This window comes from Gouania willdenowi, chromosome 19 (assembly GCF_900634775.1).
Source record: "Gouania willdenowi chromosome 19, fGouWil2.1, whole genome shotgun sequence".
NCBI classification, from domain to species: domain Eukaryota; kingdom Metazoa; phylum Chordata; class Actinopteri; order Blenniiformes; family Gobiesocidae; genus Gouania; species Gouania willdenowi.
The window spans coordinates 25,890,544-25,961,732 of NC_041062.1; the positions used below are offsets into that span (position 1 = coordinate 25,890,544).

The 71,189-nt window shown below is 40.3% G+C and overlaps 27 non-coding genes across 27 annotated transcripts; 3 read left to right on the forward strand and 24 right to left on the reverse strand.

Annotated features, from left to right (window-relative positions):
• Positions 1–15,193: 15,193 nt before the first annotated feature.
• On the reverse strand, positions 15,194–15,265 carry trnaw-cca (transfer RNA tryptophan (anticodon CCA)). Its single transcript has one exon. It is a non-coding gene; the product is annotated as a tRNA-Trp (tRNA).
• A 515-nt stretch (positions 15,266–15,780) lies between these two features.
• On the reverse strand, positions 15,781–15,852 carry trnaw-cca (transfer RNA tryptophan (anticodon CCA)). Its single transcript has one exon. It is a non-coding gene; the product is annotated as a tRNA-Trp (tRNA).
• A 1,258-nt stretch (positions 15,853–17,110) lies between these two features.
• Positions 17,111–17,182, reverse strand: trnaw-cca (transfer RNA tryptophan (anticodon CCA)). The gene has a single exon. It is a non-coding gene; the product is annotated as a tRNA-Trp (tRNA).
• Positions 17,183–17,404: 222 nt separating this feature from the next.
• On the reverse strand, positions 17,405–17,476 carry trnaw-cca (transfer RNA tryptophan (anticodon CCA)). Its single transcript has one exon. It is a non-coding gene; the product is annotated as a tRNA-Trp (tRNA).
• A 1,161-nt stretch (positions 17,477–18,637) lies between these two features.
• On the reverse strand, positions 18,638–18,709 carry trnaw-cca (transfer RNA tryptophan (anticodon CCA)). Its single transcript has one exon. It is a non-coding gene; the product is annotated as a tRNA-Trp (tRNA).
• Positions 18,710–18,931: 222 nt separating this feature from the next.
• On the reverse strand, positions 18,932–19,003 carry trnaw-cca (transfer RNA tryptophan (anticodon CCA)). The gene has a single exon. It is a non-coding gene; the product is annotated as a tRNA-Trp (tRNA).
• Positions 19,004–19,314: 311 nt separating this feature from the next.
• Positions 19,315–19,386, reverse strand: trnaw-cca (transfer RNA tryptophan (anticodon CCA)). The gene has a single exon. It is a non-coding gene; the product is annotated as a tRNA-Trp (tRNA).
• Positions 19,387–21,900: 2,514 nt separating this feature from the next.
• trnaw-cca (transfer RNA tryptophan (anticodon CCA)) lies at positions 21,901–21,972 on the reverse strand. Its single transcript has one exon. It is a non-coding gene; the product is annotated as a tRNA-Trp (tRNA).
• Positions 21,973–22,286: 314 nt separating this feature from the next.
• trnaw-cca (transfer RNA tryptophan (anticodon CCA)) lies at positions 22,287–22,358 on the reverse strand. The gene has a single exon. It is a non-coding gene; the product is annotated as a tRNA-Trp (tRNA).
• A 222-nt stretch (positions 22,359–22,580) lies between these two features.
• trnaw-cca (transfer RNA tryptophan (anticodon CCA)) lies at positions 22,581–22,652 on the reverse strand. Its single transcript has one exon. It is a non-coding gene; the product is annotated as a tRNA-Trp (tRNA).
• Positions 22,653–22,963: 311 nt separating this feature from the next.
• trnaw-cca (transfer RNA tryptophan (anticodon CCA)) lies at positions 22,964–23,035 on the reverse strand. Its single transcript has one exon. It is a non-coding gene; the product is annotated as a tRNA-Trp (tRNA).
• A 1,019-nt stretch (positions 23,036–24,054) lies between these two features.
• trnaw-cca (transfer RNA tryptophan (anticodon CCA)) lies at positions 24,055–24,126 on the reverse strand. Its single transcript has one exon. It is a non-coding gene; the product is annotated as a tRNA-Trp (tRNA).
• A 314-nt stretch (positions 24,127–24,440) lies between these two features.
• Positions 24,441–24,512, reverse strand: trnaw-cca (transfer RNA tryptophan (anticodon CCA)). Its single transcript has one exon. It is a non-coding gene; the product is annotated as a tRNA-Trp (tRNA).
• Positions 24,513–24,825: 313 nt separating this feature from the next.
• On the reverse strand, positions 24,826–24,897 carry trnaw-cca (transfer RNA tryptophan (anticodon CCA)). Its single transcript has one exon. It is a non-coding gene; the product is annotated as a tRNA-Trp (tRNA).
• A 1,262-nt stretch (positions 24,898–26,159) lies between these two features.
• On the reverse strand, positions 26,160–26,231 carry trnaw-cca (transfer RNA tryptophan (anticodon CCA)). Its single transcript has one exon. It is a non-coding gene; the product is annotated as a tRNA-Trp (tRNA).
• Positions 26,232–26,545: 314 nt separating this feature from the next.
• On the reverse strand, positions 26,546–26,617 carry trnaw-cca (transfer RNA tryptophan (anticodon CCA)). Its single transcript has one exon. It is a non-coding gene; the product is annotated as a tRNA-Trp (tRNA).
• A 313-nt stretch (positions 26,618–26,930) lies between these two features.
• On the reverse strand, positions 26,931–27,002 carry trnaw-cca (transfer RNA tryptophan (anticodon CCA)). The gene has a single exon. It is a non-coding gene; the product is annotated as a tRNA-Trp (tRNA).
• A 1,263-nt stretch (positions 27,003–28,265) lies between these two features.
• trnaw-cca (transfer RNA tryptophan (anticodon CCA)) lies at positions 28,266–28,337 on the reverse strand. Its single transcript has one exon. It is a non-coding gene; the product is annotated as a tRNA-Trp (tRNA).
• Positions 28,338–28,650: 313 nt separating this feature from the next.
• Positions 28,651–28,722, reverse strand: trnaw-cca (transfer RNA tryptophan (anticodon CCA)). Its single transcript has one exon. It is a non-coding gene; the product is annotated as a tRNA-Trp (tRNA).
• Positions 28,723–29,035: 313 nt separating this feature from the next.
• trnaw-cca (transfer RNA tryptophan (anticodon CCA)) lies at positions 29,036–29,107 on the reverse strand. Its single transcript has one exon. It is a non-coding gene; the product is annotated as a tRNA-Trp (tRNA).
• Positions 29,108–31,617: 2,510 nt separating this feature from the next.
• trnaw-cca (transfer RNA tryptophan (anticodon CCA)) lies at positions 31,618–31,689 on the reverse strand. Its single transcript has one exon. It is a non-coding gene; the product is annotated as a tRNA-Trp (tRNA).
• A 314-nt stretch (positions 31,690–32,003) lies between these two features.
• On the reverse strand, positions 32,004–32,075 carry trnaw-cca (transfer RNA tryptophan (anticodon CCA)). The gene has a single exon. It is a non-coding gene; the product is annotated as a tRNA-Trp (tRNA).
• A 222-nt stretch (positions 32,076–32,297) lies between these two features.
• Positions 32,298–32,369, reverse strand: trnaw-cca (transfer RNA tryptophan (anticodon CCA)). The gene has a single exon. It is a non-coding gene; the product is annotated as a tRNA-Trp (tRNA).
• A 311-nt stretch (positions 32,370–32,680) lies between these two features.
• trnaw-cca (transfer RNA tryptophan (anticodon CCA)) lies at positions 32,681–32,752 on the reverse strand. Its single transcript has one exon. It is a non-coding gene; the product is annotated as a tRNA-Trp (tRNA).
• A 1,389-nt stretch (positions 32,753–34,141) lies between these two features.
• trnaw-cca (transfer RNA tryptophan (anticodon CCA)) lies at positions 34,142–34,213 on the forward strand. The gene has a single exon. It is a non-coding gene; the product is annotated as a tRNA-Trp (tRNA).
• A 222-nt stretch (positions 34,214–34,435) lies between these two features.
• trnaw-cca (transfer RNA tryptophan (anticodon CCA)) lies at positions 34,436–34,507 on the forward strand. The gene has a single exon. It is a non-coding gene; the product is annotated as a tRNA-Trp (tRNA).
• Positions 34,508–34,821: 314 nt separating this feature from the next.
• Positions 34,822–34,893, forward strand: trnaw-cca (transfer RNA tryptophan (anticodon CCA)). Its single transcript has one exon. It is a non-coding gene; the product is annotated as a tRNA-Trp (tRNA).
• The last annotated feature ends 36,296 nt before the right edge of the window (positions 34,894–71,189 follow it).

Here is a 71,189-nt window from a genome sequence, read left to right on the forward strand (position 1 = left end):
TATTACTCAAGTAAGTATTTGGGATGATTACATGTACTTTTATTCAAGTACCATTTTTGGCTACTCTACTCACCTCTGCATAATATATACAGTAAATATATAATAGTGTGGAATCAATCAGAGAGGACAGGAAGAGGAAGATGCACGAGCAGAGAGCCAAACCTTGGTCTGTTCCCTCTGAACAACTCCTACAACCAAGGAGCCGAGTATTAAATAATTGAGTTACAAGGTAATTGAGGACATAGATCAATAATATCTAGGGGGTTGTTCTCATTACAGAGATACTCAGATGCTTCCTAAACTTAGAGCTCAATGATGATGAATCTGAGGGAAAGGCAATTAGATGTGAAACCTGAATAAATGAGACCTGCATCCTCAGCCTGTCTGTCTCACCACTGGAGCACATCAAACATCTGCTTTGGACGTCTTACATTTTCAAATGTCACATTTGTTCTTTGGAAATAGGGACCTTTCTAAAGTGCTTGGCAATTTCCAACGCCATGATTTCCCAAAGGAATGGCAGTGTGTGAATAGGTATAGGCATCCGTATGCTTCCTCATCCTAAAAGCACACTAACTATTAACCCACTCGTTCACCATCAGTTAGTAGTAGTCTATAGCAGTGGTTCTCAAACTTTTTTGGGTATTCCCCAATCCTGACAAATAACACATTTTTAAATGTATTAAACTAACATCATGTATTAAAGTAACATCATGTTTCATAATCTAAAACTAAATTAAACTAATCACCTGCATGAAAAACAAATGTAAAAGTCCAGCGGTTAAAAATACAGGAAATTAAGAAACATTGTTTGCAATCTGTGACAAAAAGCCTAAGAAAACTAAAAAGGAAATTCAGTAACAGGAACAAAAAACATGTTTCATAATGCAACTAATATATTTCATGAATAAACTACAACTCAAAAAATAAATTAAACTAATCACCTGCTTGAAAACACAATTTAAAAGTGTTAGTTAATGACTAATAGTTAATTAGTCAAAGACACAGGAAAAAAAAGAAATTAATTTAAAATCATTATTTCTTTAGTTCCACGTTACGTTTAGTTCCAGGTCCATATACAGTATAATACAGTCTAATCATTTAATCCTTTTTTTTAATTTCTGCTACATTTTAGGTTCTCGTTATTACTTTGTTTTGTTTGTCGCACTCCACCAGTCATACTTCTATTCCCCACCAGGGGGCCCACCCCACACTTTGAGGAGCACTGGTCTAGACCAGTGGTTCCCAACTATCTCAGCCCCCGACCTCCAAAATAAAGGTCCCAGAGAGCAGGGACCCTCCAAAATAAAGGTCCCATAGAGTGGGGACCCCCACTGTATCTGAAGGTGGTTGAACACAGACATGAACATTGAAGAACAGTCATGTGGAGACAGGACCATCTATAAGGGGGAATAAAGGAGAGATTTTTGGGGTCCATCCATAAAGTCAGTAAAATGATGGTCCATTGTTCTATGAATCTGTGATAACCACATTTATTTATTCATCTGAATAATATCCACTGTTATCCAGGAACGTTTATTATTATTATTATTATAGTCATCTTAAAGATGGAAATCCTGGTTTTAATCACTAATAAAATGGTTCAAAGTGACCAAAAATGGTGGAAAAGGAGGTGAAATGGGATTTTAAAAACCACAGAAATTGGTTAAAAGTTGTAAATTAGAGTGGATAAAAACAGACAGAAAAAGGGATGAAAATAGTTTAAAATATGGTGAGTTTAGTGTCGGTGCAGAAAAAGGGTAAAAATAAGAAAAAATGGGCTCAAATTGTTTTAAAAATTCTGACGACCCCCAGGTTGAGAACCCCTGGTGTATAGGATCAGATCCCTGATTTATTTCTCTTCAGTTACTGTTTTTCTTCACGTGAACCTGTTTGAAAGTGTGTTGAGAGCCCACAAGAGCTGCAGTTTTAGTCTTTTTCACCTGGTGCAGTTATTTAAGTCTTTCTTATCAAACTCAGTAGCAGCAGATCTGTCCTTACATAGACAAACCCAGAATACTAACACGGAACACATGCAGTGATGACAATGAAAAGCCTCCCCCTCCTTAACTCCCACCCTGTGCTCTGAGTGACTATTGTCTCCAGCACGCTGGTATAAATCAGACGGGCAGTGGAGAGCTGGAGGAGGATTAAACAACAGAAGATGGAGTGGGGGAGGACACAAAAAAAAACAAGTCTTATGGCCAAACTGTCCTCTTCAAGGTCGTCCCAGTGATTACGTTGGCGTTAAAATAAGAACGCACATTGTTCACTGCCCGTGTCATCATATCCACACTGATATTTTAGTTCTAGTTCCTTACATTCCACATCCTAAAACAGGGATGGGCAACTCAATCACAAATATATGATTGTATCTGATCCGAGGGTCACATGATCAACATTCATGTCAGTACATAGAATAATGATCAGAGCATTAATACAGGAGGGGAAAAAGAGTGTTGTCTGTTTTTTGCCTTTGTCTGTGGTTTTTGGAGACATTATGTGTGTTTTTGTGTTCTTGGTGTAATTTTGGGGTCACTTTCTGTATTTTTGGGGTCACTTTCTGTATTTTTGGTGTTGTTTTCTGTATTTTCCTGTCATTTTCACAACAGTTGTGTGTTTTCTAGTCATTTTGTTTAAGTGGTTGTTGTGTCTGTCTTTGTTGTCATTTTATTCTTCATTTTCCTTCTCACTTCTTGAATTGCAATTTTTGGGGATTTGCTTTGGGTGCTGCAAAAAATTAGATTGAGGGCCACATGTGGCCCCTGGGCCGCCAGTTGCCCATGTCTGAGCTAAAGGAACACATTTTTTATCTGAATTACACTAAGTTTCACTGTTACTTAATAATAGTTTTATTATGAGGGTCTATTTCCACACAGTGTTAAAGGGAATATTTCACCATATAACAATGATTTTTCCTTCACTGAGGTTTACCATCATGTGTTTACCTCCATAAATACTTCCATCCATCTGTTCTTATGACAGTGAACATATGGCTTTCTCTCCCACGCCTGGATCATGTTTGCGTGTGATAAGGTTTGATATTAGATTTATTCTAACAATGTTACACATAATCTTTCCTCAAAGGTCAGGAGTGATATCCTGAGTTACTCTGAGAACAGAAGTAGAGATGTATGCTAGCTGATTATATAGCTGTAGCCTACATAACGACTACACAATGTGTAACTTTTACACACACACAGGTCTGTGGCCAGCAGCAGAAAATAAATGTGATACCCCTCCCTCCCTTTGATAGAACAAAACACAACGGTATGTTGTGGTCTCTGGTATTGGTGTCTGGGCTGTTTTTGAGCATATTTTAATGATATACCCTGGTGACGATTTTCACGATTTATCAACAACACGTAAATATCAAATTAACAGTCAAAAACATTTTAACTTTGCAATTAATGTGGCACAAGATTGTCTATAACATCATCAATATACATGGCAGAGAATTATTTAAGGTCTTAAAATCATCCTAGTAGACTCAGTAGAAAAGAAGAGGGTCATGTTAGTTGGGGGACTGTATTCACACATTAATTCTTTCTTTTTGTAAAAAGTATTATTTTATGAGCTTGCAGAATGTTCCAGTTTCTCTTCTCAATAGGAGGTGTCCGGATCCCATCTGTGTGAGAGAAGCTAGTTAAGAGCCTGGGCAAGATCTACGACTGCTCCTTGAAGGACACCGTAGCACTCCGATCAACAGATGTTGGGAACCTGGCGGACAGTGGTGGATAAGTCGGGGCTTCCAGGCAATTTTAAAGCCTGGATTTACCAACACGGCATCTCTGGCCACTGCTGGTCTATGATGTGCCAATGACCACTGTTGAGTGCTTCAAGAGGAAGGTCACCTGTTTCCTCCGGAAGTGGAACAACAAGCTAAAACTGCCCTTCAGTAGTCTGATGGAGGAGTTTATACTTACCTGAGCAAGAGAGGTGCTGCTGTATAGGGACTCCAGTGATATCAAAATCTCCTCGGCAGGCATAGAAGTGAGAACCGGCCGGAAGTGGAAGGCTCATGAGGCAGTCAACCAGGCTGAGTCACAGTTGCGACACAGCGAGCTGATGGGAACAGTGGCATCCGGACGGGCAGGTCTCGGGAGCAATCCAAGACCTCAATACAACAAGTCCCAGGGAAAGGAAAGGCGTCAGCTGATCCAGGAGGATACATAGTCCTGGTGTCTGGTGTCTGAAACAATGAGGCAAGTGGTCCTGCTGGAGCTGACTGTTCTCTGGGAAGACAGGATGGAGGAAGCCTTCGAGAGGAAGAGGGCCAAGTATGAGGAGCTGGCAGGAGAATGCCGAAGCACCGGATGGAGGACCAGATGCAACCCCGTCGAGGTCGGGTGCAGAGGGCTTGTCAGCCAGTCTCTCATCAGGGCACTCAAGATGTTGGGAGTGAAGGGACTGCAGAACAGGAAAGCCATCAGAGACATCACTGACGTGGCAGAAAAGGTGTCAAGATGGCTGTGGATCAAGCAGGGGATCTGTGGGCCTCATAAGCTACTTAGACACAAGCCGGGGCCTGATCAACCTCGCCGGGTCAACTGGGCGAGGGTGTTTATTGTGAGATCCGAAACACCCAATGAACCCAGGATACAACACTGATGATGTGTCTAAGCAACAAGAGTGTCTGTTGGACCTATCATCTGAATTGATTTAGTAGTGACTCAAATTGTTTTAATGAAGATGTGTCTCATCATTGTCAACATTTTGGTACCAAATATCTAGGGCTGCCAACTTTGGTCGTTTAGTCGACTAATTGGTCGATGCCGTCGTGGTCGACCAAGATTTTCATTGGTCAACCAGACTAATTTATTATGCAGGGACTTTGACTTTCAACTCTCGACGCTCTCAATTAAGTATATGACGCAACGCCGCATGTGCTCAGTCCACATCCATAGCAGACGGAGCATCAACCTGACTCTCATCCACACACTCCTGCTGTGCAAAGAGGATCCAGTTTTGACAAAATAAAGGATTACATTCAAGACCGATGCAAATTTGACTCTACAGGGTCACTGGTGTGTGGAAACTAAATCAGGGCAGATACCCCAGGCTCCTTCTGACTGCAAAGCGACTCCTCTGCATCCCTGCTATCCACGCCCACAGAGCGCATCTTCTCCAAAGCAATCTTAATGCTAATTCCCAATGTTTTTTGTTCATCCGTTCACATGACCATTTAAATGTGACCTGTATGAGACTCCAGTGTGAATTTTTTATGGCTCCAATACGCATGCACATTGTCGGGTTTGTGGAGCCGGAGAATGAATGAGACAAATATTTTGTTTTGGTTTTTGGTGGTTAAACACAGACCATTTATGATATGAACCTTATTCAAGCTTTGGCCCAAACTCCAAACTGAAACCTACAGGTCTGACAGACATTAGGTATTTATATCAGAGCCCAACCTGAAACCTACAATTAAAACAATTAAAACCTATTTTTTCCTCATACAAATGACATATTTACCTTTGTTTTAGTGGTAAACCTGCTTCTATTAACACTTAACAGATAACTGTTTATGTCATCAGATCAGCGCAAGTCAGGTAAGCAGCGCGCGCCAGAGATGGTTCTATTTACATAATCCATGTATCAAATATAAAGATAATCCATGTTCTTGTGAAGGAAAAGGTTTGATTCAACAGTGGATGCTTCAAGTGTGTCTTAATTCTGTCTCTGCTCTGATCAGAGGACAGTACACTGACTAATCGCTACGTGTGCCATAGTCTTGGTCGACCAACCATTTCCCTGGTTGACGACAGCCCAACAAATATGACATCAACAAATGTTTTGAAGCAAATTATTTGACAATTATGTGTTTCCTCTTATATATCATACTTAAAAAAAAATCAGTAGGTTTTGTTCTACCTTAGGGAGGGGTGGGAGTATGGGGGGGGGTGTAACTCCCCATATTAGACCCTTTAGAGATATGGCTGTTAACCTATAAACAATGTATGGGATTAAAGTAAATGACGTGAAAAGGTAAAGATGAAACTGTCAGGTAGGTGTGAAAGGAGAGATTAAAGACTGAAGAGTGGAGCTAAACACAGAGAACACAAACATCATTTAATCCATTAAAGCTGCAGAATGTAATTTTTTTTGTGTTATTTGGTCAACAAATCTATAATCATCTTTAAGCATATTGTAATCCCAAGTGTTCTCAGTGGACAGTAAATGTCTGTAAATGAGATTTAGAAATAAGCGTGACGCTGTTTTGAGCGTTTCTATTGGCTGCTCAAGCTGCTCGTCAAAAGTCTATGCTCACTGACAATCTGAGAGTAGGGACAGTGTGATGGCAGATGTTCCAGCTGAAGTCTCTGACATGGCTTTTGTTACAGCAATTACACGGCAAAGCAAGAGGAAGAAGGAAGACTGAAGTGGAGAAGCAACAGAATAAAGGCACAAACGTGTTCAGGAAGAACAGAGTCACAGAGTTTCCTCTGACTGTATGTGTGGTGGGCTGCGTGTGATCCGCTTTCAGTCCGTGTGCAATCTGGCCCACATACTGAGTCAGAAAGTACATACAAAGTACAAAATGGTATGAAATACAATTTATTTATTTAATTTTTCAAAACTTGTGAGAATAAGTAAATGGTAACTAACTGTAATTCAAGTACAAACATCAATAACTAGTGGTATGTTTATCAAACTGTCAAATTCCATTTTTCTAAAAAAGTTAAACTTTTGCTTCTACAGCAGATTCTGATTCTGTTAAGTTCTAAAATTCTTATAAAAAAGTAACTGCATACATCTATAAAAGTGACCAGTATGTTTTATGGAAATGAAGTGCAATCAACTTCAGCTAAAAGTCATTGAAGTAGTTTAACAAGGTCTTATGGTGCGTTCACTGACTCCTAGTGACCAGGAGTTTATGTGTTATGCTAATGTTAGCAACATTAAATGTTGTTTTTTAGCTAAAAAACATTTTGTTTTAGATTGATACGATAATCACAGCAGTGAATCAATTTTTTCTTACACCCTTAGTCAGACATGGGCAAAGCAGATTCTTGGTCCGGGCCTCATTTTCCCGCTCAGCTGTCGGGCCGGGCTCAGGCTTCATTTTTAACTTTTTTTTTTTTAATCAATATTATTTTTAATAAACACAAAAACACTTCTATATTGTTGTGATATCATTTCTAAAGTGATTTCTGTTAGTAGCGGGACATGATATTGACGGCGCGTTGTGTTTAGTTGTTCAGCGTTTACATTCACTGATCATTTTTGCTGACTTTGCTCATTCCTCACTTGCTGCTGGAGCTCAGAGAACGAATATGATTGGTTCTTCAGTCAGGTCTGTGCTCCACACATGGACCACCTGGTCTGGTCTACATACTGTAACGGACTGGGTTCTATGTTCTGGTTATGTTCCACTTGTGTTTATTCAGTGGTTACCTGATGCTGAGATTTCCCATGGTCATGAAGGCATCATGGTTACGTGCAGCTTTCTCTGCCAATGTTTGTCTTTGTTTACATGTGTTCTGAGTGTTGATTGGCTGGGAGGCTGGGGAAAGGGCGGGTGTAAGCGGGAAAAAGACTGAAGAATTGTGTTCCCACGGTGGTGTGTGTATGATGGTGTAAGACGGTTCTTTGTGTGTTTGTTTATTTTTGGCGTGTTACTACGACCTCCATTAAAACCTGTAAAACTGTGATAAGTCACGTTATTAAAATACCTTTTGGGCTGCGGTGAGTGTGTGCCCCCCTTTCTCCCCCCTCACTGTGTGAGGCACTGCGCTGTTAATCTACAGCTGCAATACATTTAATAAATAATTTACATCGGGTTTGCTTTGGGCCTACAATTTAAGTTAATGGGTCGGGCTGGATTTTTTGGGCCCGATCTAAACTCTAAAGCAAATTCCCCAAAATTGTAATTCAAGAAGTTGAAAGAAAATGAACCCCAACATGATACACAAAATAATTCCAGAAACACACAAATCAGCAGCTAAATGCACAAAAACAGACAAAAAATTCCCAAAATACACTAAATGACTCATAAAACATGAAATTATAACAAAAACAGATGCAACAAGCACTTAAGCAAACAAAATGACTACAAAAACACAAAACAACACCACATTACAGAATAGTTGCAATGATTAAATTAACCTGTTGTCCACAGTTTTACATTTAAAATACAGGCTCTGCACTCTGTAACAGTGTATTTAGACAGTTAACATTTTAAATTCTTGGGTTAATTTTATTTATCATAATTTTATTTTAAAGCTTTATTTTGCACTGTATGCTGCAAACATAGTTTGTTTAAAAGTAGTGTAAGAAAAACCCTAATATGATAAATAATTGTGATTATAATCGTGATTACAATATTGATCAAAATAATCATGATTATCATTTTGGCCATAATCGTGTAGCTCTACTTTAAAGATACACAAACTGTTGACAAAATTACACAAAATGACATGAAAACTACAACAAAAATACAGAAAGTGACAAGAAAAATGACAAGAACACAAATAATGACTGAAATACACAAAATGGCTAAATACTGACAAAATATCAAAACCACAGACTAAAATATTGTATTAATGCTCAGATTGGTGATTATTCTAAATGCTGACACTGAGATTGATAATGTGGCCCTCAGATAGAGTTGCCCATCCCTGCTCTTAGTGATGATTTCAAAGTTCAACCCACACGTCTGAAGTCTAACTGGTTTCACGTCATCTGAATATAAAACTACAATAAGCACCAGTGGGTAGAAAGGTGTGTTTCCCCCTTTAAACTAAAGCTACCCTTTAATGTTATCACCATGGTTACAACTCTCCACTGAAAAATCATTTGTTCCTTTAAATTAATGAGACGTGGTCTTTATTGTGGTGGAATTAATTCCTGGAGGGATGAGCTCTGAGGTTATCTCACATTCACTCATTTCAAATATTGAATGACTGCTGCTTACACCTGGGAGAGGGACATGATTTATCACCCCCCCACCCCCCCACCAACCACTATTCATTTGTGTTCCCCATTAGCAATCCAATTACACACAGTGGCTCCTGCCACAGACGTCGCTGATCGTTTTTTAATCATATTAAGCCTTTCAACTCATTCAATTGTTTGTTTGAAATGGTCCAGGAACCGTCCCAGCGTGGCCAGAGGAACCACTCCGTGGCTAATGACTGATGAGAGGCAGACTGTGGTCAGGTGATCTGTGACACTGACGCTAATCTACATGCTACTGTTGTCTCTAAATACTCCACTGCACACACTTCAAAAACAGAACTGGGCACCTGGCGTTAGAAGAAGCTCTGCATGTGGAATCCATCTCTACATTCTGTAGGAGTGGAAGTCAATATGTGCAGACCTCCCCCAGGCTTTAAAAGGGGGACATTGTGAGAAATGTTGACAAATAGATAATCAGTTAAAAGCCTCACGAACCTTCCTGCCAGTTGAGATAAAAATCCGCAGAGTGTGACTGCCGTGAACGATAAGAGGGAAGCTCATCGCTTTCTCATCTTCTTTCTCACAAACGCGCCAACAGTATCCATTTTTCTTCACTTCCCTTTCCCAGCCGACATCTTTTTGTTCCACTGCTGCCTCCCATCCAGGTATATGTAAAACAAAGTATTGAAATACTTGGTATTAAACTCTTAAAATGTTGTATGAGCACATTTTAAGGATGGGTCTAGCTACAGGCGGCCAACCCCCCATGGCTCTGACCATCTCACGTTGAGAGATGGATGCAAAAATGTGGTGTGGAATATTGGCCATGCTTACATGGGAGCTTTAATTCAGATATAAGTTAAATCCTGAAAACGTAATTCCAAATTAAACAAAAATCCGGATTAGGTGGCTGGTTTATTCCAATTTTAATTCCAAATTAAATAATTCGTTCTGATCGTTCTGAGCATGCTCATCCTGTCGATGACATGCTGGTGACGACATAATCCAAGATGGCCGCCCAGACTCGATTTAATAAGAGCCTTAGAAGATATGGATATAATGAAAAGAGATGATGGATGAAGCATTAATATGAGAACATTCACACAGACATATTACACACACACACGCACACACACGCACACACACACACACACACACACACACACACACAGACATATTACACACACACACACACACACACACACACACACACACACACACACACACACACACACACACACACACACACACACACACACACACACACACACACACACACACACACACACACACACACACACACACACACAGACAGATGGGGAGAGTGGGCATCCCTGCATAGAATCCTTGTGCAGTGTGAAAGTTTGTGAGATGTGTCCATTAGTGAAAACTATGGCTGTAGGTGAAGTGTATAGGATTTTAACCCAGTTGATGAATGATTTCCCAAAGCCAAAGGTTTCGAGGGTATTGAATAGAAATGACCAGTTAACTTTTCTACATCTCAGGTGACAATGACGGTTTTAGATTGTTGTGCTGTGGGTGTTGTTGGATGAATGTCTACCTTTAATGAAACCGGTTTGATCTGGATGGAGTTACTTTTTCTAATAAAGTGTTAGTGCCTTTGTGATGATTTTAATATCTGCATTGAGGAGTGAAATAGGTCAGTAACTTGATGGAATTGTTGGGTCTTTGTTTGGTTTTAATAAAAGTGGGATGGTTGCTGTATTCATTGTTGCTGGAAGCTTGGATTTGTATTTTATTTTGGTCATCATTTTGTCAAAGAGAGGTGATAGAATTTACCACAAGTGTTTGTAGAACTGAGCAGGGAAACCATCTGGACCAAGAGCTTTGTTATTAGGCAGAAGATTAAGGGCAGATGTGAGTTCATTTAAAGTTAGTGGAGATTCAAGAAGGTCTATTTGTTTAGGGAGATTAATGTTATTTAGAAATGTGGTCTTATGGTTTTGTTGTGGGTTGATGTCTGATGAAAACAATTGGTTTTTTTCTCTGTTATGTTTAATTTGATTGGCCAGATATTTTTCTGATTTATTGATACTAGTACGCGCACGGTGGCTTAGTGGTTAGCACGTCCGCCTCACAGCAAGAAGGTCCTGGGTTCAAGCCCTGGGGTGGACACTTGGGTCCTTTCTGTGTGGAGTTTGCATGTTCTCCCCGTGCTGCGTGGGTTTCCTCCGGGTACTCCGGCTTCCTCCCACAATCCAAAAACATGACTGTAAGGTTGATTGGAGTCTCTAAAATGCCCATAGGAGTGAATGTCTGTGTCTCTGTTGCCCTGTGATGGACTGGCGCCCTGTCCAGGGTGTACCCCCGCCAAGCGCCCTATGAGAGCCGGAGATTGGCACCGGCAGACCCCCGCGACCCTGTTAAACGGGAAATAAGCGGGTAAGAAAATGGATGGATGGATGATACTAGTACAGTGCTCGTCGGAAATATGCATTCATGTGGGAGCTTAAGTAGAGTTAATTATGGGCAAATGCGTATATGTTTGAAGGTTGGATGTAACAGAGGTGTACATACTCTGTACTCTGTCGTGTTGTAAAGGGGTTTCTTTGCCGGTGCAATTTTCATGTTTCATTTATCATTTCAACTTTATTAAAGGAGCATAGGGCAGGATCTAGAAATCAGACTCTATAGTGCGGGGGCGTCGGACTGGGGGGGTAAAGGGTACTGAGTACCCAGGGCCCAAGGCAGGGGATTATTTATATTATTATTATATTATTCATGCTGCATTAGGGTCCTAGCTACTCCTTCTTTAAAACAGTGCAAACGGTACGACCCTCATGTGCCTCTGCTGCTGCGCTGTGGGTGGAGCGAGAGATAGGACAGCAGCATGTCTTTCCTCAATAAAGGAAAAAAAGAAATAAACTAAAGGGAGAGAAGGTAAAATGAGGGAAAACAACTTTTTACTCAATTCTTCAGAGGTGAGCTTTAAAACACACAAATCTTTTTTAGGCAATATATTATTTAGTTTGAAATTAACTATGTGCACTCTCCCGCATTTAAATGCTGGAAAATTCCTTCAAATCTTAATTGGAAATAAAACAATTTAAAAACAAATAATTTTGAAGACAAAATTTAGCTGCCACCAAGTCTTAAGTAGGTGGCCAGAGTGTCCCCATGATTTTAATCATTCTATATATAATGTACCTACTATTAACCTTAGTTTGTACACGTTTGCTTTGTGTATATATATCTATGTATATATATATATATATTTTGGTTATAACCCCCTCCCCCCAAAAAATAAAAAAAAATACATATATTACCAGCCGCCCCTAAATTGTAGCAAAAGTATGTCACAAACACAATATTCAAGCAAGCAAAATGGATATGGAGTCGTTAGGTTATTGCAATTTTTCTCAACCTTGGGGCCGCGACCCCATGTGGGGTTGCCAGGAATTACAATGTATTAAAAAAAACATATATATATATATATATTTACTGGCAGGGCGTAGCTGTTTATTGCCCGGGACTTGTTCTTGCCATTGAGCTGGCTTCTTAGGACCTGCCGTACTCGTTGGAGGTATTTGGCCATAGCTGCTTTCCTTGTCACCTCTTCGAGGTTGCCATTTGCTTGTGGGACTCCGAGGTACTTGTAACTGTCCTCAATGTCTGCTATTGTTCCTTCTGGGAGTGAGACCCCTTCTGTGTGGACTACCTTCCCTCTCTTAGTCACCATCCAACCACATTTCTCTAGTCCGAATGACATCCCAATGTCTGCACTGTATATCCGGGTGGTATGGATCAGTGAGTCGATGTCTCGCTCATTCTTAGCGTAGAGCTTGATGTCATCCATGTAGAGGAGGTGACTGATGGTGGCCCCGTTCCTGAGTCGGTATCCATAGCCAGTCTTGTTGATTATTTGGCTGAGGGGGTTCAGACCTATACAGAACAGCAGTGGGGACAGGGCGTCTCCTTGGAATATGCCACATTTGATGGAGACTTGTGCAAGTGGCTTGCCATTGGCTTCAAGGGTGGTTTTAACAGCCTAATCGAGTTTGCAATGAAGGCTCTTAGAGTCCTGTTGATGTTGTATAGCTCCAGGCATTCAATGATCCAAGTATGTGGCATTGAGTCGTAGGCCTTCTTGTAATCAATCCAGGCAGTGCTCAGGTTAGTATGTTGGGTTCTGCAGTCTCGAGTGACTGTTCTGTCTACCAGGAGCTGGTGTTTGGGACCTCTGGTGTCTTTACCGATTCCCTTCTGAGCTGTGCTCATATATTGATCCATGTGCCCGCTTATCTTAGCCGCTATGGTGCCGGACAAGAGCTTCCACGTTGTGGAGAGGCAGGTTATTGGGCAATAGTTGGATGGGACTGTACCCTTTGAGGGGTCCTTCAGGATCAGGATTGTGCGCCCTTCGGTTAACCATTCAGGGTGGTTCCCATCTCTCAGCAGTTGGTTCATTTGTGCTGCCAAGCACTCATGGAGTGCCGTGAGTTTCTTAAGCCAGTAGGCGTGTATCATGTCGGGGCCTGGTGCTGTCCAGTTTTTCATACCTGAGACTCTTTCTTGGACGTCTGCCACTGTGATGGTAACTGGATTCTGTTCAGGGAGGTTGCTGTGGTCCTCTCTCAGAGCCACCAGCCACTGTGCATCACTGTTGTATGCTGCCTCCTTCTCCCATATGCCTTTTCAGTACTGTTCGGTTTCCAGCCTTGGTGGGTCTGCTCTGTTATTGTTACCCTGCCACTGAGCGTACACTTTCGCTGGTTGAGTTGCGAACAGACGATTTACTCGTCTGGCTTCGTTGTCTCTCGTGTATCTCTTTAGGCGGCTGGCCAAGGCTTGGAGCCTTTGTTTGGCAGTTTCCAATGCTTTAGGTATGGGCATCTGGCTGTACCTTTTGGGTACTTGCTTTTTCATTGCACCTTTCAAGGCCTCTGTCAATTGACTCACTTCTCTCCGTGCTGCCTTGATGTTAGCCTCCAGCCTTCTTTTCCATGGTGGGTATTTCATCTCATGGTTGCTCTTACGATAGCCAAGCGTCTCGAGATCACTGCTGCTGTGGAGTATATCAGCTCATTGGTTTCAGTGATGGTTGATGTAGGAATTGCTCTCAGAGCTGCACTCATCATGGCTGCACAGGAGCAGGCCTTGAGCACCAGAGCAATAGAGGCCCAGATCTATCACACCAGACAAGATCCCAGGTGTAGACTGTGCAAAGAGGCCAATGAGACAATCCAGCACATAACTGCAGGGTGTGAGATGCTGGCAGGGAAAGCTTACATGGAGCGCCATAACCAAGTGACTGGTATAGTGTACAGGAACATCTGTGCAGAGTATGGGCTGGAAACCCCAAGGTCAAAGTGGGAAACACCTCCAAAGGTGGTAGAGAATGATCGAGCCAAGATCCTGTGGGACTTCCAGATACAGACGGACAGAATGGTACTGGCGAACCAACCAGACATTGTGGTGGTGGACAAAGAGCAGAGGAAAGCTGTTGTGGTTGACATAGCAATACCAAGCGACTTCAACATCAGGAAAAAGGAACACGAGAAACTAGAGAAATACCAGAGGCTCAGAGAAGAGTTGGAGAAAACCTGAAGGGTGAATGCATCAGTGGTGCCCGTGGTCATTGGGGCACTCGGGGCAGGGACCCCCAAACTGGAGGAGTGGCTCCAGCAGATCCCAGGAAATACACATCAGACATCTCGGTCCAGAAAAGTGCAGTTCTAGGAACAGCAAAGATACTGCGCAGAACCCTCAAGCTCCCAGGCCTCTGGTAGAGGACCCGAGCCTGGAGGAAAAAAGAGACCGCCCGCGGAGGGTGAGGAAGAGTTTTTTTTTATTTTATATATATATAAATTTGGGATGTATGTGTCAAAGGAAAAGACCAACACAAGCTTATCCCACAGCCCAAGGCCACTGCATCCATAACCAATGTTTGTGTAAGAACCACTTCTGCAAAAACAGGTGCCGCCCCGGGCCCGAAGACGCATCATGACCGGCAGCAACAACTGGAGCCAAGGAGATCTAAAGGTTAACAAATACAATTTCTTTCTATGTGGCTTTCTTTTTTGCCGCTTGTCACAGGTTTAGGATCTATATGTTTTAATGTGAATTCAAGTGTTATTGGGTACACACTAGACCAGACCATAGCTCTCATTGTAAGTTAACTTGCAGAGAGAGAGACACCTCAACTCCTTTCCATCGTAGTGGCCTATCTGTAAATTATCTTTGATAGACTTGACACTAAAAGCCAATCAGTGACTGTTACAAAAGGGTAAACATTTAAAAGAGTTCCACCTGAATTTCTGAACTGTCCACTTGATCCTGAAGTGACTTGAACACATAACCTTCTGATCTGGAGTCAGACGCGCTACCATTGCGCCACAGAATTATGCAAAACGAGAGATCTAAATGTTACTGAAAATTATTTTTTCTATATTTGAATTTCTCTTTTGCCTTTTGGCACAGGTTTAGGATATCCATGTTTTATTGCTAGTTCAAGTGTTGTTGGGTACACACTTGACCAGACAATATGATTTGAAAACATCACTTTATTATCTGGAGTCAGACGCCCTACCATCGAGCCACAGGATCTTGGCAAATGCGAGATCAAAATGTCACCAAATATGATTTTTTTTTAATGTGGCTTTTTCCTTTGCCGCCTGGCACAGGTTTAGGATCTCTAGGTTCTGAGGCTAGTTCAAGTATTCTTGGGTACACACTAGACCAGACCATAGCTCTTATTGAATTTGTACTTGCAGAGAGAGAGACACTTTAACACTTTTCCATCGTAGTGGCCTATCTGTAAATTATCTCTGATAGACTTGACACCAAAAGTCAAACATATACCGTTACAAAATGATAAATATGTAAGAGAGATCCTGCTGATATCACGTAGTAACCACTTGATCCTGATGTGACTTGAACACATAACCTTCTGATCTGGAGTCAGACACGCTACCATTGCGCCACAGGATCTTGACAAATGTGAGATTTAAATGTTTCAGGTTATGATTTTTTTATGCAGCTTTTTCCTTTGCCACTTTGCACAGGTTTGGGAGCTCCATGTTTTAATGGTAGTTCAAGTATTGTTGGGTACACACTTGACCAGACAATATGACTTGAACACATCGCTTTATAATCTGGAGTTAGACGCCCTACCATCGAGCCACAAGAACTTGTCAAACGTGAGATCTAAATGTTACCAAATATTTTTTATTTTTTTAATGTGGCTTTTTCCTTTGCCGCCTGGCACATGATTGGGATCTCTATGTTTTGTTGCTAGTTCAAGTATTCTTGGGTACACACTAGACCAGACAGAGAGAGAAACACCTCAAGTCTTCTCCATCGTTGTGGCTTATCTGTAGATTATCTTTGACAGACTTGATACAAAAAGCCAAACAGTTTGTAACCCATGTTACTTGACCTACTTTTATTGTGAAAATGTTCCGCCGCACTACGGGGTTACCGCCTACAAAATGAGGTCATAGTTGTTGTAACTTCCGGGCGATCAGCTACCCAGGAGCAAGCATGCTAAGCTCCTCTGGTGAACCGGCACAAAAGTACCAAACTGAATCGATGGATGGATGCTGAATAAGCAATCTTTGAGTCGGATTCAACGAGGTGCCAAGCGCTATTTGGAAACCCGGCCACAATCCGAGACTCTTCACAATTCTTCTGATCGAAGTTGCATCAAGGTCAGGTTTTTTATTTGCCTACAAAAAACCCCTACATGACCCGACTCAGCAGATGGTGAGCTACCCATTTTCAACCACCACGTGGTAGGAATCAACCCTTTTGTTTTTTCTGCTGGATCTTGGGACCCCTACTTAAAAAAAAAAAACCCCAACGGAAACAAAATCATGAACTAAACCTTGGACTCTTATAAATTGAAGAGCCACAACTCACCACATGAACTGAGTTGTTTTGTTTTTTCCTTTCTCTTTTTTTCCCATTGTGCAAATGTCTACTATATATATTTATTATTGAATATCTACATATACTGTATATATATTTGTATATAATCTTTGAATTTCTAATATATACTGGTTTGCAAACAGTTCTGATTTTGCCTGTTTTATTTACACAGACTCTAGCTGAGATGAATCTGTCTGATTGGCGGTAATACTTATTTTATAGCCTATCACAGTCAGTTCCTCTAGCCTAAATGAGCATTACAAGTTACAAAATGATACCTATTTAAAAGAGATCCAGCATAATTTCAAAACTGTCCACTTGATCCTGATGTGACTTGAACACATAACCTTCTGATCTGGAGTCAGACGCGCTACCATTGCGCCACAGAATCATGTAGTATGAGAGATCTAAATGTTACTGAAAATTATTTTTTCTAAATTTGGCTTTCTCTTTTGCAGTTTGACACAGGTTTAGGATCTCCATGTTTTATTGCTAGTTCAAGCATTCTTGGGTACACACTAGACCAAACCATAGTTCTCATCGAAAATGTACTTGCGGTTACAAAATGATATCTATTTAAAAGAGATCCAGCATAATTTCAAAACTGTCCACTTGATCCTGATGTGACTTGAACACATGACCTCCTGATATGGAGTCAGACACGCTACCATTGCCCCACAGGATCTTGTCAAATGTGAGATCTAAATGTTACAGAATCGAATTCCTTTTATGCTGTTTTTTCCATTGCCGCTTGGCACAGGTTTAGGATCTCTATGTTTCAATGCTAGTTGGGTACACACTAGCCCAGACAACAGTTGTTCTCATTGAAAACGTACTTGCAGACAGAGACACTTCAACTGTTTTCCATTGTAGTGGCCTATCTGTAAATTATCTTTGATAGACTTGATACTAAAAGCCAAACAGTTCCAAAATGATACCTATTTAAAAGAGATCCAGCATAATTTCTGAATTGTCCAATGATCCTGATGTGACTTGAACACATAAACCTTCTATTCTGGAGTGAGACTCTCTACCATTGCCGCACAGGATCTTGTCAAACACCAGAATTAAATGTCATGATTTTTTTTATGCAGCTTCTTCCTTTGCCATTTGGCACGGGTTTAGGATCACCATGTTTCAATGCTAGTTCAAGTATTGTTGGGTACACACTTGCCCCCACTTCAACTGTTTTCCTTTGTAGTGGCCTATCTGTAAATTATCTCTGATAGACCTGACACCAAAAGCCAAACACATAATGTTACACAATCAAAAACATGTAAGAGAGAATCAGCAGAATTTCTGATTGCTTGAACCTGATGTGACTTGAACATATAATCTTTTGATCTGGAGTCAGATGCTCTACCATTCCACCACGCATCTTGGCAAATACATGATCTAAATGTTGCCATGTATAATTTTTTTTATGGTGGCTTTTTTCTTTGCTGCCTGGAATAGGTTTAGGATCTCTATGTTTTGATGCTTGCCCTGTGACGGACTGGCGCCCGGTCCAGGGTGTACCCCCGCCCAGCACCCTACGAGAGCCGAAGATTGGCAGCGGCAGACCCCCGCGACCCTGATAAACGGGAATAAGCAAGTATGAAGATGGATCGATGGATGGATGGATGTTTTGATGCTCGTTCAAGTATTTTTGGGTACGCACTAGACCAGACCATAGTTCTCATCGAAAATGTACTTGCAGAGAGAGAGAGACACCTCAACTCTTTTCCATCGTAGTGGCCTATCTGTAAATTATCTTTGATAGACTTGATACTAAAAGCCAAACAGTTACGATTACAAAATGGTAAACATTTTAAAAAATGCCAGCTACATTTCTGAACTGTCCACTTGATCCTGAAGTGACTTGAACACATAACCTTCTGATCTGGAGTCAGACGCGCTACCATTGCGCCACAGAATCATGTAGCATGACGGATCTAAATGTTACTGAAAATTATTTTTTCTAAATTTGGCTTTCTCTTTTGCAGTTTGACACAGGTTTAGGATCTCCATGTTTTATTGTTAGTTCAAGCATTCTTGGGTACACACTAGACCAAACCATAGTTCTCATCGAAAATGTACTTGTGGTTACAAAATGATTTGTATTTGAAAGAGATCCAGCATAATTTCAATACTGTCCTCTTGATCGTGATGTGACTTGAACACATGACCTTCTGATCTGGAGTCAGACGCGCTACCATTGCACCACAGGATCTTGTCTAACATGAGATCTAAATGTTACAGAATCGAATTCCTTTTATGCGGGTTTTTCCATTGCCGCTTGGCACAGGTTTAGGATCTCTATGTTTCAATGCTAGTTCAAGTATTGTTGGGTACACACTAGCCCAGACAACAGTTGTTCTCATTGAAAACGTACTTGCAAACAGAGACTCTTCAACTGATTTCCTTCGTAGTGGCCTATCTGTAAATTATCTCTGATAGACTTGACACCAAAAGTCAAACATATACCATTACAAAATGATAAATTTGTAAGAGAGATCCTGCTGATATCATGGAGTAACCATTTGATCCTGATGTGACTTGTACACATAACCTTCTGATCTGGAGTCAGACACGCTACCATTGCGCCACAGGATCTTGACAAATGTGAGATTTAAATGTTTCAGGTTATGATTTTTTTATGCAGCTTTTTCCTTTGCCACTTGGCACAGGTTTATGAGCTCCATGTTTTAATGGTAGTTCAAGTATTGTTGGGTACACACTTGACCAGACAATATGACTTGAACACATCGCTTTATAATCTGGAGTTAGACGCCCTACCATCGAGCCACAAGAACTTGTCAAACGTGAGATCTAAATGTTACCAAATATTTTTTATTTTTTTAATGTGGCTTTTTCCTTTGCCGCCTGGCACATGATTAGGATCTCTATGTTTTGTTGCTAGTTCAAGTATTCTTGGGTACAAACTAGACCAGACAGAGAGAGAAACACCTCAAGTCTTCTCCATCGTTGTGGCTTATCTGTAGATTATCTTTGACAGACTTGATACAAAAAGCCAAACAGTTTGTAACCCATGTTACTTGACCTACTTTTATTGTGAAAATGTTCCGCCGCACTACGGGGTTACTGCCTACAAAATGAGGTCATAGTTGTTGTAACTTCCGGGCGATCGGCTACCCAGGAGCAAGCATGCTAAACTCCTCTGGTGAACCGGCACAAAAGTACCAAACTGAATCGATGGATGGATGCTGAATAAGCAATCTTTGAGTCGGATTCAACGAGGTGCCAAGCGCTATTTGGAAACCCGGCCACAATCTGGGACTCTTCACAATTCTTCTGATCGAAGTTGCGTCAAGGTCAGGTTTTTTATTTGCCTACAAAAAACCCCTACATGACCCGACTCAGCAGATGGTGAGCTACCCATTTTCAACCACCACGTGGTAGGAATCAACCCTTTTGTTTTTTCTGCTGGATCTTGGGACCCCTACTTAAAAAAAAAAAACCCCAACGGAAACAAAATCATGAACTAAACCTTGGACTCTTATGAATTGAAGAGCCACAACTCACCACATGAACTGAGTTGTTTTGTTTTTTCCTTTCTCTTTTGTTCCCATTGTGCAAATGTCTACTATATATATTTATTATTGAATATCCACATATACTGTATATATATTTGTATATAATCTTTGAATTTCTAATATATACTGGTTTGCAAACAGTTCTGATTTTGCCTGTTTTATTTACACACAGACTCGAGCTGAGATGAATCTGTCTGATTGGCGGTAATAGATGAGATGAGATGAGTTTATTTGTCATTGCACATGTTACAGAGCAACGAAATCACATTTCAGTTTCATCCCGTCCAAGAAAACATGAAAAGACAATCATAAACATGGGAGCACAGGACCGGGAGAACTGTGGTTCACCACCAGGGCGGCGCCCCTTATTCAGATTAGAAATGGGATAACAAACGATGGGGAGGAAGAAGAGATAAAAAAAGGCAAAAACCAAACTAGGCCCTTGTAGAGAGGGGCAGAGTTTGGGATCATGAAAAAAAAACTCTTCAGCAACATTGCGACAGAAACCCACAAACACAACATTCAATTCAATACAACAGCACGTTATCACAGGGGATGGGTCTTTAGGATGGGTAGTTCGCAGGTCAGCCACAGTGTGGCGCTGCCCTTATGGCGCGCCTCCTACTGACCAACCGCTGGGAGGGAGGAGGGTTGGAGCCAGAAGAGACAGTGACAATATAGGATATGTAGTGATGTAGGGGGAGTGAAAGTGTTCGTTGAGATAAGCCTGTTTACTCAGACTCTGCTGCTGACTCTCACATAGAGATGACCTCGAGAGTTCGTTGGCAGAGCCGGGACCAGGTGTACATGAAAAGTGAGGGAAAGGTCAGAGCGTCTTATCAACATTCCGTCCTTGGAGAGTTTGGAGAGAAGAAAACAGACCACAGGCTGCTCATTCAGGGGGGGGGGGGCGAATGAGAATAGAGAAGGTGTTTTGAGACGGGCTAGCCATAACATGGCTGCCAGCCCTACTGTTCCTGGTCAGTTCGATAAGTAATCCAATAGTGTGGCCATATCCTGTGAGACAAACTATCCTCCTCTTAAAGTTCCACGGTGGAATCCATCTGAGAGAGTTCAGAGAGTTTGGCTCCTTTCTTCGTTAACTGCGGCTTCCAATAATGCTGCCAACGTAATCCAATTTTTTGCGATAATTCAGGAAAATGCCAGATCCAATCAGCATAAGACCCGATATCATACATTCCAATCTGGTGATGGATGTCTTCCACATCCTCAGGACTTGTGAACTCTCCCATTTCCCGTCCTTCTAATAGAGAAATTTGACCAAAAGCGAAGAAAGACCAGATAATCAATTCCATGATTAGATTCGGGATTGGGATGCTGATAGAGGCTCCTGTTAGATTTGAACAAGACAAAACAAGACAAAAGAGCAGCAAGCAGGGAAAATTTGGGAGAGGGAAGAAAATAGCGTCCGTCTCCTCTGAGAGCAAGTGGTGAAAAATAATACTTATTTTATAGCCTATCACAGTCAGTTCCTCTAGCCTAAATGAGCATTACAAGTTACAAAATGATACGTATTTAAAAGAGATCCAGCATAATTTCAAAATTGTCCACTTGATCCTGATGTGACTTGAACACATAACCTTCTGATCTGGAGTCAGACGCACTACCATTGCGCCACAGAATCTTGGCAAATGCAAAATCTAAATGTTACCAAAAATAAAAATTTTTTAATGTGGCTTTTTCCTATGCTGCCTGGAACAGGTTTAGGATCTCTATGTTTTGATGCTCGCTCAAGTATTTTTGGGTATGCACCAGACCAGACCATAGCTCTCATCGAAAATGTACTTGCAGAGAGAGAGAGACACCTCAACTCTTTTCCATCGTAGTGGCCTATCTGTAAATTATCTTTGATAGACTCGATAATAAAAGCCAAACAGTTACTGTTACAAAATGGTAAACATTTAAAAAAATTCCAGCTGAATTTCTGAACTTTCCACTTGATCCTGAAGTGACTTGAACACATAACCTTCTGATCTGGAGTCAGACGCGCTACCATTGCGCCACAGAATCATGTAGTATGAGAGATTTAAATGTTACTGAAAATTATTTTTTCTAAATTTGGCTTTCTCTTTTGCAGTTTGGCACAGGTTTAGGATCTCCATGTTTTATTGCTAGTTCAAGCATTCTTGGGTACACACTAGACCAAACCATAGTTCTCATCGAAAATGTACTTGTGGTTACAAAATGATATATATTTGAAAGAGGTCCAGCATAATTTCAATACTGTCCACTTGATCCTGATGTGACTTGAACACATGACCTTCTGATCTGGAGTCAGACACGCTACCATTGCGCCACAGGATCTTGTCAAAAATGAGATCTAAATGTTACAGAACCGAATTCCTTTTATGCGGTTTTTTCCATTGCCGCTTGGCACAGGTTTAGGATCTCTATGTTTCAATGCTAGTTCAAGTATTGTTGGGTACACACTAGCCCAGACAACAGTTGTTCTCATTGAAAACGTACTTGCAAACAGAGACTCTTCAACTGATTTCTTTTGTAGTGGCCTATCTGTAAATTATCTCTGATAGACTTGACACCAAAAGTCAAACATATACCGTTACAAAATGATAAATATGTAAGATAGATTCTGATGACATCTTGGAGTAACCACTTGATCCTGATGTGATTTGAACACATAACCTTCTGATCTGGAGTCAGACATGCTACCATTGCGCCACAGGATCTTGTCAAATGTGGCTTTTTCCTTTGCCGCCTGGCACATGATTAGGATCTCTATGTTTTGTTGCTAGTTCAAGTATTCTTGGGTACACACTAGACCAGACAGAGAGAGAAACACCTCAAGTCTTCTCCATCGTTGTGGCTTATCTGTAGATTATCTTTGATAGACTTGATACAAAAAGCCAAACAGTTTGTAACCCATGTTACTTGACCTACTTTTATTGTGAAAATGTTCCGCCGCACTACGGGGTTACCGCCTACAAAATGAGGTCATAGTTGTTGTAACTTCCGGGCGATCAGCTACCCAGGAGCAAGCATGCTAAACTCCTCTGGTGAACCGGCACAAAAGTACGAAACTGAATCGATGGATGGATGCTGAATAAGCAAACTTTGAGTCGGATTCAACGAGGTGCCAAGCGCTATTTGGAAACCCGGCCACAATCTGGGACTCTTCGCAATTCTTCTGATCGAAGTTGCGTCAAGGTCAGGTTTTTTATTTGCCTACAAAAAACCCCTACATGACCCGACTCAGCAGATGGTGAGCTACCCATTTTCAACCACCACGTGGTAGGAATCAACCCTTTTGTTTTTTCTGCTGGATCTTGGGACCCCTACTTTAAAAAAAAAAACCCCAACGGAAACAAAATCATGAACTAAACCTTGGACTCTTATAAATTGAAGAGCCACAACTCATCACATGAACTGAGTTGTTTTGTTTTTTCCTTTCTCTTTTGTTCCCATTGTGCAAATGTCTACTATATATATTTATTATTGAATATCTACATATACTGTATATATATTTGTATATAATCTTTGAATTTCTAATATATACTGGTTTGCAAACAGTTCTGATTTTGCCTGTTTTATTTACACACAGACTTGAGCTGAGATGAATCTGTCTGATTGGCGGTAATACTTATTTTATAGCCTATCACAGTCAGTTCCTCTAGCCTAAATGAGCATTACAAGTTACAAAATGATACCTATTTAAAAGAGATCCAGCATATTTTCAAAACTGTTCACTTGATCCTGAAGTGACTTGAACACATAACCTTCTGATTTGGAGTCAGACGCGCTACCATTGCGCCACAGAATCTTGGTAAATGCTAAATCTAAATGTTACCAAAAATAAAAAAATTTTAATGTGGCTTTTTCCTATGCTGCCTGGAACAGGTTTAGGATCTCTATGTTTTGATGCTCGTTCAAGTATTTTTGGGTACGCACCAGACCAGACCATAGCTCTCATCGAAAATGTACTTGCAGAGAGAGAGAGACACCTCAACTCTTTTCCATCGTAGTGGCCTATCTGTAAATTATCTTTGATAGACTCAATAATTAAAGCCAAACAGTTACTGTTACAAAATGGTAAACATTTAAAAAAATTCCAGCTGAATTTCTGAACTGTCCACTTGATCCTGAAGTGACTTGAACACATAACCTTCTGATCTGGAGTCAGACGCGCTACCATTGCGCCACAGAATCATGTAGTATGAGGGATCTAAATGTTACTCAAAATTATTTTTTCTAAATTTGGCTTTCTCTTTTGCAGTTTGGCACAGGTTTAGGATCTCTATGTTTCAATGCTAGTTCAAGTATTGTTGGGTACACACTAGCCCAGACAACAGTTGTTCTCATTGAAAACGTACTTGCAAACAGAGACTCTTCAACTGATTTCTTTTGTAGTGGCCTATCTGTAAATTATCTCTGATAGACTTGACACCAAAAGTCAAACATATACCATTACAAAATGATAAATATGTAAGAGAGATCCTGCTGATATCATGGAGTAACCACTTGATCCTGATGTGACTTGAACACATAACCTTCTGATCTGGAGTCAGACACGCTACCATTGCGCCACAGGATCTTGTCAAATGTGAAATTTAAATGTTTCAAGTTATGATTTTTTTATGCAGCTTTTTCCTTTGCCACTTGGCACAGGTTTAGGAGCTCCATGTTTTAATGGTAGTTCAAGTATTGTTGGGTACACACTTGACCAGACAATATGACTTGAACACATCGCTTTATAATCTGGAGTTAGACGCCCTACCATCGAGCCACAAGAACTTGTCAAACGTGAGATCTAAATGTTACCAAATATTTTTTATTTTTTTAATGTGGCTTTTTCCTTTGCCGCCTGGCACATGATTAGGATCTCTATGTTTTGTTGCTAGTTCAAGTATTCTTGGGTACACACTAGACCAGACAGAGAGAGAAACACCTCAAGTCTTCTCCATCGTTGTGGCTTATCTGTAGATTATCTTTGACAGACTTGATACAAAAAGCCAAACAGTTTGTAACCCATGTTACTTGACCTACTTTTATTGTGAAAATGTTCCGCCGCACTACGGGGTTACCGCCTACAAAATGAGGTCATAGTTGTTGTAACTTCCGGGCGATCAGCTACCCAGGAGCAAGCATGCTAAACTCCTCTGGTGAACCGGCACAAAAGTACGAAACTGAATCGATGGATGGATGCTGAATAAGCAATCTTTGAGTCGGATTCAACGAGGTGCCAAGCGCTATTTGGAAACCCGGCCACAATCTGGGACTCTTCGCAATTCTTCTGATCGAAGTTGCGTCAAGGTCAGGTTTTTTATTTGCCTACAAAAAACCCCCCTACATAACCCAACTCAGCAGAAGGTGAGCTACCCATTTTCAACCACCACGTGGTAGGAATCAACCCTTTTGTTTTTTCTGCTGGATCTTGGGACCCCTACTTTTAAAAAAAAAACCCCAACGGAAACAAAATCATGAACTAAACCTTGGACTCTTATGAATTGAAGAGCCACAACTCACCACATGAACTGAGTTGTTTTGTTTTTTCCTTTCTCTTTTGTTCCCATTGTGCAAATGTCTACTATATATATTTATTATTGAATATCTACATATACTGTATATATATTTGTATATAATCTTTGAATTTCTAATATATACTGGTTTGCAAACAGTTCTGATTTTGCCTGTTTTATTTACACACAGACTTGAGCTGAGATGAATCTGTCTGATTGGCGGTAATACTTATTTTATAGCCTATCACAGTCAGTTCCTCTAGCCTAAATGAGCATTACAAGTTACAAAATGATACCTATTTAAAAGAGATCCAGCATATTTTCAAAACTGTTCACTTGATCCTGAAGTGACTTGAACACATAACCTTCTGATTTGGAGTCAGACGCGCTACCATTGCGCCACAGAATCTTGGTAAATGCTAAATCTAAATGTTACCAAAAATAAAAAATTTTTAATGTGGCTTTTTCCTATGCTGCCTGGAACAGGTTTAGGATCTCTATGTTTTGATGCTCGTTCAAGTATTTTTGGGTACGCACCAGACCAGACCATAGCTCTCATCGAAAATGTACTTGCAGAGAGAGAGAGACACCTCAACTCTTTTCCATCGTAGTGGCCTATCTGTAAATTATCTTTGATAGACTCAATAATTAAAGCCAAACAGTTACTGTTACAAAATGGTAAACATTTAAAAAAATTCCAGCTGAATTTCTGAACTGTCCACTTGATCCTGAAGTGACTTGAACACATAACCTTCTGATCTGGAGTCAGACGCGCTACCATTGCGCCACAGAATCATGTAGTATGAGGGATCTAAATGTTACTCAAAATTATTTTTTCTAAATTTGGCTTTCTCTTTTGCAGTTTGGCACAGGTTTAGGATCTCTATGTTTCAATGCTAGTTCAAGTATTGTTGGGTACACACTAGCCCAGACAACAGTTGTTCTCATTGAAAACGTACTTGCAAACAGAGACTCTTCAACTGATTTCTTTTGTAGTGGCCTATCTGTAAATTATCTCTGATAGACTTGACACCAAAAGTCAAACATATACCGTTACAAAATGATAAATATGTAAGAGAGATCCTGCTGATATCATGGAGTAACCACTTGATCCTGATGTGACTTGAACACATAACCTTCTGATCTGGAGTCAGACACGCTACCATTGCGCCACAGGATCTTGTCAAATGTGAAATTTAAATGTTTCAAGTTATGATTTTTTTATGCAGCTTTTTCCTTTGCCACTTGGCACAGGTTTAGGAGCTCCATGTTTTAATGGTAGTTCAAGTATTGTTGGGTACACACTTGACCAGACAATATGACTTGAACACATCGCTTTATAATCTGGAGTTAGACGCCCTACCATCGAGCCACAAGAACTTGTCAAACGTGAGATCTAAATGTTACCAAATATTTTTTATTTTTTTAATGTGGCTTTTTCCTTTGCCGCCTGGCACATGATTAGGATCTCTATGTTTTGTTGCTAGTTCAAGTATTCTTGGGTACACACTAGACCAGACAGAGAGAGAAACACCTCAAGTCTTCTCCATCGTTGTGGCTTATCTGTAGATTATCTTTGACAGACTTGATACAAAAAGCCAAACAGTTTGTAACCCATGTTACTTGACCTACTTTTATTGTGAAAATGTTCCGCCGCACTACGGGGTTACCGCCTACAAAATGAGGTCATAGTTGTTGTAACTTCCGGGCGATCAGCTACCCAGGAGCAAGCATGCTAAACTCCTCTGGTGAACCGGCACAAAAGTACGAAACTGAATCGATGGATGGATGCTGAATAAGCAATCTTTGAGTCGGATTCAACGAGGTGCCAAGCGCTATTTGGAAACCCGGCCACAATCTGGGACTCTTCGCAATTCTTCTGATCGAAGTTGCGTCAAGGTCAGGTTTTTTATTTGCCTACAAAAAACCCCCCCTACATAACCCAACTCAGCAGAAGGTGAGCTACCCATTTTCAACCACCACGTGGTAGGAATCAACCCTTTTGTTTTTTCTGCTGGATCTTGGGACCCCTACTTTTAAAAAAAAAACCCCAACGGAAACAAAATCATGAACTAAACCTTGGACTCTTATGAATTGAAGAGCCACAACTCACCACATGAACTGAGTTGTTTTGTTTTTTCCTTTCTCTTTTGTTCCCATTGTGCAAATGTCTACTATATATATTTATTATTGAATATCTACATATACTGTATATATATTTGTATATAATCTTTGAATTTCTAATATATACTGGTTTGCAAACAGTTCTGATTTTGCCTGTTTTATTTACACACAGACTTGAGCTGAGATGAATCTGTCTGATTGGCGGTAATACTTATTTTATAGCCTATCACAGTCAGTTCCTCTAGCCTAAATGAGCATTACAAGTTACAAAATGATACCTATTTAAAAGAGATCCAGCATATTTTCAAAACTGTTCACTTGATCCTGAAGTGACTTGAACACATAACCTTCTGATTTGGAGTCAGACGCGCTACCATTGCGCCACAGAATCTTGGTAAATGCTAAATCTAAATGTTACCAAAAATAAAAATTTTTAATGTGGCTTTTTCCTATGCTGCCTGGAACAGGTTTAGGATCTCTATGTTTTGATGCTCGTTCAAGTATTTTTGGGTACGCACCAGACCAGACCATAGCTCTCATCGAAAATGTACTTGCAGAGAGAGAGAGACACCTCAACTCTTTTCCATCGTAGTGGCCTATCTGTAAATTATCTTTGATAGACTCAATAATTAAAGCCAAACAGTTACTGTTACAAAATGGTAAACATTTAAAAAAATTCCAGCTGAATTTCTGAACTGTCCACTTGATCCTGAAGTGACTTGAACACATAACCTTCTGATCTGGAGTCAGACGCGCTACCATTGCGCCACAGAATCATGTAGTATGAGGGATCTAAATGTTACTCAAAATTATTTTTTCTAAATTTGGCTTTCTCTTTTGCAGTTTGGCACAGGTTTAGGATCTCTATGTTTCAATGCTAGTTCAAGTATTGTTGGGTACACACTAGCCCAGACAACAGTTGTTCTCATTGAAAACGTACTTGCAAACAGAGACTCTTCAACTGATTTCTTTTGTAGTGGCCTATCTGTAAATTATCTCTGATAGACTTGACACCAAAAGTCAAACATATACCATTACAAAATGATAAATATGTAAGAGAGATCCTGCTGATATCATGGAGTAACCACTTGATCCTGATGTGACTTGAACACATAACCTTCTGATCTGGAGTCAGACACGCTACCATTGCGCCACAAGATCTTGTCAAATGTGAAATTTAAATGTTTCAAGTTATGATTTTTTTATGCAGCTTTTTCCTTTGCCACTTGGCACAGGTTTAGGAGCTCCATGTTTTAATGGTAGTTCAAGTATTGTTGGGTACACACTTGACCAGACAATATGACTTGAACACATCGCTTTATAATCTGGAGTTAGACGCCCTACCATCGAGCCACAAGAACTTGTCAAACGTGAGATCTAAATGTTACCAAATATTTTTTATTTTTTTAATGTGGCTTTTTCCTTTGCCGCCTGGCACATGATTAGGATCTCTATGTTTTGTTGCTAGTTCAAGTATTCTTGGGTACACACTAGACCAGACAGAGAGAGAAACACCTCAAGTCTTCTCCATCGTTGTGGCTTATCTGTAGATTATCTTTGACAGACTTGATACAAAAAGCCAAACAGTTTGTAACCCATGTTACTTGACCTACTTTTATTGTGAAAATGTTCCGCCGCACTACGGGGTTACCGCCTACAAAATGAGGTCATAGTTGTTGTAACTTCCGGGCGATCAGCTACCCAGGAGCAAGCATGCTAAACTCCTCTGGTGAACCGGCACAAAAGTACGAAACTGAATCGATGGATGGATGCTGAATAAGCAATCTTTGAGTCGGATTCAACGAGGTGCCAAGCGCTATTTGGAAACCCGGCCACAATCTGGGACTCTTCGCAATTCTTCTGATCGAAGTTGCGTCAAGGTCAGGTTTTTTATTTGCCTACAAAAAACCCCCCTACATAACCCAACTCAGCAGAAGGTGAGCTACCCATTTTTCAACCACCACGTGGTAGGAATCAACCCTTTTGTTTTTTCTGCTGGATCTTGGGACCCCTACTTTTAAAAAAAAAACCCCAACGGAAACAAAATCATGAACTAAACCTTGGACTCTTATGAATTGAAGAGCCACAACTCACCACATGAACTGAGTTGTTTTGTTTTTTCCTTTCTCTTTTGTTCCCATTGTGCAAATGTCTACTATATATATTTATTATTGAATATCTACATATACTGTATATATATTTGTATATAATCTTTGAATTTCTAATATATACTGGTTTGCAAACAGTTCTGATTTTGCCTGTTTTATTTACACACAGACTCGAGCTGAGATGAATCTGTCTGATTGGCGGTAATAGATGAGATGAGTTTATTTGTCATTGCACATGTTACAGAGCAACGAAATCACATTTCAGTTTCATCCCGTCCAAGAAAACATGAAAAGACAATCATAAACATGGGAGCACAGGAGCGGGAGAACTGTGGTTCGCCACCAGGGCGGCGCCCCTTATTCAGATTAGAAATGGGATAACAAACGATGGGGAGGAAGAAGAGATAAAAAAAGGCAAAAACCAAACTAGGCCCTTGTAGAGAGGGGCAGAGTTTGGGATCATGAAAAAAAACTCTTCAGCAACATTGCGACAGAAACCCACAAACACAACATTCAATTCAATACAACAGCACGTTATCACAGGGGATGGGTCTTTAGAATGGGTAGTTCGCAGGTCAGCCACAGTGTGGCGCTGCCCTTATGGCGCGCCTCCTACTGACCAACCGCTGGGAGGGAGGAGGGTTGGAGCCAGAAGAGACAGTGACAATATAGGATATGTAGTGATGTAGGGGGAGTGAAAGTGTTCGTTGAGATAAGCCTGTTTACTCAGACTCTGCTGCTGACTCTCACATAGAGATGACCTCGAGAGTTCGTTGGCAGAGCCGGGACCAGGTGTACATGAAAAGTGAGGGAAAGGTCAGAGCGTCTTATCAACATTCCGTCCTTGGAGAGTTTGGAGAGAAGAAAACAGACCACAGGCTGCTCATTCAGGGGGGGGGGGCGAATGAGAATAGAGAAGGTGTTTTGAGACGGGCTAGCCATAACATGGCTGCCAGCCCTACTGTTCCTGGTCAGTTCGATAAGTAATCCAATAGTGTGGCCATATCCTGTGAGACAAACTATCCTCCTCTTAAAGTTCCACGGTGGAATCCATCTGAGAGAGTTCAGAGAGTTTGGCTCCTTTCTTCGTTAACTGCGGCTTCCAGTAGTGCTGCCAACGTAATCCAATTTTTTGCGATAATTCAGGAAAATGCCAGATCCAATCAGCATAAGACCCGATATCATACATTCCAATCTGGTGATGGATGTCTTCCACATCCTCAGGACTTGTGGACTCTCCCATTTCCCATCCTTCTAATAGAGAAATTTGACCAAAAGCGAAGAAAGACCAGATAATCAATTCCATGATTAGATTCGGGATTGGGATGCTGATAGAGGCTCCTGTTAGATTTGAACAAGACAAAACAAGACAAAAGAGCAGCAAGCAGGGAAAATTTGGGAGAGGGAAGAAAATAGCGTCCGTCTCCTCTGAGAGCAAGTGGTGAAAAATAATACTTATTTTATAGCCTATCACAGTCAGTTCCTCTAGCCTAAATGAGCATTACAAGTTACAAAATGATACGTATTTAAAAGAGATCCAGCATAATTTCAAAATTGTCCACTTGATCCTGATGTGACTTGAACACATAACCTTCTGATCTGGAGTCAGACGCGCTACCATTGCGCCACAGAATCTTGGCAAATGCAAAATCTAAATGTTACCAAAAATAAATTTTTTTTAATGTGGCTTTTTCCTATGCTGCCTGGAACAGGTTTAGGATCTCTATGTTTTGATGCTCGCTCAAGTATTTTTGGGTATGCACCAGACCAGACCATAGCTCTCATCGAAAATGTACTTGCAGAGAGAGAGAGACACCTCAACTCTTTTCCATCGTAGTGGCCTATCTGTAAATTATCTTTGATAGACTCGATAATAAAAGCCAAACAGTTACTGTTACAAAATGGTAAACATTTAAAAAAATTCCAGCTGAATTTCTGAACTGTCCACTTGATCCTGAAGTGACTTGAACACATAACCTTCTGATCTGGAGTCAGACGCGCTACCATTGCGCCACAGAATCATGTAGTATGAGAGATTTAAATGTTACTGAAAATTATTTTTTCTAAATTTGGCTTTCTCTTTTGCAGTTTGGCACAGGTTTAGGATCTCCATGTTTTATTGCTAGTTCAAGCATTCTTGGGTACACACTAGACCAAACCATAGTTCTCATCGAAAATGTACTTGTGGTTACAAAATGATATATATTTGAAAGAGGTCCAGCATAATTTCAATACTGTCCACTTGATCCTGATGTGACTTGAACACATGACCTTCTGATCTGGAGTCAGACACGCTACCATTGCGCCACAGGATCTTGTCAAAAATGAGATCTAAATGTTACAGAACCGAATTCCTTTTATGCGGTTTTTTCCATTGCCGCTTGGCACAGGTTTAGGATCTCTATGTTTCAATGCTAGTTCAAGTATTGTTGGGTACACACTAGCCCAGACAACAGTTGTTCTCATTGAAAACGTACTTGCAAACAGAGACTCTTCAACTGATTTCTTTTGTAGTGGCCTATCTGTAAATTATCTCTGATAGACTTGACACCAAAAGTCAAACATATACCGTTACAAAATGATAAATATGTAAGAGAGATCCTGCTGATATCATGGAGTAACCACTTGATCCTGATGTGACTTGAACACATAACCTTCTGATCTGGAGTCAGACACGCTACCATTGCGCCACAGGATCTTGTCAAATGTGAAATTTAAATGTTTCAAGTTATGATTTTTTTATGCAGCTTTTTCCTTTGCCACTTGGCACAGGTTTAGGAGCTCCATGTTTTAATGGTAGTTCAAGTATTGTTGGGTACACACTTGACCAGACAATATGACTTGAACACATCGCTTTATAATCTGGAGTTAGACGCCCTACCATCGAGCCACAAGAACTTGTCAAACGTGAGATCTAAATGTTACCAAATATTTTTTATTTTTTTAATGTGGCTTTTTCCTTTGCCGCCTGGCACATGATTAGGATCTCTATGTTTTGTTGCTAGTTCAAGTATTCTTGGGTACACACTAGACCAGACAGAGAGAGAAACACCTCAAGTCTTCTCCATCGTTGTGGCTTATCTGTAGATTATCTTTGACAGACTTGATACAAAAAGCCAAACAGTTTGTAACCCATGTTACTTGACCTACTTTTATTGTGAAAATGTTCCGCCGCACTACGGGGTTACCGCCTACAAAATGAGGTCATAGTTGTTGTAACTTCCGGGCGATCAGCTACCCAGGAGCAAGCATGCTAAACTCCTCTGGTGAACCGGCACAAAAGTACGAAACTGAATCGATGGATGGATGCTGAATAAGCAATCTTTGAGTCGGATTCAACGAGGTGCCAAGCGCTATTTGGAAACCCGGCCACAATCTGGGACTCTTCACAATTCTTCTGATCGAAGTTGCATCAAGGTCAGGTTTTTTATTTGCCTACAAAAAACCCCTACATGACCCGACTCAGCAGATGGTGAGCTACCCATTTTCAACCACCACGTGGTAGGAATCAACCCTTTTGTTTTTTCTGCTGGATCTTGGGACCCCTACTTAAAAAAAAAAAACCCAACGGAAACAAAATCATGAACTAAACCTTGGACTCTTATGAATTGAAGAGCCACAACTCAAACCTGTGCCAAGTGGCAAAGGAAAAAGCTGCATAAAAAAATCATAACCTGAAACATTTAAATCTCACATTCGACAAGATCCTGTGGCGCAATGGTAGCACGTCTGACTCCAGATCAGAAGGTTACGTGTTCTAGTCACATCAGGATCAAGTGGTTACTCCAAGATGTCATCAGAATGACTCTTACATGTTTATCATTTTGTAACGGTATATGTTTGACTTTTGGTGTCAAGTCTATCAGAGATAATTTACAGATAGGTCACTAGGAAAGAAAACAGTTGAAGTGTCTCCGTCTGCAAGTACGTTCTCAATGAGAACAACTGTTGTCTGGGCTAGTGTGTACCCAACAATACTTGAACTAGCATTGAAACATAGAGATCCTAAACCTGTGCCAAGCGGCAATGGAAAAAAACCGCATAAAAGAAATTCGATTCTGTAACATTTAGATCTCATGTTAGACAAGATCCTGTGGTGCAATGGTAGCGCGTCTGACTCCAGATCAGGAGGTCATGTGTTCAAGTCACATCAGGATCAAGTGGACAGTATTGAAATTATGCTGGATCTCTTTCAAATACATATCATTTTGTAACCGCAAGTACATTTTCGATGAGAACTATGGTTTGGTCTAGTGTGTACCCAAGAATGCTTGAACTAGCAATAAAACATGGAGATCCTAAACCTGTGCCAAACTGCAAAAGAGAAAGCCAAATTTAGAAAAAATAATTTTCAGTAACATTTAAATCTCTCATACTACATGATTCTGTGGCGCAATGGTAGCGCGTCTGACTCCAGATCAGAAGGTTATGTGTTCAAGTCACTTCAGGATCAAGTGGACAGTTCAGAAATTCAGCTGGAATTTTTTTAAATGTTTACCATTTTGTAATAGTCACTGTTTGGCTTTTATAATCGAGTCTATCAAAGATAATTTACAGATAGGCCACTACGATGGAAAAGAGTTGAGGTGTCTCTCTCTCTCTGCAAGTACATTTTCGATGAGAGCTATGGTCTGGTCTGGTGTGTACCCAAAAATACTTGAGCGAGCATCAAAACATAGAGATCCTAAACCTGTTCCAGGCAGCATAGGAAAAAGCCACATTAAAATTTTTTTATTTTTGGTAACATTTAGATTTAGCATTTGCCAAGATTCTGTGGCGCAATGGTAACGCGTCTGACTCCAGATCAGAAGGTTATGTGTTCAAGTCACATCAGGATCAAGTGGACAGTTTTGAAATTATGCTGGATCTCTTTTAAATAGGTATCATTTTGTACCTTGTAATGCTCATTTAGGCTAGAGGAACTGACTGTGATAGGCTATAAAATAAGTATTACCGCCAATCAGACAGATTCATCTCAGCTAGAGTCTGTGTGTAAATAAAACAGGCAAAATCAGAACTGTTTGCAAACCAGTATATATTAGAAATTCAAAGATTATATACAAATATATATACAGTATATGTAGATATTCAATAATAAATATATATAGTAGACATTTGCACAATGGGAACAAAAGAGAAAGGAAAAAACAAAACAACTCAGTTCATGTGGTGAGTTGTGGCTCTTCAATTTATAAGAGTCCAAGGTTTAGTTCATGATTTTGTTTCCGTTGGGGTTTTTTTTTTTAAAGTAGGGGTCCCAAGATCCAGCAGAAAAAACAAAAGGGTTGATTCCTACCACGTGGTGGTTGAAAATGGGTAGCTCACCTTCTGCTGAGTCGGGTCATGTAGGGGTTTTTTGTAGGCAAATAAAAAACCTGACCTTGATGCAACTTCGATCAGAAGAATTGCGAAGAGTCCCAGATTGTGGCCGGGTTTCCAAATAGCGCTTGGCACCTCGTTGAATCCGACTCAAAGATTGCTTATTCAGCATCCATCCATCGATTCAGTTTCGTACTTTTATGCTGGTTCACCAGAGGAGCTTAGCGACAGTGGCTCAGGTGGTAGAGCGTCGTCTTCTGATCGAAAGGTTGGGGGTTCGATCCCAGTACCTGACTATGTATCGAAGTGTCCTTGGGCAAGACACTGAACCCTAAGTTGCTCCCAGTGGTCGACTAGTGCCTTGCATGGCAGTCCTGTCCCACTGGTGTGTGAATGTGAGAGTGATTGGGTGAATGAGCTGATATGTAAAGAGCTTTGGGACTGCTTCAGTGTGGTTATAAGGCGCTATATAAATCAAGTCCATTTACCATTTTAGCATGCTTGCTCCTGGGTAGCCGATCGCCCTGAAGTTACAACAACTATGACCTCATTTTGTAGGCGGTAACCCCGTAGTGCGGCGGAACATTTTCACAATAAAAGTAGGTCAAGTAACATGGGTTACAAACTGTTTGGCTTTTTGTATCAAGTCTGTCAAAGATAATCTACAGATAAGCCACAACGATGGAGAAGACTTGAGGTGTTTCTCTCTCTGTCTGGTCTAGTTTGTACCCAAGAATACTTGAACTAGCAACAAAACATAGAGATCCTAATCATGTGCCAGGCGGCAAAGGAAAAAGCCACATTAAAAAAATAAAAAATATTTGGTAACATTTAGATCTCACGTTTGACAAGTTCTTGTGGCTCGATGGTAGGGCGTCAAGTATTGTTGGGTACGCACCAGACCAGACCATAGCTCTCATCGAAAATGTACTTGCAGAGAGAGAGAGACACCTCAACTCTTTTCCATCGTAGTGGCCTATCTGTAAATTATCTTTGATAGACTTGACACTAAAAGCCAAACAGTTACAAAATGATAAATATTTAAAAGAGATCCAGTATAATTTCTAAACTGTCCAATTGATCCTGATGTGACTTGAACACATAACTTTCGATCTGGAGTCAGACGCTCCACCATTGTCCCACAGGATCTTGTCAAATGTCAGAATTAAATGTTATGATTTTTTTTATGCAGCTTCTTCCTTTGCCACTTGGCACAGGTTTAGGATCTCCATGTTTTAATGCTAGTTCAAGTATTGTTGGGTACACACTTGACCAGACAATATGACTTGAACACATCACTTTATAATCTGGAGTTAGACGCCCTACCATCAAGCCACAGACTCTTGGCAAATGCGAGATCGAAATGTCACCAAATATGATTTTTTTGGCTTTTTCTTTTGCCGCCTGGTACAGGTGTAGGATCTCTATGTTTTGATGCTAGTTCAAGTATTTTTGGGTACACACTAGACCAGACCATAGTTCTCTTCGAAAATGTACTTGCAGAGAGAGAGAGACACCTCAACTCTTTTCCATCGTAGTGGCCTATCTGTAAATTATCTTTGATAGACTTGATAATAAAAGCTAAACAGTGACTATTACAAAATGGTAATCATTAAAAAAAAATTCCAGCTGGATTTCTGAACTGTCCACTTGATCCTGAAGTGACTTGAACACATAACTTTCTGATCCGGAGTCAGACGCACAGAATCATGTAGTATGAGAGATTTAAATGTTACTGAAAATTATTTTTTTTTAAATTTGGCTTTCTTTTTTACAGTTTGACACAGGTTTAGTTACAAAATGGCAAACATGTAAGAGAGATTCTGCTGATCTAGTGTAGTAACCTCCTGATCCTAATGTGTCTTGAAAACATAACCTTCTGATCCAGAGTCAGAGTCGCTACCATTGCACCACAGAATTTTTTCAAATGTTGGATTTAAATGTGGCTTTTTCCTTTGTCACAGGTTTAGAATCTCTATGTTTTAATGCCGGTTCAAGTGTTCTTAGGTACACACTAGACCAAACAATAGTTGCTTTCATTGTAAATTGACTTGCAGTCAGGGAAATTTAAACTGTTTTACATATTTACATATTTCATAGTGGCCTATCTATAAATGATCTCTGATAGACCCGACACTAAAAGCCAAACATATAATGTTACAAAATGAAAAACATGAAAGAGAGAACCAGCAGAATTTCTGAGATGATTACTTGAACCTGATGTGACTTGAACATATAACCTTTTGATCTGGAGTCAGATGCGCTACCATTCCACCACAGTATCTTCTCAAAATGTGAAATGTAAATGTTACAGTTCAATACTCTGTTTTAAGAGAGACTTCTTTGCAATTTTGTCAGAGATTTCATTTCCCTCAATCCCAGAATGACCCGGTACCCATAAAACAGCCTGCATTCGCAAACCTCAAGTAAGCAGCACAGGATCTCCTGAATCAAATCAGGACGAAATGTTGATGACCCTTCTTTCAATGCCACCAAATCTGCTGAGTCAGAACAGATTAAATACATTGAAGAATGAGTGTCTCAACCCACCATATAGCCCATAAAATAACCAAAAGTTCAGACATAAACACAGACAAATGATCAGATATGTGGACACTCACCATCAGTTCTTCTTCTTCTTCTTCTTCTTCTTCTTCTTCTTCTTCTTCTTCTTCTTCTTCTTCTTCTTTTTCATTGAGATTTTATGTCAGTTGGCAAACTAAAAAGTGCATTACTGCCACCTACTGTTTCTAAGTGGATCAAAGTTTAAGATGACCATAACTTGCAAAAGGAGTTAAATAATAATAAAATAAATAATTAGTCCCCCCCATTAAACCCCCAAAAATTCACGGCAAATCAGTTCTGCTCACCCTGGGTTCCCCTTTTATAGGCATCCTCTACTTGTAACCCCTCCCTCAGCCAAACCAAACACAATCTGAAATCAATTAACTCAGTAACAAACATAAACAACATACAAAACAACAAAACATGAAATACCCAGAATACATTATTGTAAACAAAAATGACACAAACACCCCTGTACCGATGGCTTGTCCCAAAACCAGCCCACCAAACACCCCTATTTACATGACTTGGTTTAGTCCCTCTGGTTTCCTGAATCCTGGAAGTGCTGTTGTCAATATGGTGGTGAGTTACGTAGCTGCTAACAAACAAACAAACACTATTACTGAGAGGCCGTTCACTGCACAGTGGAAGTAGTTAGACCGTTGACATGGTTATTGAAGAGTATGAACTATAATAATATAACCAGGAACCAGAACAATGATGTTCATGTGGATCTTGTTGGGTTTTCTCTTTCTTATTATGAATTTTAAATTTTGACAAGCGCATTGAGATGACTTTGTTGTAAATAGCGCTATACAAATAAAGTTGAATTGAATTGAATTGAACAATGATAAACAGATGAATGAATGAGCTCAATGCCTGTAGTAGTGTGTGTGTCACGGCTCACTCTGTGACACACAGTCTTGTTATTGTTTTCAGCCAATAAACTGCATGTTGAAGTAAAACTTATGGCTACATAAGCATCTAATGTGATAAAGAGTCAGACTAACGCAGCTTTAATCAAGTGTGTGTGTGTGTGTGTGTGCTGCAGCAGCGTAAATCATAAAACGAGCAGTTTGAACACTCAGCAGAGCTCCTCACCTTTTCTGACCACATGATAATCCATTTAAGACGACGACAGTCCATTGTTTTGTCCTCCCACTGCATTGCATTGAGTCACAAACAACACATCAGCTCATCCGATAAAGGCGATACGAGGCGGAATACTTTCTACTGTCTCTACTTTAGAAAGTGACAACATTCAAACGGACAAAACTTCTTCAAATATCATTTAATTTCTGTTTGTGTGACAGAATTGGAAGCTTAGAATCAGCATTTTCATAATCTGTAAATAACTCAAAACGCTCCTGGCCGACTTGTTCCGTTTTTTCATTATGCGTCACTAATACGCATCTTTGCGTTATGTGGTTCGTTGTTCTCACAAATTAGTCAACATTTTCAAGACTTTCTGTTGTGAAAAAGTTTAGTGCGCTGGCTCCAAAGGTGTGGGCGGGGCTTCCCGCTGGAATGGCTGTGGCTTCTTTGGTGTTTTAAATATTTCTGTAATTAGATTTACACTCTGTGACATATTTATATACAAAATTAGATAGAACATTTAAATACATATATAACATTTATTAATGGTGTAACATTTAGATACTTTTTTAAAATCCATGTATGTAAACATCATGTTGTTTTACATGAATTTCTGTACCTCTTGTGAGGAAAATTTGCTAAATGTGAAGAAAGTGACAAAATATATATCGGCTAGAAAATTGTCACCGATTTTTTTACATTATAGCCAACGTCACATTTTGTCCTACTTAGTCGGAGTTTCCACGTTTTTTCTACCACTATGTTTGTGTGTATGTGGACGAAGGACGCATGGGGCCTCATTTATCAACTGGGCTTATGATCATTTCTACACAAGCTCCAGCATTTATCATTTTTTAAGTAAACGTACGCTAGCTACGATCAGATTTTACGTCAGGTCTGAGCTCGTGTACGATAAATCTGAGTGGATTAGTGGAGCAGCAGCAACATGTGACTGTGTCTGGAAATGTTATTAAGCAAACATCAGCTTTCATTGAAGCATAATTCCCACATATTCATAACAGATCAAAAGGTATTATTAAAATGACTTAAACGAAATAAAGTTAAATTAAAAAAATTAAAAAGCCCACATAATTTCTGATCCCACTTTTTCGGTTATAATTCCATGGAATACTTAATACTCTGTCTTGGACCTGCGGGGAAACGGCATATTTTCTGTGTCTTTGGGATCTCTGCTGGTATGAGGTTTGGTATTGTTAAATATGAGGTTACTTGTTACCTGTAAGTTCATTTCATATGTGCACTGAATTTCCTTTTTTGTTTTCATATGCTTTCTGGCACTTATTGCAGACAATGTTTTGATGCAGGTGATTAGTTAAATTTAGTTTTAAATTTTTGTTAATACATTTGAAAACGTGTTATTTATGAGGATTATTTGGGGAGCAATGGGCACAGGTGGGGCTTGAAAGTTCATTTTCGTTCAAAGTGGGGAACACACAACAAAGTTTGAGAACCACTGACTTATACGTCAGTGCCTCCGTTACTCTCTTTATTCTCTCCCACAGAGCGTTTTTATGAACTTCTTTAATTCCAGTTTTCACTCGTTCAAAAATACAGAACATCTTTGTTTTGCTTCACCTCAGCTGTGAGGATGATTTTGTTCTTGGAAAAGTTTATTTTCTTTCCAGTTTTAGTTTGACCTCAGTGGGCAGGGGCCTCCGAACCTGGAATATTTAAGGGTGTAACATGTTAAAGCAGAACTAAGTAACTTGCACTTAGCGATCCCCTAAAGGCCCCTTTAGTTTTGTCACTCTCATAAAAACTCTGCACCCTCCGCCCCCTGCCCCACCCCACAGTTACATGCGCACCTTTGCTCTCCCACTACAACAGTGACACTAAGAGTGCTTTCACACATATAGTCCCATGTGACCATGTGAACAGTATGAGGAAGAGAAACAAGTAAAATAAATGAATGATGTGGGAGTAATACAGAAGGAAGTGTGGAAATGTGGGTGTGTTTGTTTGTGTGCTGACAAAGTGGCTCTGAAAATGGATGGATGGATATTTGTGTGTGAGCTGCCTGATGGAGCGCTGGGTTGCGAGTGTGTGTGTGTAATCACACTCACTACGACAACAGTGTGTGTGATTGCTGTGTGATTGCTGCTGAGCTGTCACTGCATGGAGTTGCTCCATTCCTCGGACAAAGTTCTTCTCTGCCTTTTTTTTGCTGGCTCCCCCATGATGTAAGTTTGTAGACAACTGTGTGCAGCCACATAATCTAGCATTATTTTATTGGGCTGCTCTAAAGCAGTACATCTGCCACCGAGTCAGAGGCGGGAAAGTTGCAAGTGCTGTTTTCTGGCCAGAGACCGCAGGGAAATGAAAGACCCCCCAATCACCCCATAAACACTTGTAATACCCTCACAGGGACTATGAGAAGGATTTATTAAGGTGAAAAAGTTACTTAGTTCTGCTTTAATGACAATCAAATTCACCTGCTCATTGGTACGCTGGGATTGGCCATCATCAACCTGTCGTACGACCAAGTCTGCGCATGTTTTCACACAGGGTTGATAAATCAGGGCCATGTGTTTCTATGCAGCTCTGCAGGGATTGGCTGGGGAGGGTTTTTATTTCTAAAAGCTGCAGGTTACGCTAATGGATCCCAACAAAACCCCTATTCAACATGTACTGGTGGAAAAGCAGCACAAAAAACACACATCAAACTTTTCACTCCCCACTGTTACACTATTACAGCTTCAATATAAACATATAAAAGGGAATTCCAAATACAGAAAACTAATGCATTTTGATTGTGTTGCGTGCTGTGAGGCTGCTCGCTCAGCTCATCCTAATAAACAAACAGTTTTTCACTGGCCATACATGCCTGTGAACATTTGTGATGCATGCTGTACACCCCCCACTGATTGATCACGGCATTATGTAAGTGCTGCTAATGGAATTGATAAAGGTGCTGTTGACTGTGCCATATACGGGGACGTGAAAAACACCCACTCCCTTTGGCGCAGAGATTATGTCTCATCACAGAGTAGTTGTCTCCTATACAGGATGACATACGGCCCTGAAATGGAGCTCTGAAACAGTGGAACTGATTTTCTTCTTTGATTTGTGTTAAAAGGAGCTTTGAGGGCGGCAAGCATTTTTTGATTTGCTCATGGTTTTTATTCAACGACTTATTATGCCAAAAAACCCTCAAAACTTCATTTGCATTAAACTCATTAAATATTTGATTCTCTTTATTTGAATCCATGATGGATGATGAATAATTTAGTGCGCTTATCCACCTCGTATTCAGGGTTATGCCACAGGTCCAATTCCCAAACACACCTCCATCATCTCTGGAGGTACTACGGCCTTTACGTTCTGACCTTCATAAGAAGAGAATTTCATCACAAAGGAAGGTGACATCATGACAGGAGGAAATATATTGGCTGTGTTTTACAGTGAGAACTGCAACTCATTATTTAAGGGGCTTAAAGAATACCAGTGGTAAACCTAAACTGTGAGTTCTGTTCAAAGATCATGTACAGCAGAGGTGTCACAGTGGGGACCACACAAAGGGCCACTTTATCAACATTCATGTCAACATAGTTCTATCTATTGCAAGAAAGGTGTGTGTGTGTGTGTGTGTGTGTGTGTGTGTGTGTGTGTGTGCGTGTGTGCGTGTGTGCGTGCGTGCGTGCGTGCGTGCGTGCGTGCGTGCGTGCGTGCGTGCATGCGTGTGTGTGTGTTAGTGCGTGCATGCGTTTGTGGAGTGAATATCTCCCCGACGCAGTGTCTATTCAACCCGAAACTTCGGCTTCCAAATACCCCGTGTGTGTGCATCCGTTATTTGATTTTGTTATTTCAAAACATTTATTTTAATTTTATTTCACCTGGATGGCACATTCATGTTCACCCAGAAGTGAAACCTATTCAGCTTTGGACCTCAGTGTGTGAAGGGGCGCTAGCACACCATCTATATCTATTTCACTGCACAGCTCCTCACAGTGGCGAGCTAGAGTCACGTGTGCAACCAGAGCCAATGACTGCACACACAGCCAAGCACACGGACTGTAAACACACGAGTGAGAGAGAAGAAGATAGTTTAGACCGGAGAGGGGGGAGGGGCATCTGAGCAGCCGCGCTCACATTGATGAACTAGCAAAGCTCTCAAGTCTCACTGATTGGACCTGATGTGAGTCACTGATGTGCATGGCTAAAGCGTGTGCGTGTGTGTGAGCCTCGGAGTAGTGAGACACACACACACACACACACACACACACACACACCAAACGACAACAAAAATATGAAAATGACTCAGAATACACAAAACTAAATATCCATCCATCCATCTTCTCCCACTTAGCCGTTTCCGGGTCGCGGGGGCAGCATCCTCAGTAGGGAGGCCCAGACTTCCCTCTCCCCGGCCACTTCCTCCAGCTCTTCCGGGGGGACCCCGAGACGTTCCCAGGCCAGCCGAGAGACATAGTCTCTCCAGCGTGTCCTGGGTCTTCCCCAGGGCCTCCTCCCTAGTGAGGCGTTCAGGGGGCATCCTAATTAGGTGCCCGAGCCACCTCATCTGGCTCTTCTCGATGCGGAGGAGCAGCGACTCTACTTTGAGCCCCTCCCGAATGACTGAGCTTCTCACCCTATCTCTAAGGGAGAGCCCAGCCACCCTACGGAGGAAACTCATTTCGGCCGCTTGTACCCGTGAGCTTGTTCTTTCGGTCATGACCCAAAGTTCATGACCATAGGTAAGGGTTGGAACGTAGACCGACCTGTAAATCGAGAGCTTCGCTTTTTGGCTCAGCTCCCTTTTTACAATGACGGACCGGTGCAGACTCCACATCACTGCAGACGCCGCACCAATCCGCCTGTCGGCCGGGCAGAGCCCGAAAGGACGACGTGGGCCCGTCCTCCCGTAGGTCCACCACCCGCAGGAGGGATCATATGAGGCCGGTGCAATGTGGATCGGGCAGTCGTCCAGAGCGGGGGCCTTGGCGATCTGATCCCCGGCTACAGAAGCAAAACTAAATATTCATACAAAAAATACACAAAATGACAACAGAAAGATACAAAAAATAAACATAATGACTCCTAAAAACATACATTACAGAAAAATACACCAAACGAAAAAAATATAAAAATGAGTAAAAAAAAACAAACTAATTTATCATGCGCATGTCCCATAAAATTAAACCAGGGAAATCACACCCGCTATTTTACTTTGCACCTGCAAATAAACCCCTTTAAAACACTACATAGTACAGAGTATGTACACCTCTATGTACATCCAACCTTCAAACACATACTCATTTGGCCATAATTGACAACTCTACTTAAGTTCTATTGTGTGAAGCATCCTCTCACCACCTCCCCTGGCTCCCTGAGTACCCACACATCTTTGGACTGTACTGACACCCATCACCCCACACTGCCCGCTCTCTCCACAACAAACATCACAGCTGACCAGGTGAAAAGGCAACTGGTGAAACTCCACACTGGAAAAGCTGCAGGTACTGAAGGCTTGTTCACAGCAGCTCTGTGGAATATTCCAGCACATCTTCACCATGAGCCTGAGTCTGCAGATGGTCCTTGTGCTGTGGAAGACATCCTGCTTGGTTCCTGTTCCAAAGACGCCACGTCCCAGCGGCTCCAAGGATTACAGACTGGTTGCGTTGACCTCCCACATCATGAAGACCCTGGAGAGACTTATCCTGGTGCAGCTCAGACCATCTATCAGACCACACCTGAACCCACTAAAGTTTGCCTACCAGCCCAAGGTTGGAGTTGAGGACGCCATCACCTTCCTGCTCAACCGTGTCTACTCTCACCTGGATGTGGCGACGAGCACTGTGAGAGTCGTGTTCTTTAAACACCATCAGTCCAGCTGTACTAGGTGAGAAGCTGACAGTGATGCAGATTGACTCTTCCATTGTGTCCTGGATTGTGGACTACTTAACTGGCAGACCACAGTATGTACGCCTGAGACACTGTGTGTCTGACAAAGTGGTCAGCAACACTGGGGCGTGGCCCCTCAAGGGACTGTCCTCTCTCCTTTCCTCTTCACCACCTACACCACGGACTTCAGCTACTGCACTGACACCTGTCATCGCAGAAGTTCTCTGATGACTCTGCAGTGGTTGGATGTATCAGAGAGGAGGACGAGGTGGAGTACAAGGCTACGATGGACAGCTTTGTCACATGGAGTGAGAAAACCATCTACAGCTCAATGTGACAAAGACTAAGGAGCTGATTGTGGACCTGAGGAGAACCAGGAGGCCAGTCAGTCCTGTCTCCATCCAGGGGGTCAGTGTGGACATTGTGGAGGAGAACAAATACCTGGGAGTGGTGATTGACAATAAACTGGACTGGGGGAGGAACACTGACTCCCTCTACAGGAAGGACCAAAGCCACCTCTATTTTCTGAGACGGCTGAGGTCCTTCAACATCTGCAGAAAAATGCTGAGGATGTTTTATAAATCATTGGTGTTGAGTATGGTCCTCGACGCTGTTGTTTGCTGGAGGAACAGACTGAGGGTCACAGACACCAACAGACTCAACAGACTCATCCACAAGGTCAGTGACGTTGTGGGGATTAAACTGGACTCTCTGACAGTGGTGACAGAGAGGAGGAGCCTGTCTAAGGTGAAGGCCATCTTGGTCAATGAGTCCCACCCACTCCATGATGTGCTGGTCAGTCACAGAAGCACCTTCAGCACCTTTAGAACCTTCAGCACCAGACCTATCCAACCACGGTGCTCCACAGAACGCCACAGGAAATCATTCCTGCCTGTGGAGATCAAACTGTATAATTAATTTCTGTAACCTCACAGCTTGATTGTTGTAAATATCTGTATCATATTTGTACATTTTGTATTTTTTTGTAAATATCTATCATATTTGTGTATAATTTGAATATTATTATTATTATTATTATATTAATAATCTTACTTTATTTTTTACTAATGTAATGTGTGTGTATCTGATCCTTATTGAACAGTCTTTTACTTAATTATACACTTATTTTTTGTTTATTTATTCTTTCTTTTGTCCTTGTTAAACGTTTTATTTTTGTATTTGTGATTTTTTTTAAGTGGCTGTAATGTAAGCAATTTCCCCCTGGGAAGAATAAAAGGATTCTGATTCTGAAGCTCCTCCTACTACATGAATACATACTTCCGACGGGCACTGTACTAGTTTAGAATAATGACCAGTTAGGTGTTTTACCTGTTTTGAGGCATTTTGTGCTATAAAATGTACAATTTTTTTTAAATTTTTTTTTTAAGTAATTTTTGTGTATTTCTATTGTCAATTTGCTTGTCTGTCAGTACTGTGGGTTTGCAGATTATTTTTTTGTTTTTGTTGTCTTTTTTCTTTTATTGTCATTTTCTGTAACATTTTTGAGTCATTTTGTTGTTTTGTGTAGAGCTCAGTCAGTTTGTTCATATTTGTAGTGTGGTGGGTTCCCCTTTATCTAAATGTTGATGTGATGATGTGAAGAATTCTCCGTGGACACCTTCTTGATATAAACATAACATTTTATTAATACAACGTGAAGATGAGTGTCCGAGTTAGACCCTCCATGGTAGGTCTGAGAGCAGCAGAGCCAAGCGCTACTCTAAGGAAAGACAGCCAAGCAAACACATATATGATCTGACGAGAAACCTGAAACCAGCATGTGGTGTCTAAGGCTTTAGCTAAGGGACAAAGAAAGGAAGCAAAAAAATGTTTACTGTGACCCTAAAGGTGTAAAACTCCTATATATCAAAGCACCGGAGCCAAAATGGAACACTTTTATGACGTACAGCTGCAGCTAGTCTGAGACAAGGAACTTCTCTGTTTCCTAATGTGACAGGGTGGAATGCTTCCGCCCTCCTCCTACCTGCTTCTTGTAGCGCTCCTCCCTGCGCACCTGGGTTGTCTGCTGATTACAGGGCGGGCACCGAAAGGATTTAGGTTCAGGTCTGCTGTGGCTCAGATTCCTTGGTCGCTCCTGTGCGCGGATCTCTCCTCCTCCGTGAGTCTGTGGAGTTGTACCTCTGGTAGTATCGCGGTGGCTTAACATGCTGTGGTCACCCTGCGTCAATCACCACCGTTCCTCCTCGTTGGTAAGTTATCTGCTGCCTTTTACGCACCATTGGCTGTCACTTTGCGCTCAAAAGTGCTTTCCCTCCAGGGCTCTGGTGTAGGCTGACGGCTGGCTGCTTTGGGCGCATTGATTGCTACTCTTGGGTGAGTTTTACGCAGAGTTGCTCTTTCTGCTGCTGTGCACACCGGGCACTCACGGGTTTTCCTTCTTCCCTAGTGCCATCGCAGTGCGCATTGGTCATCGACAGTGGTTTGTTTGAGTCATCAGAGTGGGATGTTTGAGTAAGCGGCATGCCTCGCCTTTTGGCCCAGCTGGCTGTGCCTAGTCCGTCCTAATGTCTTCCTTTTTATGCAGTGTGGTGCTTTGGTAGGCGCACCTTGCGCGCACTTTCTGCGGAGGCCGGGAGAGCGCTTCTGTTGGGGTCTTTGGACCGGTGCTTCTTCTGACCGGTAAGCTGCTGGTTTCTGCCTGGCTCCTTTAAAATTATAATCCCTCTGTCTCCTAATGTGGTGCTTTGATCTCACAGCGGGACCAAACTGCACCTTCCGCGTCTGCTGGGAATAAGTCTTGGCCCACACCATTCATCGCACCGTGGTGCAACTCCTCCCACCTTTGCTGTTCTCGATACTTTAAAATACAGTAACCCTCCCAAGCTGGACTTGGGAGTTTTGCTAGACATTTTTTACCAACCCATCTTTAAGGTTCTGCCACTGTATAAGTATTGTACATATAAGTTGTGCATGATTGGTATTTGATTTATTTTGCATTTTGGGTTCTTTTTTGTTGCTTTGCATGTGTGTGCTTTGTTTGGATTTGTTCTGTTTGATTCTTCTGTACTAATGGACACGGAATGAGTACTCTTTTAAAGAAATGCTGTGAAATAAAGAACTGTGCTTGTTATAATTAAAGGTTCTGTCTCTGCCCCATGATTGAAGGTAAAACGAGCCTGTCTGCCTTTATGCAAGGTCCTAGGTTTACCCTAGGTGGCGTTGTCACTTAATAACTTAAAGATCCCGCTTATTTTGCCACACTAAGTCATTATAACACTCTAGCAACTGTGCTGGCTGGGTTTAATTGTGAAAACATGTGTCCAAGCATGCAAAAGACAAACACTCAAATCTAGGTAAAATGTATATTGCATTAAATGAATATCATATGAAGCAGTCAATACACCTCAGTAGAAGTTTTGGAGTATTTTCTGTGTTTTTCTTTTTTTTTTTTTACTGCACGGTTATTAAATGGGGATGGACATGTCTTCAAAGACTATAAAGTGTTAGTACCATGATCGGGATCCTAGGTCCAGATAACTGACGATATCTGGAAAAGAAGATGTTTGGTGTTTAGCAGAGATTTGTGCATAAAACCCCTCAATGTACTTTTATTTTTATTCCTGAGCAGACTTGTATTTACTCTAGCTATTCCCCTTCTTCATCCATCTCAAAGCATATGAAGTTCATAAATAAACATGTACTGTCACTTCTAATCATAAAGTCAGCAGCTTTGTTTCTTAATGTAAACTATGAACCCTTGTCATTTACTTCTCTGAAACCAACCATTATTCATCTGTACAATCTTTGTGTATTTCCACCTGTGATTTATGTGCAAAGGAAGCTGTTTGAGTGCTTGTTTGTCAGCCTTTGCTTTCAGTGGTTTTTGCCTGGTTCAGATGTGCGTTAATGTTTCTACTCGTGGCTTTGTGTGTGTGATGGAGAGAGAGGAAGAGAGTGCTGGAGCACTTCTTCATTACGACTGTGATTAATGGTGCAAATGAAACACAGTGTGGACATGAGGGTAAATGACTTCTCACACATGCTGTCCTAACTAAGAAGATTCAATTAATATGCTCTCTCTCGCTCTCATTCTCTGTTATCCGTCTTCTATCTGTGTCAATTATGAAGTGGCACTCTGGCTCTCCTTGTTGTCTTTTGATTCTCTCTGTCTTTGCTCAGCCATCAGTCCATATTTCACTCACTGACTGCTTTTCTATCACACTCTATCTGTGTCTCAAGCTGCAATTCTCCCCCTGTCCAAACCCATTTAGTCCCAGTTATGTGGTGTCTTCATGCTGCAGCTCACCCTGTCACGTTATTCCCCTCTGATGTCATACCACCTCCATTTGCATACTGTTATTTTGTGTTTTTAAAAGCTGTCATTTCCAGTTGGTGTGCTTGGTGAAATGTGCAGCACAGCTTATTGGATTTGTTATTTCATCAAACACAAATAATTGAATGCAAGAAAACAATTTGTATTTGATTGCACTGCGTGGGGAATGACAACAAACATATTATCAGTGATCTGTTGTGATCATAATGTAAGGTTAGCCTGACTTAGCGTAGCGTAGAGAGAGTGCGTAGTGTTTGTCTGATGTGGAGCACTTTAACTACTTCTCCTGTAAAGAGCTGCAGCTGGTTTATGAAACAACCAGCAGATATATTAAAGTCTACCTGTAGTGGAAATGTATATAACTGAAAATGTGCACCTTAAACACATTAAAAGGATGTTTTAGAACAATTTTATACCTTGAGACATAAACTATGGAGAGCCGCCATTTTGTTCAGGAAATGATACACGTGTTTATTCCTGTTAGCTTTGCTCGGCAACAGTGTTCCGTTAGTTAACATTTTCTGAATAATGGCAGAGTGTAAAGCCAATGGTTGCTATAACAACAAGAGAAAAACCCCACAGAAACATTTCATAATGGTGCGTTCACACCAAACAAAAGCGTCAGGTGTACATTCACAATATATGGTGGACGCTCTTCTAGAAGCGTTGAGAAGTCCCGCTGCGCATCCCACACCTCCTGTGTGGCTCGTTTTGAAGCTTTTTGCACGTCGAAGGCTGCGCATTTTGAGACTTCATGCTTTTGAAGTACGTTCAAAGGCTCCAACACGGCCGACGCTGGAGTTGGGATTGTTGCAGCACATTGACCAATCAGGAGCTTTCCCCAACTGTGACGTATTCAGAATAATGAAAAAACAAACACTAACTGGAGACAGATGGACAGGCACTCTTCTGTTGGAATAGAGCGCCTGTAGTTGGTGTCCTGGTAGGAGATGTGAGAGCCGATGCGGGTCAGCAGGTCATCAAACTGGGCGCGAGAGAGACGGAAGTAGTTCTGAAAGCGACTCTCGTCTGAGCGCAGCTCTAGTAAATCCAGAAACGCCGCCCTTCGACGACATTGTCTGGCTTTATTTATCAAATAAAGCCAAACCACTCTCTGGATAATGTAGAGCTGATGAACGGGAGTCGGAGGGGGCGTGTTCAGCAAGGAACTCCAAACTTTATTCTCCATTCACCCACACTTCTCTATAACCCTCTGACATCACAGTGCACACACTGAGTCACACCTAAATACATCCAACCAGAAACACCACCTTCTCGACACAATAATGTTCCACCACTTCACAGTCACTGGGTGAATTATGAATGTAACTGATCGCCACAATATCATCCATTGTATGAAAACCACCGGCAATAGAGAAGCCCCTCCCCTAAATGCGTTCTCTTCCCAACTTATTTGGACGAGCGTCCCGAGCTGCTTCAACGCTGGTGACAAGCGTCTGATTAAATGAGCACAAGCGTCTAACACGATTTAGACGCCCGAAACGTTAGCGTCTCTGATTCAAATAACAACACTAAATCAGAGTAATCCAGACGTTGGTTCTATAATATGGGTACGGGATAACGTAAGGGTGTGTTTACCTGATTTTATTTGCATATGCTATGCACATGCTATGCTAACTAAACTAGCACAGTAACAGTGTTGCATGGCAGGTGATCAACTGAAACAACATAGGATAAATGCACCCACAACATTAATAACACAAACATAATATCAATTGTATAATCTGCAGACATAAGCATTAATCGAAGTCTACACAGGTATTAATAACTACGTATCGTAACTCACCAGCTCAGCTTCACCAGTCAAAACAACAAACGCCTTCATGGATAAATATGCTCCTAATAAATAGAGAAAAAATGCAGTAATCTTTAAAAGTAAATACAGTTTGTTGGCTGGTGATAAACCAAAGCAAATAAAATATACACCAACATATCTGAAAAATTTAAAAATTCCGCACACAATATTGGTACAGGATACACATTTAAAACGTTTACGTTCAGACCACATTGGGTGGTATGTGAGGACCGCTTCAAGCTGAGCTGCTATGAGAGGGATCTGTGGGCTAAGCTAATGTGCTAAGCTAATGGGCCCCAAGCCATCGTTACGTCTGAATCCAGACGTCAGTTATAATCTGATAATATGGCTGCATATCATAATATGTGTTTCAGATTATTTAAAGTAATATATGGGTTTTAGATTATTTAAAGTGGTTCAACGCATATTATTATATTAGTAACTTACATGACCTCCATCCTTTGTCGGTCATTGTGAGTTTCCATAAGCGTTCGGTTGTGCGTGTCCCTTTAAAAAGTTGTTGCTGCAATGAATTGTGGGTCATCATTATGTGGTCTCCTTTGGTAAAGGATGTATCAGTGTTTCCTAGGCTAAAGGAGGTTATCAAGGAACTGTTAAGCCTCCTTTTCTTAGCTTTTAGAGAATCGGAATGCTCCATATCATGGATGCCACTTAAACAGAAAAGAGGATAGCAAAGAAGATAGGAGGGAAAAAGTGCCAGGACCGTAACACAGTTAAGCTTGTGGTAAAAGTGAACATTTTTGATTTTCTTCACCTTTGTGTTTTATCTTATTATTCACCTTATTATTCTGGCACTTATTTTGGCTTTAAAACACACTTAATCATCAATATTTTGAAAGATAAAAGGCTCAAATATGAATCATTATATTATCCATGTCAATAGGTAGCGATGGTAAAAACAGTACAGCTGCAATGTTATAAAAAATAGTTTTTGGGTGGGCTGTGACTGCTGCTGGAGATGCACTGGTACAAAACAAAGCCAATTGAACATCTTAAAAAGATGAAAGAAAGTCCATTTCAAACATGTGGACAGGTAATATTTCTATTAGAGGAACGTAAAAGATCATTTTAAATGGAAGAAGCCAATCATTAGAATGACATTGACAAAATATTATCAAAGTGGCAATAAACTGCTGTAGGCATTATATATATATATATATATATATATAGGAAAATATGTAAATGAGTTCCAGCTCACTTACTGTTATAGAGGAACAACTGACCAAACGTGGGGAACTAACACGCTTCTACATATGCTGTTCTCAGGCTTCATTTCATTTAGTATCCATCACTGTTACCGTGCATGAGTTTAACACAGCAGCTCTGCAGTAGTCGTCCATATTAATGCCTGTTTAGTATTCATGCACGGGTCAAACCAGCTGCAATGGATTTCAGACGCTTTGTTTGATCTAATGTTGTTTCCGTCAGCTGCAAACTTCTATCAAATGTTTTCACACTTGAACTTTATTTCAAACATGTATACATTTCTTTTTTTAATAAATCATTTGTGCTGTTTTGAAGTGGACAATGATTTTTGGTCCACAATATTTTGTTATCCCAAGAAATACAGGTATGGAACAAGTATTTGTCAGGAAAAAATAATAATACAATAGTTCTTCTGTTTAGACAAATGCATAGAAAGGCTTCACATTTATATGTTTGACCCTGATATTATAACAATAATCATAGTTATTATTGATATATGAAGCAGTCGACCAGCACATTATGTACACTAGATAATAAGAGTTTTGTAAACCTGCAAAGTTAGACACGCATGCACGCACGCACGCACGCACGCACGCACGCACGCACGCACGCACACACACACACACACACACACACACACACACACACACACACACACACACACACTTCATTATAGTAAAGGTTGCCATTATTATGAGGAGAGAACTTTCTGGAGTGAGAGTAACAGAGCACCTGAACAATTGAGGGTAAATCCTGTCAACTGCAGCAAAAAAAGACAAAGATTAAGTGAAATTGCTGAGTAAGCGTTAAAGCAGAGGGTGATTAAATGAGGCTTCGTTTAAAATGCTGTCATGGTTTTGAATGAATAATATTTCCATCCAAAGATAGCCGTGATCTTTGCTGTGCAGATATGTTTGTGTTTTTGAACATCTGTAAGGTTTTTGTTTTGTTTACGTCATGCTAACCCTGCTTTATGAAAAAGTTGTGTTTCATTGCATATTTAAGCGAGCAAGCTTTAAATCCCCGTGGAAACGCTCCGAACCAGAGATCGTCAGCTAGTGACGAGTTTAAACCTTGTGTACATTCAGTCAGCTGCTACTGAAGTGACATCTTGTCATGATCAGAAGAGCTTTCTACAGCATGTCGAAGAAAGACTGGGGGTGTTTGGAACCTGGCAAGGGACTTCTAAAAACTGTATTTACTTTCAGGCTTCAAATGGGAAACTTTCTCTGGAATGTTAAATTATCAGCAAGTGGTCCAAATTCAGAACGTTGAAAAGATAAACCTGTCTAAATGAATGCGCTGCTACCAGCCCTCAACCTGGGAAAAACTAGATTTTTAAACACCTGTTTATGAAGGTGAGAACTGTAAATCACCTGTCATTAAGAAAAGTCATTTTCTGGGTTTGCAGTCGCGGTTCTTACACATACACTGGTCTACGATGCACTGGCAGGCCTTGGGATGTGGGATAAAACTTGCACTGGACTTAACTTTAGACACGTTAATCCTAAATACCTGCATTAGGTACTACCATTCACTCATTCCCCCTGTCCACAGCCACCACCATTATAGCTAAGCCTCACACTGGTCACTATACTGGTTTGATTACACAACATAATAAGCACAATATATTCTACATCACATCAAATAATCTATTCATCCCCACCCTTTCTATTTCCTGCTTTGAGTGTCTCCCCCCTCCCCCCTCTCCCACCACCCCCTCCACTTAGGTGTAACACTGCTCTCCCTTTTTTATATCCTCCCTATAATAAAATATTTCTTACCTTTCCTTAGGGAGGGCTGGTGATGGTCACAATTAAGCAATAAAATAAATCTATGTATTTCATTGCAATAAAAAAACATGCATTTCTGTCTCATAATGATTGCACTTCTTGTAGTGTTGACCTTTGACATCATGTGCAGACAAGTAAAAAAAAAAAAGAAAAGAAAAGTCATTTTCTAATCTTTTTACTGTAGCGTATGGTGCTGTCCTCCTATTGGACTATTCTGCTTAATCGCTACATCATGCCTGATTTTTAGGAACAACTTAAATGACATGACGGTCCGACGTTGAGAAGATGTGATAGTTTTTACGTCTTCTGGACGTCCCAAAAAGACGGCACAAAAAAGATGACCCAGGTTGGATTCTAACCACTGACCCTTTGCTGTCAAACAGTTCCTTAACCGTTACGCCATCGTAGCGACAAGATTTAAGTTTATTGACATTTTAGAATAAAATCAAATGTGAATCCTTTTACATTGTGTAACCATAAATATTTGAAACATTTACCAAATTAATTGTCTTAATTTAAGAGCACAATATAAATAATATTTACATGTTACTGAAATACAACTGGATAAATACTCAGTGACTATAGATAATACTGAGTAATGATTTGCACATGTACCTGAAAACACGCACAGTGTGTTTTCAGGTACATCAAAGATAGTGTTGTCAAGACATTTAAAAATATTAGCGATTCATTAATTCTGCTCTGTAATTAATTAATCTAATGAATCTCTTTTTATTCTCATCTAACTATTGCTGAGAAACGCCCTTAACTTGGCTTTGGCAACACGGCGGGCTGGCAGGATGTTGCAGCTAACACTAAGTGTCCGCGCTAGCTCTCCATGCTAGCTGCTACATGTTTAGCATTGAGACTGCAAAGCGGGGGAGACGCTAACATGTCTGCTCACTGCTCTCCATACCCGTTTTAAACAACTGCAGGAGTTTGGCAACATGTTTGGATTTCTTTTTGATCTGACCGAACTGCGGGAAATGGAGACTTAGTGATGCTCTGAGCACGTCCGAATCTCAGGAAAAAAGTGAACAACTACAGCACTTAAAACACTGTGTTACGTCAAAGGGATTGAAGAAACGTTTCCAAACTGAAAATGCGCTCAGGATCGTAATCAATTTTCCAGTAACGTAGCATCGGGCAAGAAAAACTTTTTAAAGCTGAAACTGATTAACAACTATTTGCGCACCTCTATGTCACAGCACAGACTGTGTGCGCTTACCCTGCTTTCCATTGAAAAGGAAATTTAATCCAAACTGGATTAGAAAGATTTTATTGCTGAGATTTTGGCCAAGAAGGTAAGGAAAGTTACTCTGACATGATCCGTTTCTGCACAATTTGTGTCCATCAAATTTTTTTGAGTTGCAGTGAATAGCAGTAAATATGTTGTGTATAGTTGTATGAAAAAGATGAATGTCTCTGAGCTGAATTAATGTAAAGTCACTCATTGCACAGTTGATTTTTCTCCCCTTTGAAATAAATAGCAAAAAGTCATAGCTGAGACTGTGTATGATTATGCTGTATTATTGTACTTGATAAAAACGTATTCCAGCTGGGTTATATGTGCAGTCGAACTAGAATATGACTGTTATTTATGTACATTCATGTCAAAGGGCAGGGCCTCACATTTCAAGTTCGCATACGGCCTCCAAGTAGTGCTGTTGATTGATCTTAGTCCAACTTTTAACATTTTTGTAAAAGTATTTTAATTTTGCATACAGTATTTAGTTGTAAAATGTCAGAGTTACTTCCCTGTAATGGTTGAATACTGCTATTACAGTTAAATGTTGCTATTGGTTGAGATGGATTCTTTGGATTGCCCAGCATCATCAACTTTTACTGTTGGCCCCGCCCCTCCTATAAAAGCTGGGAGGAGGGTTTCCTCCAATCACAGCCCTCAGTGAGCATTGATTGACAACCAATGAGGAAGTCCTTTCTTTAGCTGTGTTGTTTTTGACTCTGTGCTTCTATCAAGGCATTTTATTAATTTCCTAGTGGCAGGTCAGCAGAAAGCAGGGGTTTAGTTACTCTTTAAATGAGAAAGTTTTGGAGCTATTTTCTTCTGTAATGAATTAATTGCAATTAACGTGTTGAAGTAACAGCCCTACGCCCAAATATGTAATGATACACACCCTTTATACTAATCTGATGAACTACTCACAGCTGACCGTGTTGTGAGGTAAAACTTTGCTGTTGTCACCCTCCCTGCTGAAACGTCTCCCATGATGCTGCAAACAGCAACTCTGGAGTTCTGTGCAAAAGGCGAAGAGGAGGAGGAGGTGTTGGAGAGGTGGGGGCAGCTGAGCATGAAGGCAATGCATCAAAACGCCTTCACTGATAACACTGTGCTGCCTCAGGAATAATGGAGCTGATTGAATTAGCCTTCCATCCTCTCTTTTTTCAACACGCCTGTACATCTCACAGTAGCTTGATCCCACCGGCAGCCACGGGCCGCTGATTGAAGAGGTGGGAGGTGGTCGGATGAAAATGAGACGAGAGTCAAGAGGTGTGAGAATAAGTTGGAGAGAAGTGTAGAAAATGTGAAGCAGGGGCGGTGGTTGAGGGCTTTGTCTTCTGTCCTTCTCATCTCGTCCTTTAAATGTTTCACTACTTACTGTTCTTCAGCTATCAAACGGCCAGGGACACAGGGTGTTCTGCTGCTATGATGATTAGAAACACCCAACATGAGAAAAGTGCTTTCCATGAATAATTAGAATCACATTAAGTCGATGTATTGGGGAAAGCATTGAGTCCTGAAACACGTGAGGAGAAGTGTTAGTACTGTGCTGCACACACCAGGAGAATATCAAACATGAAACGCTTTAGAGAGAAGAACGACGTGTCACTCTGGACCATGTGAAATCCTCCTGGTTCAGACTGCTTTTTAATATTCCCGTCTCACCACATGCTTTCATTGAAGCAGAGATGGGATTGTGACAATAACTGAGCTACATGGCAATGGAAACAATCCCTCAAATTACCTGAAACCTGACCAGCAAGCTAAGACGGCCATAATGCAGCCTGGAAGTAAATCAATGTCCTAATTGGTTTGTTTCCCTGCTCTCTCTCCCCCTCCTCTAACTTTCTCAAGAACATTGCTGACACTCTCCTAATTTGTTGTTTTTAATGCTGTTTATTAGAGAATTGAAAAGTTTGTGTTGAAAAGGTTAGAAAGATATTAAAAGGAACTTTGATATATTCTCAAGATGAGATATTTTACAATGGTTTTCATTTTGTTTTTACTTCTTAATTTGGTAAATGTATTTATCACCTGGTTATTAAACAGAGAAACTAAATGAAATCTCAGGTGCACCAATTTATCTAGGAACGTTTAGGGAGACATTTTTACCAAAGCTGAGAACTATTATAAGTATTAATAAACAAGTTGGTCGGATTAAAAAGTGTTGATCCTGAAACTATACATTTATTTGGAGTGAATGGAGGTTTCTGTGTGTTAACAGAGATACATCCTAAATGGGTGATAGTAGCTGAGTTTCCATTATAGGTTTTTGCAAAATAAAAGCAATATTTCTAAATGTTAACATAGTATAACTGCACTTTTAACGTTGTTTTGGGGGAGGAGCCTAGTAATTCTGTTGAAATCTCATCCTGTGAGACTTCTCTGCAGGAAGACGTACGCTCCAGACCTCGTGAGAACATTCTGTATTCATAGGTTGTTTCACGTCTAATGTGACATTAATCATTATTTAGTCTAGTAATCACTAATTATTATTAAGTCTAATAATCACTAATTATTATTAAGTCTAATAATCACTAATTATTATTAAGTCTAATAATCACTAATCATTAAGTATAATAATCACTAATCATTAATAAGTCTAATAATCACTAATTATTATTAAGTCTAATAAGCACTAATCATTAATAAGTCCAATAATCACTAATCATTAATAAGTCTAATAATCACTAATTATTAATAAGTCTAATAATCATTAATCATTATTAAGTCTAATAATCACTAATAATGATTAAGTCCAATAATCGCTAATCATTAATAAGTCCAATAATCACTAATCATTAATAAGTCTAGTAATCACTAATTATTATTAAGTATAATAATCACTAATCATTAATAAGTCTAATAATCACTAATCATTAATAAGTCCAATAATCACTAATCATTAATAGGTCTAATAATCAATAATTATTAATAAGTCAAATAATCATTAATCATTAATAAGTCCAATAATCACTAATCATTATTAAGTCTAATAATCATTAATCATTAATAAGTCTAATAATCACTAATCATTAATAAGTCTAATAATCACTAATCATTAATAAGTCTAATAATCACTAATCATTAATAAGTCTAATAATCATTAATAAGTCTAATAATCACTAATCATTAATAAGTCTAATAATCACTAATCATTAATAAGTCTAATAATCACTAATCATTAATAAGTCTAATAATCATTAATAAGTCTAATAATCACTAATCATTAATAAGTCTAATAATCACTAATCATTAATAAGTCTAATAATCACTAATCATTAATAAGTCTAATAATCATTAATAAGTCTAATAATCACTAATCATTAATAAGTCTAATAATCATTAATAAGTCTAATAATCATTAATAAGTCTAATAATCACTAATCATTAATAAGTCTAATAATCACTAATCATTAATAAGTCTAATAATCATTAATAAGTCTAATAATCACTAATCATTAATAAGTCTAATAATCAATAATCATTATTAAGTCTAATAATCATTAATCATTAATAAGTCTAATAATCACTAATCATTAATAAGTCTAATAATCACTAATCATTAATAAGTCTAATAATCACTAATCATTAATAAGTCTAATAATCACTAATCATTAATAAGTCTAATAATCACTAATCATTATTAAGTCTAATAATCACTAATCATTAATAAGTCTAATAATCAATAATCATTAATAAGTCTAATAATCACTAATCATTAATAAGTCTAATAATCACTAATCATTAATAAGTCTAATAATCACTAATCATTAATAAGTCTAATAATCACTAATCATTATTAAGTCTAATAATCACTAATCATTATTAAGTCTAATAATCATTAATCATTAATAAGTCTAATAATCACTAATCATTAATAAGTCCAATAATCACTAATCATTAATAAGTCTAATAATCACTAATCATTAATAAGTCCAATAATCACTAATCATTAATAAGTCTAATAATCACTAATCATTAATAAGTCTAATAATCAATAATAAATCTAATAATCAATAATAAGTCTAATAATCACTAATCATTAATAAGTCTAATAATCACTAATCATTAATAAGTCTAATAATCACTAATCATTAATAAGTCTAATAATCACTAATCATTAATAAGTCTAATAATCACTAATCATTAATAGGTCTAATAATCAATAATTATTAATAAGTCTAATAATCATTAATCATTAATAAGTCCAATAATCACTGATCATTATTAAGTCTAATAATCATTAATCATTAATAGGTCTAATAATCACTAATTATTAATAAGTCTAATAATCATTAATAAGTCCAATAATCATTAATCATTAATAAGTCTAATAATCATTAATAAGTCCAATAATCATTAATCATTAATAAGTCTAATAATCATTAATAAGTCTGATAATCACTAATCATTAATAAGTCTAATAATCATTAATCATTAATAAGTCTAATAATCATTAATCATTAATAAGTCTAATAATCATTAATCATTAATAAGTCTAATAATCACTAATCATTAATAAGTCCAATAATCACTAATCAATAAGTCTAATGATAATGAATGTCTGTTTGCTCTTCTGTTCACACAAACCACACCATGTTTTCTCAGAGAGAAGTGGTCATGTGACCAGGTACATCACATCCTGTGACGTTTATTTGCAGGAAAATTATTTCCATAGCGTTTTTGTGACATATTTTAATATCGAAACATCTAAAAAACCTCCTCATGAAAACGTTAAATTTTTAGCGATATTTAGGTGTATTATTTATTTTTTTTAATTCAGCTGTTTCCATTGTGCGATTTAGATTTTGCACATTTCCAAGAGTAACGGTGTGAAAGTGTGTGAAAGTGTGAAAGTCCTAAAGCAGTGATAGGGTTAGCATTAAGCTAACACAATAAACCCTCAACCAGAAAAGAACTCATTTACTAAGGGTGGGATGAGTCATCATTCAGCAAGATACAATATTAAAAAGATGTCATGGAGGGTACGAGTGGTATAGTGCAGAGGTTTCTCATTTCATTTTTTTATATTCATATTGACTAGAAAAGTTATTTTATGTATTCACAAATGTGTTTATCTATGAACATTCTAACTCAAAAGCTAATACATGCTTATACAAATTTTAGAAAATATCTGAAATGAGATAAGGAAAAAGTTATTAGATTTTGGAGATGTTCTGGATCAATACAATCGATAAATCCCTATGTTCAGCGATTTGAGCTGCTTCTATAGCACCTCCTGCTGGTGACTTTGTGCATTTAATGCTCCAGTCAAGTTGTGTTTTGATCACACAACAGCACAGCCAATTGATTCCAACCCTTTAAAGCGTTTTTCTTTCTAAAAACATTGTATTGTTATAGTGAGCTCATTGTCGTCTATCAGTGGTTATCAGAATGTTTTGACTCTCGTCTCCTTTTCTCTTATTGCTGAATCCAAGTCCTTAGAGTCTAAAAGTAGGTTTTTGAGTATGAAAAAGATAAAAATTCAACTTTTAAAGAGCTTCTTTCCACCATTTCTAGTGAAAGATGATGAAAAGTATAGATAGACCAGGGCATAGGCTGTGAAATATTTAATATGATCCTTGTTTGAATGTACAGCTGGAATGTTAGTTCACATTTTTGGGACATTGACAGTTAAATTGCAGCATAGAATACATCAGACAGAGAGGTTAAAACAGTCTGTTCTCTTGTATTGTTGGAGTATGCTTGTACTTTGGGGAGCACATCTAACATGGCATTGTCTTTAAAAGTCATTGAGGTTTGTGTGGCAGAATGTTTATCAGTGCTGATCATTATGATTTCATCAGCTTTTGCTTCCATGTCAGGTATCAGTGTCAGAATCATCCATATTGGTCAAGTATGCGCATATTAATTGCAAAACGTACAATTTTGGTACTGCATATGGCAGCCATCTTGAATTTCAAGAGGCCCACAAACTAAAGAGTAACTAAACCCCTGCTTTCTGCTGACCTGCCACTAGGGGGGAATTTAAAAAAATGCCTTGATTATGGGCGGGGCTCCTGATGCAGTAAAACATGCCCACTGTCGGGCTGTCTGCTCAACTACTACACACCCATCCCCCCCCCCCACACACACACACACATAAAGACACACTGTAAATACACACATAGTTGATGAACCCTGAATCTGATCTTTATAGAAGCTCAGAGTAAAAACATCACCACAGGAACGCACAGAGCAGTGGAGTCCCTCATAAAAACTGTCAATCAATGCTCACTGAGGGCAGTGATTGGAGGAAACCCTCCTCCCTCCTCTCAGCTTTTATAAGAGAGGTGGGGCCAATAGTGACAGTTGATGATCTCAGCAGGTTTGTTCATAAGGGCGATCAGGGCGACGCCCCACCAAAGGGGAAAAAGGAGGGATTTTTTCTATCATATTCTTCCACAGTGTTACATGGCTGTGACAGTTCGAGACAGTTTGAGCTGCTCTCTCTGTCATTGTCCAATCAGCGCAGGACTGAGCTTCATGAGGTACCGCCCCTTTTGGGTGACCTCAGTCAAATTGAAAGTTGCCCAGAGTGCTCTCATAGACTCACATGTAAAATCAGGTTTTTTCTCATTTCATTCTTCACAATGCATTCTTTATGGGTTCCAGGGAGGCTCTCACTAACGTGTTTTTGTCATACCTAACATGAGCATAGCTGGCGTCAGATTGGCTGGAAACAACGTGGTTAAAACTGCATTTACTGTAGCATGTGAATTCCTGATGAGAAAGATGAGTGACACCCCAGTTCCCCACAAAGACGACAAATGGACAACCGCCAACGTCCTCAGCACATTTTACTGTGCACAAAAAAAAAGACTCTCCTTCAGTTTTACACAGCCATAACTGAGAGTGTCCTAACATCATCAATAATAGTCTGGTACGGTAATTTGGAGAGTCATTCACGCATAAAAGTCCAACGTATAATCAACAAATCAATCCAATCACTGGCCACACACTCCCATCCATAGAGACTTTGTATCACAGACAATCACAGGCACACAGCGAGGATTGAAATTAACCTCAGACCACACACACACACACACACACACCCTGCTCACCACCCTTTCACACCTGTGGGAGGAGCTACAGGTCTTTGTCAACCATTTAAGAACAGTTCTCTCCCCACTGCCATACGGACACTAAATGAATACTTAATGTAACTTATATCTGTAATATTGCAGTTTAATTGTCTGTATGTATGTAACTATGTACTGCATGTAACTGACACAGGAGATGTGAGCATGATGTGCTGTACCGAAAACAAATTCCACCAACTCTGTTTTCACACTCCTGCTTTACTGACACGGGATCAACTGGAGAGAGGACGCCACCCCCTCTACTCAAAGTAAGTGTGTGTGTGTGTGTGTGTGTGTGGCGCAGCGCTGTGATGGACTGGCATCATTCTAGCAGTATCTTAGATAAACTGCAACATCCATTGCTGCATCGCAAGATTCAGATGAATAACAGGAAGCTTAAGAATCTGCCGTCTGAAATAATCAAAATGCCCATGTTTTGTGTAGTTTACGGATGCTCCAATCGTTCTAACCGAGAAAAGGAAAATAGATTTTATAGAGTACCAAAGATTGTCGTTCACAAAGGTGAGAAATAGTAAAAAGTAGATTTTAAACCTACGTCTGTGGTCAGGAGGAGCAGAGTCTGCTGAAGGTCAGAGGTATGTTAGCTTAGCGAGCTAACTTTGTTTTGTAGCATTAGCTTGTTGTTAAATGCTCATTTACTAAGTAATGATTATTAAGTTACAGATAATCTAATATAGACTTTATTAATACTTTTTAGGCCCCGCCCCCTGTTCCCTCTTTCACACTGTGAACATAAAGCTGAACACTCTAATGCTATTTCACTCCATCTCATAAAGTACTATTCCTACAACGAAATTATCTAGATTTATATCATTTATCACCATTTTGAGAAAATATATTAGATATGAGTTTTGGTTCATATCACCAGCCCTAGTAGGAATGTTCACAGCATTTTAATGTTAATAAAGGTCGACCTACCAGATTATAATCACATCATTATATTTAGTAAGTGGTTGATAAGTGGGTATTTTTGATTTCTTGTACATCTATCTTAAATATAAGAGATACTGGAGCTTGGTTGGGGGGTGGGACGGCTCGTAGTGGGCACCAGAAAATGTATTTTCAAATCCAAAACTTGACAGGTATGTGGAGGATGTTTGAAGGTTAGAGTATATCTGGCCTGAAATGTCTAGTAATTGATGAATTAGTGATAAACTCTAAATAATGGAGTCACGACCTGAAGAAAGGTTGTGAACCAGTGGTTTATGCTCAGAGTCAGGGATGCTAATCCTGGAGTATTACGCTAACGCTAACTCTGTAGGACATGACCAATGCTAACTTTTACTGAAGATGACTAATGATTCATTTCTGACAAAAATGTTATTTATTTTGAGATTTAGTTTGTTTTTACTGCATTAAGTTTACTGTGTTTTATTAATGCTGAGTATAAAACATGTTCTACATTTATTCATTGGAACATGGAAACAGGACTTAAACAAATATTAAAAACAAAAAAGAAATAAGCAAGGAAAATAGAAGTTTGGCACATTTTACATGTTCAAAAAAAGTGTTTATATTTAAATTGATATTCGGAGTCTGAGGCTGTAATTATCTGATAGTTCACATGCACGATATAAAGATTTCGTTTTATTAATTTTTCAATCCTTTACTGAGTCTCATAAAGAACTGAAAAATGCATTTATTTAATCTGCACAGCATTAGGTTTAGTAGTAATACTGTTGTATGAAAGTGTGTTTACAGGTATATCAACACATGCACATTTACACTGTTTGATTGATTATTGATTGGAAACAATAAACAACAATTAGACTGAGATGGAAAAAACAAATAAAGAAACAAGTAAAAAATGACTCTAAATAATTTTCACTACACTATCATATGAATTAAACACTCTGTATTATAAATGCATATAAGGTGTGTGTTCTGCCAAACTGCCTGTGAGCTCCTCCCTGGGGGAGGGGCCAGGTGGAAGTTGTTGTTGTCCTGTGTATTTTCCTTTTGAGGTTTTTCACCTAAGCTGATGTACCTACAAACAATACTAAAAAGAAAGATGTAATTAAAGCAACATCCAGTGACGAGGAGTTCTTTTCAAGTCAAGAACAGCACAATATTGAGACAAATTTGACAGTGTGTATACATAACAAATATATTGTAAAGCCGAGCATACACCATGATATAGTATTATATACACCATGTACAACCCATACTATGTATATTTATATATCTGCACTTATCCCGTACCATAAAAAATCATGTTTATTACACATTAACTATTCCTACCACTGTACTGTACAAAACACTAGGAATGGGACGATTTAGACCATAATGGTCTTGTGATAACAATACGATACAATATTTTCTGAAGGGAAAAAAGACCCCAAAAAAATTGCAGTTCAGAAATAAGCATGCTTTTATTTGACCTTAACTCTGGGCATATTGACAACAATCTGATGTGTAGTAGATCATGTGGATTATTTTAATCTGACCTCCCTCTGGTGATACCACTCATAACCTAATGATGAACACTGCACCATTTAAATATTGGGATATCTCGTCCCACCTTTAGTAAACACACATTTGAGAATCCCATTACAATGAAAATATAGCTTTATTGATATTTGAATATGCACGTTTTCATGTTGAGATTTATGAATTTACAATAATCTGCACCCACTTTAAAGACAGTTTAGATGTTTTTGTTTTAAAGATAAATTTCCTGTTGTTTTTAATTCATAAACATTCTTCTTTTTTTATTTAATCTCATTCTAGTTTTCGTCAGACAAGGCATGTTTTTGATCAAATGATCCACTGACTCCTTTCCTCCCATGTGTCTCACTCATCTCCTTCTGCCTCCACATTTATTTCTCCCTCCTCTTTAGTGACCTCCATGTCACATAGAAAGTCTGATCACTGTGGGGAGGAAATGATGCATCATCTCTGAACGAGGCCACGCCCACCATGGCAGGGATGACGGGAGGTCAGAAGTGGTAAAGCGGGTGTCACGCCCATGTCAGAGGTGGAATGTGCGGCTACATCACTGTCTTTTTAGAAAGCTCCCTCCCTAATGGGCTGTCTGAGTGTGTGTGTTTGTGTTATTATCTGACGTGTGAAAGTGTTTCAGCTTCAAACTTGAATCACAACACTGGGTGAATACCACAAGCTGATTATATCTGGTCTAATTCTGCTTATTGTTGAATGGTAAAACTAACAAAGGATGGACTGATTGGAACATAGGCAAAGCAAGACAATTATTTATATACACACAAGGCAATTCAATGTGCTTTACATGATTAAAAAGTGCAAAACAGAAAAAATTATACAATGTAAAAATCAATACGAACATTCAAATCAGCAGTGAAAACATTTAATCAGCAGTAAAATGATGATAAATCTACGTCTCAGTCATAATCAGTAGAGAAGAAGATATAAAAATGTTCCATGTGATGCTAACGTCAGCTCTGCTGCAGTTTGTTCCACTTCTTCTTGCAGCATAACAACTAAAATGTTTGCTGTGAACTCTGGGCTCCACTGTTTGACCTGTGTTCATAGATGTGTCATCTCTGGGCTCCACTATCTGACCTGTGTCCATAGATGTGTGAACTCTGGGCTCCACTATCTGACCTGTCCATAGATGTGTGAACTCTGGGCTCCACTATCTGACCTGTGTTCATAGATGTGTCATCTCTGGGCTCCACTATCTGACCTGTCCATAGATGTGTGAACTCTGGGCTCCACTATCTGACCTGTCCATAGATGTGTGAACTCTGGGCTCTACTATCTGACCTGTGTCCATAGATGTGTCATCTCTGGGCTCCACTATCTGACCTGTGTTCATAGATGTTTCATCTCTGGGCTCCATTATCTGACCTGTGTTCATAGATGTTTCATCTCTGGGCTCTACTATCTGACCTGTGCACAATTAAAGCAGCTTTAATAAAACCAACATCAGCTCTCATAACTCTTGGAATTTGGATTTTTAAATAAAAGGTGGTTAATAAAAGAACACAATGAATTATTAATGTCAGGGACTGTAAGTGCTGAGGTAAATGTGTGTGTGCCATGGCGCACTGAGGACAGTCCATGCCGGGCGGTGAGGGGGCTCCGTGCCCGCTGAGAGCGGAGAGGGCTCAGCGAGGTAACCATGTCCATGGCCCATGTAAGTGGCGAGTTAGAAGTGGGGCGGTGCCTTCGCCACCGGGTCCTTCCAGGCCACCGTATGTTTGAGCCTCCACGCACAGCGGAGTCCGCACTTCTCGGAGCTTAACTACGTGGACGGTTATTATGGTTACATATGCAGAGGATGCACTGCACACAGGCAGCATCGGGGGCAGCTAAAGGGCTGCAGGGGTCCTTAGATAATTTTCAGATCTTTTTGTATATTCTGAGAGAGTAGGTGGAGCTGTATTTCACTTTTCTTATGTGCTGTAGTTCATGAGATATTGGAAGCTGAAAATAGAAGAAAAATAAGGACACACCTCCTCACTACATTGGCTATATTTTTATATATTCATCTGATCAAGCAAAAAATGTATCGATAATATCCTAGTAATAGGAGACTTTAAACTTCTGAACACGAGGCCACATGAAGTTACTGTTTCAGTTTTATCAGTCTGTGAAAAACAGTATTTTCTTGGTGTTTATGGTCCATATTTCACCCGAAATGGATATTTTCTGCAGGACTCAAAGTAGGAAGATAATTCTAACGATGTAAAATGATTATTACTAGCAGATGTCAGATAGGAAAACTGCCGTTCCCCTCACCACTCATCAGCCCAGCAGCCTTTATATTAATGTCAGCATCCCCGACCAATCCTTTAAAGATATTTGAAGGTGAAACACTTGTTCCCTGGACACATTTGTCGTTATTTCATTACTTCATTTGTCACTTTAAATTAGGTTTTCCTCCAGCTATAAGCTTAAGCTGCTGTTTAAGCCTGTAGAGTATTTAAAAAAGAGCTGCAGATGAAAATTTAATCCTGTTATGTGCCTGTTAGCAGCCATTTAGGCCCCTTTGTGTGACACATATAATGAATAGAATGTGAACACAAACAGTAGGTGTCGGCACACATTTGAACACATGCAATAACAGTGGATGGATGAATGGATGGATGGATGGATGGATGGATGAATGTGATACAGAGACAAGCAAAGCAAAGTGAGGAACAATAAACAGTCCTCACAGCCTAGAGCGGCCCACTTCAGATATGAATAAATAGATTTATATCAAAAATTCATCACTTTTATTTTAATTTAGAATTTATATAAATACATCAATAAACAGAACTCTACATTCATGTTTTTGTTTTAGTGCAAAGAAGTATTCATACAACACAGTTAAATGTGTGTGTTCTAAACGTAACAATAAACAGATAAACAGGTCAGTGTTCCTAACAAAGGAGAACAAGAAGGTTGGACTCTGGATTTGTCATAAACACAACCAACAGAGAAGAGATAAAACTGTAAAACCAGTAAAACATGAACTAAATCAAAGTTGCTGCAGTTTACAGTGAGTTACAGTATGAGAGGAAACAATATAGTGAATGGGATTTTGTTTTTACACATTATGAAGTTTTGGTGATGTATATACTTGAAATATTATCTGAAGTGTTTTATTTTGAAATGTAACCGTATATTTTATTGCAGAGTACGTGCCTAATTTCCTGTTTAGCTTCATTTGCTCTGTGCTGATTGATGGGTCGTGCTCCGGTGTCCACCAGAAATAGAAGTCCTGTGTATATCTGGTGGAGGGAACCGCACTACCACATCTGGAAGGAGCAGACACGCAGCGCAGCAGACTGGAGGAAATGAACACATAGACTAAAGTGGAAACCTATCAGCTCTGGTGACGCGGCAGAGACGTAACACAGCGGGGCCGCATTCGGAGGACTGAAGGCAGCCAACTTAATATGCTGGTTAACGTGATGAGGGGGTGACCGCAGACTCCAGCACAGACATGCCTGGCTCACTGACAGAGCATGCAGTTCCCCCACACGTTTTTCCGTTGCCACAGCAAGAAGAAAGGCCGACTTGAGAGACAGTCCCTTTAAATCAGTGTGTCCCAGCGGCTCAAAGGGCGGCTGGGAAAGGGACTGAAGGACAACTTGCAAGTCCCATGATGGCGACTCCTGGACCCGGTGTGGTGTGAGCCTCTGAGTCCCTTTCAGAAACTGCTTGACCAGATAATGTGATCCCACTGACTGGCTATCCACCTTTGCATCACTGGCTGAGATAGCTGCCAAATACACTTTAAAGGTAGAAGTAGTCCTGTTTTTATCAAAAATGTGAGAATCACACCACTGCACAAATAGCTTCCACCTGTTAGCATAAAGCAACCTGGTGGACGGTGCTCGACAGTTTAATATTGTGTGGGCAAATGCCTGATTGCAGGATGCCAAAAGTGGGTCCTCAACTATAGGGGCCACAAGAACTCCTACAGATGACCTGGACTGGTGCCATATACCTCCGTTGACCTGAACAGGAGGTCCTTCCTCTCTGGAAGATGTCACAATGTTCTCTGCTGGAGTTTGAGCAACAGTGGGAACCTTGGTCTTCCCGGCCAACATGGGGCAACCAGAAGCAGGCTGTGTCCACCCTGCTGGACCCTGTGAAGCATTGCTGGTATGAGGGGGAGTAGAGGGAATGCACAAAGTAGGCTTTCCGGCCAGGTATGCACCAGGGCATCCCGCCCAAGCGGGCTGGTCTCTTCCCTCTGAAAGAACCAGAAAGGGCAGTTAGTCATTGCCTTTGAGGAAAAGAGGTCCACTGCTGCTCTGCCAAACAAACAGCCACCACCTCTGGGTGAAGTCTTCACTTCCCGGATGGAGGCTTCTGACGGGAGAGAAGATCTGCAGCAGTGTTCAGGAGACCAGGAACATGCATAACCTGGAGGCTCAGGAAGTTGGGGTAAGCCCATGTGAGGAGCCGGTGTGCCACCCACAGACACATCAGAGATCTAGCGCCGCCCTGGTTGTTGATGTGGTACACAGCTGAGGTGTTGTCTGACCGGTCGAGAACAGCCGCGGTCATCCGTGGATGACTAGCACCCACTCCTGCCAAATGTCCCTGCCTAGGAGGTCCAACCAGCATCTGCGGATCTCTGCAATGTAGGGGTCAGAGGGAAGCGCCGCAAAGGCTGTGGGGTTGGGGGCGTGCCTGAAAAAAGCATTTGTCATTCAAGTAGGAACCGGGGCTTCAATCAACCCCAGGCGTGCCATGGCTGGACACTATTCTTACAGAAGAGGTCCTACTAGAAGGCTCTGAAAGAGCATGTGAATCCTATGAGGCATTCTCATCCTGCCCATCCCCACCAGCGTCACCAAGACAGACTACAGGATGCTGCTGTGGACAGCACATCCTCCTCCTGAAGGTGGGATGGTCCTGTGACAGGGTTAGCCACAAAGTGTGGTGTCCTGGGTTCTGTCTGCAAGCCAAACAAGATGGCCTTAATCTGCACGAACTTGGTGGTGAGAGCATCCAACTTGTTAGCCAGGGCATCAACCTTCCTCGCCTTCCGAGGAGGACCGCTTAGCACCGCCGGTGGCTCTACCTAAAGAGGGCCGGTCTATTGTGCCCTCAGCCTCAGCCAACCTGGAGAGTCGCAGTGCATGAGGCATAAAACAGGAGTTCAATGCTTAGGCAAGCAGGGCACTGATCGTGACCTTCCTCTGCCTTAAGGGGGGCCATGCAGGAGACACACAAATGGTAGTCCATCCTTCTGGCTACACATCTTTAATCAACCTACCACACAAATTATTATTATGAGTAATTAACAAATAATATTAGTTGTTGTATTAATTATCATTATATTAACACTGATTCTATTCATAATTAGTTATATTAATTACTATTATGAATTAGTTATTAAATTACCTCTTTGATAAGGAGCTGTGAGTGAGAAAACCGAACATTGCTGCAGCGGCTTCAATGTTGGACTCAGGTCAGCGAGCGCACCGGCCTGGAGTGATCAAACTATGCTCCCAGTGACTCTAACTGGAGCAACACCCGACAAAACCCACAGTGTTCACACTGCCGTTAGAGAGAAAGAGAGCAGCGCCGAGGTGAATGCAGTCACTCAGCGTACAAGCTGAAAACCAAACAGGCCCGTGTCTGCCCCACACCAGTGAATGCACCGGTCAGAGTAACCACAACGGTGCTAGCAGAAAGTGTAGCAACACAGCAGAGTAACCTTAACCGTTTAAACATAGTAGAGAGACAGTGGCATAACCGCGTAAGTCTAAAGCAGCAAACAATCACAAGGCGTATCTCCGCCAACGACAGTAAAGTGTACGGTACTCACTACCTCAGGCAGCCCCTGGTAAACTGATCACATTAGTCAAAGCGGTGCACTCATCTGCCGCCGACTGTGGTGTCCCAGCCACACTTAAAAAAGAAAACAGCGAGTTGCAGATTCTAGTGACTGAAAACACTCGAGGCGCCAACCTTACGGTTTACGAAGCTACAAGCAACAAACTGTGAATAACAACAACCGACCTGCTATGGTTATCCACAAAAGAGAGAAGATAGAAGGAACAGATCACCTGATGACACCAGTAGATATTGACTCTCCCGGTCATCCAGGGGTCACAGGTGACTTTGTTGATATAATTACTCAACCTGGGCATGCGTGAGATGGAACATCCAGTGCTTTAAGCACCACCTCTGGCGGTCAGTAAGGATAAAATAGAACATGAAACAAGCACTGAAACTACCCAACCCCCACTGTAGCTGAAGGTGGTTGAACACAGACATGAACATTGAAGAACAGTCATGTGGAGACAGGACCATCTATAAGGGGGAATAAAGGAGAGATTTTTGGGGTCCATCCATAAAGTCAGTAAAATGATGGTTTATTGTT